Genomic DNA, 72,089 nt, shown 5'->3' with positions numbered 1-72,089 from the left:
GAGTATTGCTCATCAGTGTGGGATCCGTACCACATCGGGTTGACGGAGGAGATAGAGAAGATCCAAAGAAGAGCGGCGCGTTTCGTCACAGGGTTATTTGGTAACCGTGATAGCGTTACGGAGATGTTTAGCAAACTCAAGTGGCAGACTCTGCAAGAGAGGCGCTCTGGATCGCGGTGTAGCTTGCTCGCCAGGTTTCAAGAGGGTGCGTTTCTGGATGAGGTATCGAATATATTGCTTCCCCCTACTTATACCTCCCGAGGAGATCACGAATGTAAAATTAGAGAGATTCGAGCGCGCACGGAGGCTTTCCGGCAGTCGTTCTTCCCGCGAACCATACGCGACTGGAACAGAAAAGGGAGGTAATGAGAGTGGCACGTAAAGTGGCCTCCGCCACACACCGTTGGGTGGCTTGCGGAGTATAAATGTAGATGGAGATGTAGATACCGACAATCCCTCTTTCCACGAACAATACGAGAGTGGAATAGAAGGGAGAACCGATAGAGGCACTCAAGGTACCCTCCGCCACACACCGTCAGGTGGCTTGCGGAGTATGGATGTAGATGTAGATGTAGATGTAGACATCCAAGGAAACCGACTCCGCCGGCCGAAGTGGCCGTGCGGTTCTAGGCGCTGCAGTCTTGAACCGCGAGACCGCTACGGTCGCAGGTTCGAATCCTGCCTCGCGCATCGATGTGTGTGATGTCCTTAGGTTAGTTAGATTTAACTAGTTCTAAGTTCTAGGGGACTAATGACCTGAGAAGTAGAGTCCCATAGTGCTCAGAGCCGTTTGCACCATTTTGTTTTGAAACCGACTCCGGTCTAGGCATCCTCCACTAAAGACCGCACAGGCGCTGCACCAAACTAACTTTAAAATAAATGACCGATGGAAAGAGGAATGGGAGAGCAGAATAGCAGTAAACTGCCACACTATACCATGCATCTTTAGTAAACCAGAAGGATTTGATTGCCCTCGCATAGTCAACTCTTAATCGCATCAGAATCAACTGTGGGAGATGCGCCGACTCCTTACACAGATGGGGTAAACTTCCTTCGGCCGCTTGCGACTGTGGCGCTGAGAGACAGACGGTCAAACACATCGTGCTGGAATGCCCACTAAGGGCATATGAGGGTGACCCACAGGATTTCCTAATGACGACCCAAGAGGCAATCGACTATACATTATCTAAGCTGGACGTTTGTTTGTGATTCTCTTCTGTGAGTGTAAATTTACAATTGGTGGTGTCCTTATATACAAACAGTTATCTATTGTTCTGTTTATACATATGTGATTTTTTTTTAAAAATCGTGTTGTTTCTGCAATTTGTAGTGTGATGTTATGAGACTCACGCTAAATAAATAAATAAATAAATGTGAAAATAAGTCAGCGACAAACCGAATGCACGGAAAATCGCAACCTGAAACCAAAATGAACGCAGTACAAAAAAACACTGGGGACAGCTCCCATACGACTGAAATCGTGTAGTATGAGAGCGTGCACTTGGTCACGTGGGCCACTGAGCCGAGAGTACGGCACGGTAGGGAGCCTGTGTAGGGAGACAGTGGCCAACCGGACGATACGGCGGCCATTTTCCTGCCAAACTGCGGGCAGGACTTTTGAATGGCCAGTAGTGGAGTACACACTCACCGAATCAAAAGCACAAGACAATATGGCGAAATCATTCGTTAAATGCCTTTCTTTACAGCTATTGATATAGTATCCAGAATGAGATTTTCACTCCTGGCAGATTAAAACTGTGTGCCCGACGGAGACTCGAACTCGGGACCTTTGCCTTTCACGGGCAAGTGCTTTACCATCTGAGCTACCGAAGCACGACTCACGCTCGGTACTCACAGCTTTACTTCTGCCAGTATCTCGTCTCCTACCTTCCAAACATGTAGGCCTACCGACTTCATCACAAAACGGTTCATTATTTCAACTCGTATTTAAAATCGCAAACGATAATTACGCACTAAAAACGATATACAACTAAATCGAACGTGCATGCACAACGCGTAACAAGTCTCTCAATAATTTAAATGCCTTTTAATCGTTTCCATAAGTCCTCTGAACTTCAATTCAACTCAAAAGCACGGCGAACACAGGAAGCGCGAGAGACGTTTGGCAGAAAAATGGCGCCAAGGCTAATCAACCAATCACGGGCAACTTCACCTATGGCCACTCTCTCCCTATACAGGCTCTCTACGGCACGGTGCCGTATGGCGGCAGTGGCACTGGACGGCTGCAACACGACTAAAAATCGTGCCCGTGTTGTAGCCGTACAGTGTGAAGGGTCTCATGCTCTTCAATAGTCGACTAAGAAAATTTGCCCGTACGGTTTTTTCCTGTACGGGCGAAATCGTGTAATATACAAGCAGTCTTACGGGTGCGGTTAATCGCACGTTTCGATACAGAATGAGACTGTGTCATTGGCCATTTCACTACAGTGTGATTTCTGGGAATCGAGTTATACAGGGTGTTACAAAAAGGTACGGCCAAACTTTCAGGAAACATTCCTCACACACAAAGAAAGAAAATATGTTATGTGGACATGTGTCCGGAAACGCTTACTTTCCATGTTAGAGCTCATTTTATTACTTCTCTTCAAATCACATTAATCATGAAATGGAAACACACAGCAACAGAACGTACCAGCGTGACTTCAAACACTTTGTTACAGGAAATGTTCAAAATGTCCTCCTTTAGCGAGGATACATGCATCCACCCTCCGTCGCATGGAATCCCTGATGCGCTGATGCAGCCCTGGAGAATGGCGTATTGTATCACACCCGTCCACAATACGAGCACGAAGAGTCTCTACATTTGGTACCGGGGTTGCGTAGACAAGAGCTTTCAAATGCCCCCATAAATGAAAGTGAAGAGGGTTGAGGTCAGGCGAGCGTGGAGACCATGGAATTGGTCCGCCTCTACCAATCCATCGGTCACCGAATCTGTTGTTGAGAAGCGTACGAACACATCGACTGAAATGTGCAGGAGCTCCATCGTGCATGAACCACATGTTGTGTCTTATTGTAAAGGCACATGTTCTAGCAGCACAGGTAGAGTATCCCGTATGAAATCATTATAACGTGCTCCATTGAGCGTAGGTGGAAGAAAATGGGGCCCAATCAAGACATCACCAACAATGCCTGCCCAAACGTTCACAGAAAATCTGTGTTAATGACGTGATTGCACAATTGCGTGCGGATTCTCGTCATCCCACACATGTTGATTGTGAAAATTTACAATTTGATCAGTAAAGAGAACATTTGCACTGAAATGAGGATTGACACATTGTTGGATGAACCATTCGCAGAAGTGTACCCTGGAGGCCAATCAGTTGCTGATAGTGCCTGCACACGCTGTACATGGTACGGAAACAACTGGTTCTCCCGTAGCACTCTCCATACAGTGACGTGGTCAACGTTACCTTGTACAGCAGCAACTTCTCTGACGCTGACATTACAGTTATCGTCAACTGCACGAAGAATTGTCTCGTCCATTGCAGGTGTCCTCGTCGTTCTAGGTCTTCCCCAGTCATAGGCTGGAATGTTCCGTGCTCCCTTAAGACGCCGATCAATTGCTTTGAACGTCTTCCTGTCGGGACACCTTCGTTCTGGAAATCTGTCTCGATACAAACGTACCGCGCCACGGGTATTGCCCGTGCTAATCCATACATCAAATGGGTATCTGCCAACTCCGCATTTGTAAACATTGCACTGACTGCAAAACCACGTTCGTGACGAACGTGCTTGATGCTAGTACTGTAAAGCAATGAGTCGCATGTCAACACAAGCACCGAAGTCAACATTACCTTCCTTCAATTGGGCCAACTGGCGGTGAATCGAGGAAGTACAGTACATACCGACGAAACTAAAATGAGCTCTAACTTGGAAATTAAGCGTTTCCGCACACATGTACACATAACATCTTTTATTTATTTGTGTGTGAGGAATGTTTCGTGAAAGTTTGGCGGTACCTTTTTGTAACACCCTGTAGATGTCCTTGCTAACACACAGCCCAGTGCGGCGGCGCTGGCTGGCGGAGCGAACTTCGGAACAGCGCAGGCGGTACGTCAAAGGGGCCGTATAAGCAAGCAGCCGCCTGCCGACGTGACCACTGTGCGTGACGTGACGAAGCAGTCTTCAGCAGCGCCGAACAGTTGCCGGTAGGAGAGATCCCAGAGGGAAGAAAAGTAAAAGCAGGGTCATGTAAACCATGGCGTTTTGAGTATAAATCTTCTGACTGGCTTCACGTGGTCCGTCGCGACCTTCCCTCCTATGTCAACCTCCTCATCTCAGAATAGCACTCAGCTTCCTCAATTTCCAAGTAGATTTGCCGACGTCAGAAGCTAAAGATACAGCTTGAAACGTCTCTGTGAAGTCGTTTCGTAAGACGCTTGTCAAATTCGGTACAATATATTCACTTTAATACCTGATTTTAGCTCAATTCATGAACTCTTCCAGAAAGACTGAGCACTCAAATAAGGGCTATTGAATATTATATGTGTGTTTTAATGTGTGGTTTCGGTTTTGTTTAGTGGGAAACGCTGAGCTGCTCATCGTCTGCCGGGAGCAGACGGTGTTGCTTCTCGTTCGAAGGAGAGCACAGGATGACCAACTTAGGTATCCAATACCTGAACAGAGAGGTTTACCCATCTTAGTCGAAGGCTGTTTTTGTGTGTGAGGTTGGTGACGGAGGGCTACCCCTCTGGCAGCTTCCGCTGCACGGGGAGCTAGGTAATCTCGAAAGAGAAAGGGGCACTCTTCGGTGAACGCTTGGTGGGTACGGAGGGGTTTCAGGTGATAGGAAGCGGGTTGAGTTAGGACTTCGTTATGTTTAACTGGTGAAATACTTAAGAACTTCAGCTTAACTGAAGCGTGCGAAGCGAGGTTTTTTTTTAATGATTTTTAATCTTATATTTTGTGGAAATTGCTTTTCTTCTTCTTCTTCTTCTTCTTCTTGCGTTACGGCCTCTGTAGGACCACGGGTAGCCCCTTCGTGATTTTCCTCTTCTTCTCCCAGAACCTCTTCATTCTTTCTCTTCTCCTCTCCCGCTCTTCTGCCGAGATCTTCAGTTTCCGTTTCTCCTGGCGGCTCCACTGGTGACATTCTAATCTTTTCCTGTATTCTTCCCTGTCATTGATCTCCGGCATATTTGTCGGTGTATATTTGTTCCTCCAATTTTCCTTTCCTTCGACCTTGATTCCCAATTCCAACCAGTCCTTCCGAAGTTCAACAACCCCCTTGGTTCCTGTCTGTCCCCTTGTCCTCCCTGTTGTTTCCCACATTCTCATCGTCATTCTGTCCATACTCATCCTAACTACATGTCCAGTTATCCTTGCCCTTTTGAGTCTGATTTCCCCGGATATTGTTCTCATGTTCCGGTACAATTTTTCCCTAGGTCTTCGCATCCACCTCTCTCCACCTCTTTTGGGACCTAGTATTTTTCTCAGTATTTTCCTCTCTTCTTTCTCTAGTTGTTCTGCCCCATTTCTTCCTAGTGTCATCGTCTCAGCAGCATATAATACTGCCTTCCTCACTGTTGCCTTGTAGTGGCTTATCTTTGCCTCTGCGGATATATTCTTTTTATTGTATACCTCTCTCATCTTCTTTAGCCTCTCTGTTATTCCCTCCTTGCTCCTGTTCCCTCCTGTTATAAATTCTCCCAGGTATTTAAGTTTGTCCACCATTTGCACAGTGCCTTCCGGTGTTTCCCAGTTTGCAGTGGTGTCTAATGTCTTTGTCTTGTTATAGGCGATCCTCAGTCCCACATTTATGGTTACCTTACTGAAGTTGTCGAGTTGTGTCTTTGCGTCTTCTTCCGTCTCACTTACTATTGCTATGTCGTCTGCAAAGGCTAGGCAGTCCACTTGAGCCCTGTTGTCCTTTTTGTCCCCCTCATGGGTCTTTGGTATTCCCATTTCCTCGTTTATTGCTCTCCACTGCCTGATCACTTCGTCCAGTGCTACATTGAACAATTGCTTTTGTCTTTGTGTGTCGATTTTGTGCCACGTGTTTGGCAATCAATGACCCTTCTGGTCCACCAGGGCACCGCAGTAGGCTTTATTTTAACATTCTGCTTGTTTAATGAGCTACAATTTCTGCTAGAATATCTGTCCTTTCGTGCGCCTTCTACAAAGCAGCACAACAGTTTGAGTCAGAATGCACCACGTGCTCTAGTTCGGCCGTTTGCAAGCAGCAGACGCAGTTAGTATGTTAAATAACTATCGCACAGCCTTGTGTATTGGTTAAACCTCTGTCCAGAATAGTGCATGCGTAGAATCGTAAAGCAAATGTCACTGAGATATTTTTATGGTATTAATGCAAAGGAGATGATAGTATGATTGTCTCCCACCCCCGTCTTCTGTGTTTCTTCTTGCTGTAGTTAAACTGTGCTCTGTTTCATTCTCACGTAATTCTTACTTAAATCTTTCGAGTCAGGCACCAGTTATGTGTAGTTAGGATGTGCAACCAAATATTTAGTTACCATAAATAATATACGTGAAAGATAAATTCTTTGGTATCAATCTTACCCCCTTACTCCGATTTCCAATCCTGAATTAATCAAGTTGCTTCATGCACGACATGGAGTGCTATTTATCTGGATACTTAAAGAAATTTGCATACTTGTAATTAAATTATTAAAGTAATTAAGCTAATAATTTTCCAGCTTCGTTTTTTTTAAATTAATAGGAAGGGCTTGAGCTGGTGGCGGCCCTGAATTTCTGAATTTTTATCATTATTTGTGTGAGAGAAGCAGCTAGAAATGCGAGACAACGTATATGGCTCGATGAGAAACGTCGTAAACATAGTAATACGTTACAAGCTGTAGTGGATGCAGAACGGGTAAGTAAAGGGAGATGACGATCTGATAATCATGGGGGATTGGGATGCGGTACTAGGGATGAGACAGAGTTATGGTACAATATGGCCTTGGTAGCAGGAATGAAAGAGGACAACACTAACCCAGTTCTGCAACACAATTCAGTTAGAAAGAGTGATGGTGACCACAATATTAAAAAATCGTAAGTGCATAAGATGGAAAAGTCAAGGTGACACAGCAGATTCCACTGGATTCCTTCACTGTCTGACAGAAATTCTGCAATCATGTATTCTGTTGGAAGGTGTGCCCAGAAGCAGGTATTCTGTAATCATGTGTTAGACGGAAGTTGAACAGGAAGAATGGATACGGAAAGTACTGAGAAATGATGATACGCCTTTGAAGTTCTCTAAGGCTGTGAACACTGCAATGATGACTACCACAATAGGCAACTCAATGGGCGTACCTAATGATGGGCAATCGCAGAACTTTCACAGATAAACGTAGGTACAACGATCGCAAATGCGAAGGAACCTTGACTGGTAGAAGAAATCAGTTAATCGGTGACAGAAGGAAGTACAAGAATGTGCAGCAAAAGCCTGGAATACAGCAATATAATTCTTCTGAGTGAAATAATGGTAACAGTACGGAAGCGAAGACGAAATGGTTGCAGGAAAATTGTGTAGAAAACGAAAAAGATATTATCATTTTTAGAAATGATTCAGCATAAAAAATGTTCACTGAAGTTAAAAACAAGGTCGACAACACTAAGAATGCAAAAGGATTTCTGCAGTTAAAGCCAGAGGAGGGAGAGATCAGATAGTTGGAAAGAATACATGGAAAGCCTCTGTGATAGGGAGAACTTTTCTGATGGCTTGGTACTAGAAGGAACTGGAGTAGATAAGGGACACATAGGGGATTCAGTATTACAGTTCGAATTTAAAAGAGCTCCGGAAGACTTAACATCAAACAAAACAGAAGCTGTAGATAACATCTCTCTATAATTTCTAAAATCATTTAGGGAAATGGCAACCAAAAAACTGTTCAAGTTGTGTAGAATCTATGACGCAGAGGGCACATCATCAGGCTTCAGAAAAACATTACGTACACAATATCGAAAATTCCAGCGGCAGATATGTCCAACAATTGTCGCAGCTCATGTATCCCAGTTGCTGACAAGGAGGACATAGAGAAGAATGGAAAAGGAAACTCACAATCTGTTATGTGACGATGACTTTGGCTTTAGGAAAGGTAAGGCAGAACAGGCGGTTCTGATGTGGCGCTTGATAGTGGAAGAAAGGCTGACGAAAGACCAAAACATGTTCATAAGATTTGTGGGCCTAGAAAAGGCGTTCGCTAGTGCAAAATGGTGCAAGATGTTCGAAATCCTGAGAAAAATAGGGTAAACTATAAGTAAAGACAGGTAATATACAATAGTTACAGGACTCAAAAGTGAACGATAAAAAAGGAGGACTAGGAACGAAGTGCTCTGATTAAAAAGGATGTAAGACGGGGATGCAGTTTTTTGCGGCTACTAATCAATCCACACATCGAAGAGCAAGTGAGGAAATAAGAAAAACGTCCGAAAGTGGATTTAAAATTCATAATGAAAGGTTATCATTGATAAGATATGCTGATGACATAGGTACTCTCAGTGACACTTAAAAAGAAGTACAGGACTTGATGACTGGGCTTTGCAATCTAATGAGTGCAGAATATGGATTGAGGGAAAACCGAAGAAAGACGAAAGTAATGACTGTAGACATGGGGAAGTATAGAAAACCACAAAACAGAGGAAGTGAAAGATTTCTCCTGCCTGTGATGAAAAATAACCCATCACAGGCGAAGCAAGGAGGACATAAGAAGCAGCGTAACACAGGAAAAAACAGCCAAGAGAAAACTACTAATATCAAATATAGGTCTTAATATGGGGAACAAATTTCTGAGAAAGCACTGTATGTAGTGCATCATGAACAGTGGGAAAATTGGAAAAGAAGAGGATCGACGTGTCTGAGATGTGGTGTTACAGAAAGATATTGAATATTAAATGGACTGATAAGGTATGCAATGAGGGGTCCCTCCGCAGAATTCTGGAAGACAGGAACACATCGAATACATTGACAAGAAGATGGGACAGGACGATAAGGCGTGTATTAAGACATGCACTATACTAGCAGGAGCTTTACAGCGTGAGAACTGCAGGGAAAGGCAGAGACTGGAATACATCGAACGAATAATTGAGGACGTAGAATGTAAGTACTACTCTGAGATGCAGTAGAGGGCCGCAATGAGCCATTCATAGGACTGATGACGCAAAAGAATTTCATCTTTGCGTTCTCCTACAACTTTTCGCGTTTACGGCCTTTCCTAGTAAAAGAGAATTAGGTAATCGTAGGCATTCGATAAGTGAAGGTTGCAATAAACATGATGACTTCTGACTATGGCTGCCCTCTTCCTATTCCTGTAAGCCGTAAATGGAAACAAGAAAACAATCACCATTTGAGTTGTGAAATATGTGAGTGCGAAGCAAATGAAACGATCCAGCTTCTTGTTTCCAGGAGAGCTTCTGTAAAGTTTTGGAAGGTAGGAGACGAGGTATTGGCAGAAGTAAAGCTGTGAGGACCGGGCGTGAGTCGTGCTTCGGTAGCTCAGATGAAGCCGGCACGGTAGCTCAGCGTGTTCGGTCAGAGGGTTACTTACCCTCTGTAATAAAAAAACTGAGTGAACGGATCAACGAAGAGCCTAAACAGGTGTCATCTGATGTCTGCTCCGAACAAATTCAACGAACAACATAGAACAAAATGAGATCAACTAAAATAAAATAAAAAAAGATGGTAGAGCACTTGCCCGCGAAAGGCAAAGGTCCCGAGTTCGAGTCTCGGTCGGGCACACAGTTTTAATCTGCCAGGAAGTTTCAGCTTCTTGTTATTTACAGAGGGCAGAAAATTATGAGTACGCTTACAGTTATTCCTGATTTACTTTTTATCTGAGTTAGTTATTAAAAGCTACAGTTCGTAGTACCATGGCATCGATTTTCTTTCTAAATGTGACTGTTTAACATACGGGAGACGATCGCGCTAGTATTCTAGGTCAGACTGAAGAATGGAACGCTCGAAGAGAACGGATGCGCAGGCCTCTGAAAAAGAAGCCGAAAGAAGCTGAAACGAAGGAGAAAGTAAGGACTGAATGGAAATAGGTGACTAGGTTGAATAATAAGAAGAATGGGAAATCTGTACGTGCGAGATTCACTGAGTAGGCATAAACGAAAAGAAATTTTAAAAAAATGAAAAAAAAAATGTGGGAACAGCAGCGCCATCGGGTGTTTGCAGCATTTGTAATGACAGCGATGGCAGTGATTACGATAATCAAGTTACTGGCATGAAACTTCCTGGCAGATTAAAACTGTGTGCCAGACCGAGACTCTAACTCGCGACCTTTGCCTTTCGTGGACAAGTGCTCTAACCGAGCTACCCAAGCACGACTTACGCACCGCCCTCTGCCAGTCCCTCGTCTCCTACCTTCGAAACTTTACAGAAGCACTCCTGCGAATCTTGCAGAACTAGCACTCCTGAAAGAAAGGATATTGCGGAGACATGGCTTAGCCACAGCCTAGGGGATGTTTCGAGAATGAGATTTTTACTCTGGAGTGGAGTGTGCGCTGATATGAAACTTCCTGGCAGATTAAAACTGTGTGCCGGACCGAGACTCGAACTCGGGACCTTTGCCTTTCGCGGACAAGTGCGCACACTCCGCTGCAGATTGAAAAGTCTCATTCAAGTTGCTGGTACATTGAAATCACTGTTGTTACAGTGTTGGGAGCTCTGCTTGCGGTCATGTTGCATGTACTGGCGAAGACATTCCAAGACTGCGTCTGGGATGATTGCTTATCCAACGCGTGAACATTGTTGTAATGTGGTTTTTACATATATTTCAATATTCTAATATCCTTTCGTATATTGGCAAACAATTTAGTTAGCCATTATTTTAACCCATGTATAAGGGGCGATAAAAAAGTTTCTCTTCGAAGGCCGTACAGTCCAGAATCGATATGTCAGTTGTAACTTCCTCGCAAAAATGAAAAATAATATTTAAATATAAATGGAGCCAAGTGTAACCTTCCCGCAAAAATATGAAAATGAAAAGAATCGAATTGAATTGCAAATAGTGCCAAATGTTAGCTTCCACAGTAATAAAACTCAATGATAATAAAAATGTGCAAAAATGTTAAGTCCCCACAAAATTAACGTTAAGGTGAACCTGATAAATTTTATAAGGGCAGCTGCGCTGACCTTAGGCCCTGTGCAATAATTAATCTGATAAATTGTTTCTGGGAGGAAAAGCATAGGAAATATTGTTTCAATTGCAATGATTCTTTTCTTAAAAACGGTTGCTTTGAAAACAAAATTATTATTGGGGCATTTCTTGAGCAAATTAATTACAATTAACATACATTACCTTATTTAACAATATACCTCGTCCAGAACCGTGACCAGAGACCCATGTCGACGCCCGCCAACTCCTCACACACAACTCCGACTGAGTCCAACTCACAACTTCCTACTCGCTCTGCCGACTCCACACACACTACTGAACTCTCGCGCAGTCAAGCGCAGACTAGCAACGATAAACAACTCTCTGGTCAGATATTCTATCATGCCTCGCCATCGCTAGTACTGAATACAGACGTGTTTCACAGTCAATTCAAATCGCCGTGAGCATTGAGCCAGTCATACCACCAACGCACCAAGTTGAAGATGCCCATTTGGTAAAACGCCGTATCTTCCTGCCTGAAGAAGACCGGAAGTGCCTGCTGCACATCCTCGTCCGACAAGAATCGTCGACGCTTCGACACCTTTTTTAAGAGGCTGAAAGCGTTTAATCGCATGGGAGCCGTTCCCCAGTGATGGAGACACGAGGTTCCTTGAAATCTATAGGCAATGGGCCCCTGTAATTAAAGAACAAGATGAGCATTGCCTTTCCCCCTCAGAAGTTCTTTCGGTCTCTGTGCACAAATGCGAGGCTGATTGGATTTCGTGCAGAATTGGGCAGTCTGTGGTTAGCGGCTGTGCTGCTGTCTGGTGAGTGTGACGTGGTGCCTCTGTGTGCCCTTGCGAAGTGATTTCGGATGGGAGGTAGTCAGGGTTTTCGTGCAAGGAACTTTATACAAGGGCTGTTCGGAAAGTAAGGAACGATAGGTCGCGAAATGGAAACCACAGTGAAAATCAAAACTGTTTTATTAGCAACGGTTAGCTACACCTTCCAGCTACTTCTCCACACAGTCGCCGCTCAGACTTCGACATCTGTCGTACCGTTGTACCAACTTTTCAATTCCCTCGTTACAGAAGACAGCCGCCAGTGGTTTTAGATAATTTTCTGCTCTGGACTGCAGCTCTTTGTTTGTGTCAAAATATTGTCTTCATAGCCAGCGGTTCATTTGAGCAGAGATGAACCTCAGAGGTAACCAATTACGGGCTGTATTGTGGGTGATCTTCATTGCCCCTGCAGAGTGCGGCCGAAAATTATCGTGTAGAACGAATCGCATGACATGTTATGTGGATTGCATAACTTCAGGCGAAATTTTTGTCCAGGCCCACATACGTGGTCGGAGACGAAAATTTCTAGCCATCTTTACGTTCTCACTGTGAGCTCAGAACTGAAAAGAGCGACATGATGCGAACGACGGGCGTTCTAGACACAGTGCCCAACGCATCTGTGCAAAGCTTCATCAGATTTTCACTGTATTTTCCATTTCGCGACCTTCGTTCCTTACTTTCCGAATAATCCTCGTATAATTTTCGATGCTATTTGTCAGAAGCATTATGGGGCGAATGCTAAATTTGCTATCGTTCCTCTACATGCAAATGGCACCGATCTTGTTCTTTATCCATTCATGATTCACCTCATCTATTGTGACCTCGATAAAATGTCGTGCCTCTTTTCACTAAGGGTCGCAAACCTGTTCTGACCACTCAGCCTTTACTAGTAAATAGTGAATTTTGCCATCACTTATTCCATGAATGTTTGAATCTTTGTGTGTGAGCACATGGGTGTCTATCTTGTACTCCTTAGTCAGTCTAATCCTCGCTGAAAATTTACTGTCAATACGATGGGAAACAGTTTCCCGTTATCGAGGCGTGTTAGGATATTGCTTTAATCAAATGTGTACTGAAGTTCTGGAGTACGCTCCATTTTGTGAATAAATTCCCATTTGAAATCAACTGTTCTCCAATGTGCACACTAGGTCTCATCGCACCTCGTGTTGCCATTAACCAGGAAGCATTTAGTAAAGTTCAGTCTATGAACGATTTATATTAACTCCGGTAGTTTGGATTCCGCTGCGTTTCTTCATTTGCAATAGAACTTAGGGTTAAATTAAATCAATTTTAGGACTCTGTGCCTTCAGACACCTTGTGTATTCAGCGGAAGGTATAGAATGATAAGCACTGATTTGCTCGACAAGAAATTCGCGGCTACAAAAAAGTACATGTTATATGGGAAAAGTGCGTCTCACGGGAGAACCAGTTACCAATATGTAGACTTTTCAGTATTCTATATACAGCAGATGGGGTTTACGTGAAAGAGGAAAAATATTGGCTCGTATAATCAAGTACGTCTGAGAAGACGGCCGGGGTGGCCGAGCGGTTCTAGGCGCTGCAGTCAGGAACCGCGCGACCGCTACGAACGCAGATTCGAACCCTGCCTCGGGTATGGATGTGTGTGATGTCCTTAGGTTAGTTAGGTTTAAGAAGTTCTATGTTCTAGGGGACTGATGACCTCAGAAGTTAACTCCCATAGTGCTCAGAGCCATTTGAACCATTTTTTGGACTTCTGAGAGTTTCCAACACTCGAAAGATTTTTGAACCTGGACTGGAAATTATTCCAAGCGGCGAAAATACACCACTGGCCATTAAAATTGCTACGCCACGAAGATGACGTACTACAGACGCGAAATTTAACCGACAGGAAGAAGATGTTGTGATATGCAAATGATTAGCTTTTCAGAGCATTCACACAAGGTTGGCGCCGGTGGCGACACCTATAACGTGCTGACATGAGGAAAGTTTCCAACCGATTTCTCATACACAAACAGCAGTTGACCGACGTTGCCTGGTGAAACGTTGTTGTGTTGCCTCGTGTAAGGAGGAGAAATGCATACCATCACGTTTCCGACTTTGATAAAGGTCGGATTGTAGCCTATCGCGTTGGTCGAGATCTAGTGACTGTTAGCAGAATATGAACTCGGTGGATTCAGGAGGGTAATACGGAATGCCGTGCTGGAGGGTAATACGGAATGCCGTGCTGGATACCAACGCCTCGTATCACGAGCAGTCGAGATGACAGCCACCTTATCCGCCTGGCTGTAACGGATCGTGCAGCCAAGTCTCTACCCCTGAGTCAACAGATGGGAAGATTTGCAAGACAACAACCATGTGCACGAAGAGTTCGACGACGTTTGAAGCAGCATGGACTATCAGTTCGGAGACCATGGCTGCGGTTACCCTTGACACGGCATCACTGACAGGAGCGCCTGCGATGGTGTACTCAACGACGAACCTGGGTGCACGAATGGCAAAACGTCGTCTTTTCGGATGAATCCAGGTTCTGTTTACAGCATCATGATGGTCGCATCCGTGTTTGGCGACGTCGCGGTGAACACACATTGGAAGCGTGTATTCGTCATCGCCATACTGGCGTATCACCCGTCGTGATGGTATGGGGTGCCATTGGTTACACGTCTCGGTCACCTCTTGTTCCCATTGATGCTACTTTGAACAGTGGACGTTACATTTCAGATGTGTTACGACCCATGGATCTACCCTTCATTCGATCCCTGCGAAATCCTACATTTCAGCAGGATAATGCACGACCGCATGTTGCAGGTCCTGTACGGGCCTTTCTGGACACAAAAAATGTTCGACTGCTGCCCTGGCCAGCACATTTTCCAGATCTCTCACCAACTGAAAACGTCTGGTCAATGGCGGCCGAGCAACTGGCTCGTCACAATACGGCAGTCACTACTCTTGACGAACTGTGGTATCTTGTTCAAGCTGCATGGGCAGCTGTGCCTGCACGCGCCATCCAAGCTCTGTTTGACTCAATGCTCAGGCGTATCAAGGCCGTTATTACGGCCAGACGTGTTTGTTCTGGGTACTGATTTCTCAGGATCTATGCACCCAAATTGCGTGAAAATGTAATCACATATCAGTTCTAGTATAATATATTTGTCCAATTAATACCCGTTTATCATATGCATTTCTTGTTGGTGTAGCAATTTTCATGGCCAGTAGTGTAACACAAACGCTTAGATTCTTTGACACTTCGTAGCCTACGCTTTAAAGCCGGGCCTGCAGTCCTTAGTGAATGGAAATAATACCTTAGTTACCAACAATGGATAGTGTACAACAGTAGGATTCTCAGTTAAGAGCAACTCTCTCACGGATTTGCTACGTTTCCTTGGAAAAAAGGTTTTGATTATTTCACAGAAAAGATATTCGTTCGTTCGAAAGAAGAATGTTTCAGATGTTTCTGAAGAAGAATTTTAATCCCTCTAAGATGACTTTTAATTTTTTCGAATATGAGGTATTAATTTTTCAGAAAGAAGACTTTTTTCCAAAGGATAATTTAGTTTTATCCGAAGAAGATCTAAGGTTTTTTCCGCAGAAAACTTTTTCCTTTTTTTCTGTAGAAGAATTCAGTTTTTTGCGAAGAAGGTTGTTTCTGAAGAGTAGTTTTAATTTCTTTCGAAAAAGAGCCTTAATTTTTACAAGGAACAGCTTAATTTTTTTTTGAACGCTTTGATTTCTCCTAAGAATAGTTTTGGGTTTTAGAAGCAGAGCTTGAATAGGTCAAAGAAAATAACTGTGACGAAGAAGCCCGTAGAGGAAGGCACATTCATTGTGTGTGATGTCTGTCTATAAATGAACAAAAGATAAGAAAAGTAGCCGAAGTTGTTAACACACACGTTTCAGACACTGGGACCGCCGGCTCGAATACTGTCATGGAAGCAACTTTCACCTCCAGTATCTGTCCGGCAATGCGAGGAGAGATGATGATTTGAAGTTTCTGCTCACCAGACTTCGAGACAGTGTCCCGGATTAAATCCTGAGACTTTCCTCACAGTGTCACCGAGTGAGGACGTGTAACATTGCTGGTGATGATCCGTCCCATGTCATCGTTGACGCTATTTGACACGAGTAAGCTACGTGCCACCATCGGGTTTCATTTCTCCCCTTCTATCGCAGCTGTACGACACAAGCATAACATCATGTTATACTCAGACCATACCGTACACGCATCCACTACTATCAGCTAGGCTCACCAAATACACGTAAGACACTAGTCTCACACTCCGCTAGGAGAGCGGCCATCGTGCACGGGGGAAGAAATCCCTCTCCAATTTCGCGGCTTCAGCTATCCCTGGAGGTCTCACCGCATCTTCCTTTTTTGCTCACACCTACATTTCCTCACCGATTATGCGGAGAACCTCATTTCTAACCTTTTCAGCAAACTTAATTTTCAGCCAACTTCCGTATCAAAACATTTCCAACGCATGGCTTCTCTTCTTTCTGGTTTTCCCACAATCCCACATTGACTTGCACACAACGGCAGCTCCAGACGCACATTTTCAGAAATTTCTTCCACAAATTAAGATCTGTATTTTGTAGCAGGCGATCTCTTTGCCTCTGCTAGTCTGCTGTTTGTGTCCTCCATGCATCGTCAAACAACTTTTATTTCTAAGTAGCAGAAATTCTTTCACTTTGTCTGTGACGTGGACCCCAACGTTGACGTCAAGTTTGTTTCTAATCTCAGAATAAAGAGGAGGTTGCTTGCGGGTTCCGTAAAAAAGCGATGTACCGCACAGACATATAAACGAATATGGCTTGAGAAAATCATCTTGGCAGTTGTAATTAATTGTGAATATATTATTGAAGAGGGATACATGTCTCACTTGGCATACACGGCGTGACCGAAATAAAAAAATTGATGTTTACCTGTTCTAATTTGTGGCTTAGAATAACCTGTATATCCATAGCATAGCATATTAGTAGTTTCTGTGAGGCTACGGGATCTGACTTCGGTGACGATTTCTTATCCTACCAGTATCGACAAATTAAGTCGATCGTAAACTGCCATAACTGGCGCCATTTTACCGGCCTTCGTCTTTGACTTTGAAACACAATTCCGGAAGAATTAATTGAAGCGCCCTATAATGACTAAAATAATCAAAACCTAATAAAAATGCATTGGCTTGTAAAATAGAGTGTCGCCTATCGGAGAGTAATTTGTACTAGTTTTCTAGTAGCTGACATGGTGTTCCAGGCAGTGGGGTTTGGTGGGTCATCAGCAGTTTAAGAATTTGAAGAATACTCGGATAAGTACAAGTAGAGTTAACATCAGTTATTTTGCCTAATGGAAATAACTGTACTTTCTAGTAGCAGACACCCACCGTCAGTTTTGGCATACGCACTGTCAACTTCTAGTGTTAGAATACTATCTGTGTTCTGGATGCCTGTTTGCTTGTACGGAACTGTTAACTACCACTGCCGTACTTGCTTAGCATATTACTTTACCCACGAGTGCCCCGTTCTGCTGTAGAACAATAGATATGGAAATAACACCGTGACAATTTTAGGATCTGCTGTCGTGTTTCAGGTGCCTAGTGTACCAAAACCTTTAATTTTCATCAGTAGTGCAACTGAAGTGAGTCACATCCGTTTAGTACTGTTACAGAACAATATTATGGACAATTTAGACGTGGAAATGGCATTGTGGTACGTAATTAGATAGTACGTTGTGTCTCGCACGGAGTGGGGTGCAAAGGCCAAACTGTAGCAGTTGCGTTTGGGCGCAACGTGGGAGGTACAGATAAGGAGATGGACCCCTCTAGGGAGTACATACTGATTGCCTGATTCGTTTGTAATGGCCAGCAAAATATTGGGCTGTCGTTCGTGACAGCTAAATATGTGAGTGTGCGAATGTGTCACGGCTTAAGAACACTATCTTTGGCCTAAGATGGAGCTGAAAAATGTCATGATGAGAGCTAATTGCAAGTAAACAGCAAATTATTTTATGATCTTTCGTTAATTAAATGAGTGCTTGGAAACGCCGAGTACACAGTTTGTCGTGCAGAACACAATGATGAACAATGGTAGTTTACAACAGTAGCTCATCTGAAACAAAACAGGTTTGAAGTTCCTCTTCACTAATTACTAGTACTTACCTATCGATGTTAGCAGCAACAGAGCAAGAAGACACATCACCCCTCACAATGTGATACTCCTGCAGACTTGTAGGCTGAATTATACACTCCTGGAAATGGAAAAAAGAACACATTGACACCGGTGTCTCAGACCCACCATACTTGCTCCGGACACTGCGAGAGGGCTGTACAAGCAATGATCACACGCACGGCACAGCGGACACACCAGGAACCGCGGTGTTGGCCGTCGAATGGCGCTAGCTGCGCAGCATTTGTGCACCGCCGCCGTCAGTGTCAGCCAGTTTGCCGTGGCATACGGAGCTCCATCGCAGTCTTTAACACTGGTAGCATGCCGCGACAGCGTGGACGTGAACCGTATGTGCAGTTGACGGACTTCGAGCGAGGGCGTATAGTGGGCATGCGGGAGGCCGGGTGGACGTACCGCCGAATTGCTCAACACGTGGGGCGTGAGGTCTCCACAGTACATCGATGTTGTCGCCAGTGGTCGGCGGAAGGTGCACATACCCGTCGACCTGGGACCGGACCGCAGCGACGCACGGATGCACGCCAAGACCGTAGGATCCTACGCAGTGCCGTAGGGGGCCGCACCGCCACTTCCCAGCAAATTAGGGACACTGTTGCTCCTGGGGTATCGGCGAGGACCATGCGCAACCGTCTCCATGAAGCTGGGCTACGGTCCCGCACACCGTTAGGCCGTCTTCCGCTCACGCCCCAACATCGTGCAGCCCGCCTCCAGTGGTGTCGCGACAGGCGTGAATGGAGGGACGAATGGAGACGTGTCGTCTTCAGCGATGAGAGTCGCTTCTGCCTTGGTGCCAATGATGGTCGTATGCGTGTTTGGCGCCGTGCAGGTGAGCGCCACAGTCAGGACTGCATACGACCGAGGCACACAGGGCCAACACCCGGCATCATGGCGTGGGGAGCGATCTCCTACACTGGCCGTACACCACTGGTGATCGTCGAGGGGACACTGAATAGTGCACGGTACATCCAAACCGTCATCGAACCCATCGTTCTACCATTCCTAGACCGGCAAGGGAACTTGCTGTCCAACAGGACAATGCACGTCCGCATGTATCCCGTGCCACCCAACGTGCTCTAGGAGGTGTAAGTCAACTACCCTGGCCAGCAAGATCTCCGGATCTGTCCCCCATTGAGCATGTTTGGGACTGGATGAAGCGTCGTCTCATGCGGTCTGCACGTCCAGCACGAACGCTGGTCCAACTGAATCGCCAGGTGGAAATGGCATGGCAAGCCGTTCCACAGGACTACATCCAGCATCTCTACGATCGTCTCCATGGGAGAATAGCAGCCTGCATTGCTGCGAAAGGTGGATATACACTGTACTAGTCCCGACATTGTGCATGCTCTGTTGCCTGTGTCTATGTGCCTGTGGTTCTGTCAGTGTGATCATGTGATGTATCGGACCCCAGGAATGTGTCAATAAAGTTTCCCCTTCCTGGGACAATGAATTCACGGTGTTCTTATTTCAATTTCCAGGAGTGTATGTTCGAGTTTCATAATTTGTTCGAGTACTTCCGGTTGTGGTTTGTTAAGTTCATTTAATTAGTACTCCATTCAGATAAAAGCTCTAACGCTTTCAAACCAAAACGTAATACCCTATCAAGAATGGAATTACGCTATTTCCAGCAGAACACCAAATCAACGACATTAAAAGATCACATATTATTTTACGAAAGGTAGATTCTTCCAGTCACGTGGGTTTCAAACTGGGCACGCAGTTTTTTTTAACTTTTGTGTAGAAAATGGAAGCACTTCGCTTCGTATGTCTTAGTAATTACAGCTGAAGACATATTACGCAGAAAGTTGGGCAGACTTTTGGTTGATCGGTAAGTATTTTCATATTTGTGCTGCACTTGTTCAGACACTAAAATCTTTTTGGGATTTTACTGAAACAGGCTACAAGAGAATTATTGGTCTTATTAAAAGGAGGTACTGACCTATTTTACCATCTATTGGAAGAGTTATTGATGTTTAGCTTCAAACTGTCACGTCCTGAATCATGAGAAATTACCCAACACCCTGATAAGTTTTTGGAATATCCTCGCTCTCCCTTCGAAGTCCTTTAAATCAGGTCGTGTACCTTCTCCAAAAGCACTCTTTCTGGACTGAAAAATGTGCAGTGCCTGTAAACGAAGTCATGAAGTAGGTAAACACTTAGTTGTACAAATGAGAAGGAAGATAATCTGCAAGCTTCATGATTAGGATAGTGACATCTGAACATTTCTCTAGTATTGTTACCATTCAGTTTACCCGTCCGTGGTGGGAACTGTTTCTGGAACTTCTTTAGCCAATGGAATGTGGTCACCCTAAATGAAACCATTGACTGGAAAACGGTACAAGAATTATGTAGTTTTTCTGACACTTAGTATCTCAAACTTCACTGCCGAGCAGAGGAACCTTCTTCTTCTTCTGCATTTCAAGGTTTAGACAACTTGACTGTCCAGACTTCCCGTAGTTCACTCTGTCTGTTTTGCGGCCACCGTAGTCCTCTTCTTCCTGAGGGCTTGCACTTATTTATAACGACTGGAATTCTGTTTCCATCCATCCAGTTGAAGTGTTGTATCTGCTTTTCCTGTATCGTTCAGTATTCTCATTTAAATTATAAATTACCAATTCTGGCCGGATGACATAATTTTTACTTGTTTCCTCCTTGAGCAACATTTGACAGTTCTAAAAAAATCTCATTGCATGTTGTTTTTATATCTTTTTCTCTCAATCTTGTATTCGCTACCATAAAGTATTGCAGGCACTGCCATTCTCTTAGAGGAAACCATTTGATAAATACAATTCTGTGAGTAACTAATCTGAAAAGAATCTGCTTGTTTGCAGTAACAAGTCAGAAACTCGTGTTAACAAGAAATGATAGCAAGTATTTTCACATATTCGCAATGAATGTGCCTATCTCAGGTACATCAGACGTTTGCTCGTGCAGAGAGTTTCCAGCAATTAACAGTTCATCGCTGAATAGAAAACTCTGTCTGAAGTCAGAAAAGGTGAATACATTCGCCGCAATGAAAACTAATTTTGCTAATCTTTTGCGTATGAATTTCATTTACCTGATAAGTATTTAAAATCAACATCCCTCGAAAATACATACAATGCAAGTTCTCTCAGAAGACAGCTTTAAGAAGAAAGGGTCGATGTTGACAGTATTTGCAGATATATGAGGAGCTTTTGACAATGTTAGCTGCAAATACATTGTTTGGAAATAAAAGACAAAATGTATTAAGTGAAAGATACCTCAGACTTCAAGTAGACTGTAATAACTTCTAAATTCCAAAGTAGGCAAGTGCTTACAGGTGTGAATATTACCGTACTGTCAGTTTAATAAATAATGGTCGCAAAATACGGACACAGATTATTTATGGAAGAATGGGAAAACCGGTAGAAGCCGACCTTCGGAAAGAACATTTGGGTTCCAGAGAAGTGTAAAAGCAACTTTTATTGCAGAAGATAGGTTTATGAAACCCAAATCTACATTGATAGTATTTGTAGATTTTGAAAATGTTGACTGGAATACAAGCTTTGAAATTCTGAATGTAGCGAAGATAGCCGGCCGGAGTGGCCGAGCGGTTAAAGGCGCTACAGTCTGGAACCGCACGACCGCTACGGTCGCAGGTTCGAATCCTGCCTCGGGCATGGATGTGTGTGATGTCCTTAGGTTAGTTAGGTTTAACTAGTTCTAAGTTCTAGGGGACTTATGACCACAGCAGTTGAGTCCCATAGTGCTCAGAGCCTTTTTTTTTTTTTTTTTTTTTTTTTTTTTTTTTTTTTTTTTTTTTTTGTAGCGAAGATAAATCACAGGGAGAGATGTGTTATCTACAGTTTGCACAGAAATCAATCTTACAAGGGTAGAAGAAAATGAAAGGGAGGCAGTAGTTCTAAAGGGAGTGAAACAGTGTGATAGCTTATGTCACTCAATATGACGATCAGCAATCATTGAAGCAAACTAAGAAGAAATTTGAATAGCTAATTATAGTTCAGAAAGAAGAAATAAAAAAGTTAAATACTTTCTCGTGACATTGTAATTCAGTCAGAGATGGCTAAGGACTTGGAAGATCAGTTGAACTGAACTGACGGTGTCTTCAAAAGGGTCTGCAAAGTGAGTATCAACGAACGTAAAACAAGGGAGTGGACTGTAGTCGAACTAAGTCAGATGATTCCCAGGAAATCAGATTGCAGAATGAGACACTAAAATTAGCAGTGGACCTTAGATACTTGTACAGCAAAACAATTGGCAATGACAGAATCAAAGAGGGCAAAATATGAGTAATGGAAAAAGTAAGAAAAGCTTTTCTGTGAAAGAGAACGTAAGTTTAAGAATAAGAAAGGCATTTCTGAAAGTTTTTGTTTTTAGTGTAGCCTAATATGGAAGTAAAACAAGGATGATAGCCACTACAGAGAGAACAACAATAGCAACTTTTGAATGTGATGCTCCAGAAGAATGCTGAAGATTTGATGGGTACATCGCGTAACTATTGAGGAGGCACTAGATCGATATGGGGACAAAAGAACTTTATGGTGCAATTTGACTTAAACATGGGACCGGTTGATATGAAACTTGGTGAAACATCAAGTACTCGTTAATTTAGTGATGATGAGAAGTGTGGTGGTCTGGGAGCATAGGAGTGGAAGTAGTAAAACCTTTAGAGAGACACTAAGGCATGAATACAACAAGCAGGTTCGATCGATGTAGAATAAAATTGCTATGCAGAGCTACGAAGAGAATCGCATCACACGGGATAGACTAACGTGGAGAGCAGCATAAAATCACTCTTCGGATTGAAGACCTCGACGACGATAACAACAACAACAACAACAACAAGCAAAATTATGGAGTATAAAATGTATGTGGATCATACAATAATACTTTTCAATGGTCCAAAAGGAGAACTAAGAAATATTTTAGATGAAATCAAATAAAGTACACTCAGATATCAGATTCACAGTTGAGCATTAGAGATCTGAAGGAATTAACTTTATTCACATGACTCTTTCCAGTCACAGTAACAATCATGCCTTCCAGATATGTAGATAATCCATTATCTTCGAAGTTGTTATTAATAATACCTCATGCCATCCAAATCAACATGAAACCACTTTTTTCAGGTGATTTTAAACCATATGTTCCGTGCCCACATCAATGAAGTGTATGCATTTAAAGAAATAAACATAGTCAAATCTGTAGCCCAAAACAATAGATATAACACTTCCATTATAAACGTATTATTTGAAAAAATCCATTCTAAACTTAAGCAAACACCATCACCATTAAAAGATAAGAAAGAAATGCCAAAATTTGTCAGTATTCCACTCCTTGGCCAAGTGTCATGTAAACTTGCAAATCTTTGCAGTCCACTTAACATAAAAATAACGTTTTAAACAGACAATAAACTACAGAATAAAATTGTTCGCAACAATACATACATCAGAGACTGACATCAAAACTCCGGCATATACAAACTCACATGCTTCGGCTCTTGCCTCTTTGTAAGACAAAAAAGGAGAAATTTTGCAACCCCTCACAAAGAACATATGGATGCCCTCCTACTCAAAAACTTAAATAAGTCCAGTTTTACATCACATGTGGCTCATCATGAACACTCGGTTGATGACATCAATGACAATGTTTCCGTACTACACATTGTTGACAAAGGGCTACAGATCAGTCCCCTTAAACAATTAGAGATTAAGATTCACAAGCTAAAATCATCCCAAACAAATCCACAACGAAGAGAGTGAATCAATGTACAACTTTTTCTTCTCGAATTTCCTAGACATACTGGCACCCAAACACCAAAAGATAGCAACAATTCATCGTCCTGCATAAATTATATTCTTTTAATCATGTAACAACTATGACATTCTGTAACTCATTCACTCTTTAGCTATATAGTAAATATTTCACTCTCTTACTCATGTAACAACTATGGCATGCTGCAACTCACTTTCTAATTACATAGTAAATATTTCACTCTTTGTGTTTATCTGTTGTGTAGCTTTATAATCCATATTACATGCATATTGCCAATACAAGAACAAAACTGCATCTGGAAAGATTCACTTAAACGTATTATCTGTATTGTGCATATTTATTCTGTAATACAAGGCATCTCAGGCCAAAGCTCACGATGTAGCAAATTGTTATAGCAAATGTATTCATATTCTTTGTATTTACATTAAGTGTTTACACTCTATCGACACTTTTGACTGCTTCAGTGATTCGTACACTTTCGAAAGAGGTGTTTGATGTGAGTGAGAAAAAGACAGACACACTACAGTACGAAGGCAGTTGGCTATATGTGAGCGGACACTTCAAGGAATGCTGAGCATTTGCAAGAGGACAATATTAAGAAAATTATCTTTGCATAGCAGTTGCCTATACCATTTACTCGAGGATTCAATGTCTGTCTGTCTGTGTTATTGACTGCTTTGAGTACACACTATACTTAACGTAGCCTCACCAAAAGATGTCTAATGGCATGACACCAGAAGACGGCAGGGGCCATGCGCTGGTACCTTCACGATCCATCCATCTCTCAGGAAATATGTCATTCAGCACATGCAGCACGTTTGAACTCCCTGGTGGGGGTGGCGATCTGTGGAGGCTTCGAGAATGTCCTGGCAAATACTTTCCGTTGTGGTTTTCTCCACGAACAAAAACTGCAATCTGATCCTCTAGTACATTAAGTCACATCAGACACTAAGCGTCGAGTTATTGGGAATGTGTTCACGAATAGTGTGTTAGTTTTCGGAGCCTCAAATCCTAGTGTTGTGGCGATTCGCATGTCCAGAAATGTGGAACTTTTGTTTGATCTGAAAACAGGGAGTTTCTCAGGTATGATATTCAACATCCATGTAGGTCAGCATGGAACACACAAATGCATACCGCAGAGGATGGTCGTTTGGCTGCTATGCTTGGACTATTCGTAGTTTATATACAAAAAGGCGTAACCGCTTACGCAGTACTTTCTGGACAGTTGATATTGTTCCCTCTAATTCGTGTCATACACGAGGGTTGCTCTGAAATCTATCTTGCACTCTGTCAACACTTGGTTGTGCCACTGGGGGAGGTTCACTTTGAGGAGGCTCTTTCAATCTTCCTGTCCCTTTACACTTTTTGAACCATTTCAATATGATAGTTTTTGCAGGTGGTGACCTCTCATACTGGCGTCGATAACTCGCAGTACAGTGGGCACAGGTTTCGATTCTACATGCAGGATAACACATTGAATGTTCTCGTGGTCTATCATCATTTTGATGGACTCCAAGTGAAATCTGCAACAAAGACAACAGAAAAAACGTTGAGAGCTCCAAACGAACTACGATTATCAGTCTCTAATAGTTTCTATGTTATGATTCTTCTTCAAGTGATTGCGGGGCTTTATGGACACCCTGTACGTTGTTTGAGATGGTTCCGCCACAATCCGTCGACGGAAAGAAAGTGTCACAACGTAATGAGTTCTGCCTGACGTTACTGCCAGGTCAGCGCCGCTGTAACTCGCTGCGAATACGATGTCAGGACTGCAGCAGCTGGTGCAATGCTGTTGTTGTTGTTGTCCCCAGTGGCCAGCAACGCCGAGTCACCCCGAGATCTCGGCTCTCAACGCCAGCGAGATCCCATGGGTGGCTCGGCATCGGCGACCACTGCCCTGTCCGGTGCCAGTCAGCGCCTTCTCGGAGTGGGGCAGGTCGTGCAGGAGTGCACCAGTGCGAAGCACCACGGTGGAATCTCGGGACTCGATAGACGCAGTGCACCTGCAAAGGAAATCACATGCAAGTTCCTAGTGCGAACCATTCTACATGTATGGAAACATCCTTCTAAAACAAAAACAGGTGGGTAAATTATAATTTAAAATCAAGACGTACAACAGGGTAGAGAGGGAAAACGCTGTCCAGCTGTGTCACCAAAATGGTGGCCATTTTGAAAGCCGCCATCTTGGATGGATTTTCAAGTATAAAGAGGGTCATGTGGCATATCAGAAAGGACACACAATTACACAAAAGCTCAATATTTTTATAACACAACCTGCTTATTTTATAGATAACTGCAGTGGGGACTGAAATTTAATCTTTTTAACAAAACATGTTTCAGTTATTTGTTTCTGCCAGCCACAATAGTCTACAAAGAAATAAATACAAATATTTTTTTTTGCTTTACCATTCATATTTTATATTGACACTGGCCTTTATCCCACAGTGTCACCCGTGTAGGCATTAGATGTACATATGGAACATACCTCCTCTTCCCCTTCTCTGTATCCACCTCTTCCTTCCTCTGTCTCTCCACCTCATCATGCCAGCTCTATCTCCTTCTCCCCACTCTTCGTGCCGGCCGGAGTGGCCGAGCGGTTCTGGGCGATACAGTCTGGAACCGCGCGACCGCTACGGTCGCAGGTTCGAATCCTGCCTCGGGCATGGATGTGTGTGATGTCCTTAGGTTAGTTAGGTTTAAGTAGTTCTAAGTTCTAGGGGACTGATGACCACTGCAGTTAAGTCCCATAGTGCTCAGAGCCATCTGAACCATCTGAACCAGCCACTCTTCGTCTGTCTCTTCATTTGTCCATTTCCTCCTCCCCTCGCTCTCTGCATCCTCTCCTCTGTTTATTTCAACCTGACCCCAGTCATGCTCATTGGCATGTGAAGCCCCTGAAATACAGTTCAGTAAAGAATATTGATGCTGTACTCGCAACTCAGCTGTCACACAGAGCAGGCTAAACATCAGGGGCTTGGAAATCATTTATTTGCCCCTGACATTAAGGCTGTCATGCAAAGGAGGTCGATAAAGCAGCTTCATACCACTCCAACACAACACGTCATACAGGACAGCCTACAAGTTGCAGCCCAGAAAACCATTTCTTGTTCATGAGACAGGTTGATTTGACAGGCCAATACTGTTCCCACACAGAATGCCTGTTGTGCAGGAGAGCCTACAAGCCAGAGGCTGGAAAAAGATATTTTTGCCCATTTCTCCACTCCTATTGGAGCTTGGATGTTATAAACCCCACAGTCTTGATATTCACGAGGCCTGCTATTTCTGTGCCAAATTTGATCGAAATTGATCCAGGGGTATGGGAGGAGATCCCAAATATACACACATACACCCATAAATATACAAACTGGTTTCTGAGAGAAAAAAGTGAGTGGCTGAAAGGATTTATTATTATTTTTATTTTAAATATATTTTTATGGTAGACTACGAATTATTTTGAATACTGGTCTACTCTTTTGGTCATTGAGAATACTTTAGTTTTTATTTATGGCTTTCTGTATGCTCACTCTATAGGGAAAATATTTCACACAGAAGGCCACAAATAAAAACGAAAATATTCTCAATGATTAAAAGAGCAGCAACAGGAGACCAATATTCGAAATAATTCACAGTCTACCATAAAAATATATTTAAAAAATTAAAAAATAATAATAGTAAATACATAAATAAGTATATACCATCAGACACATACTCACAGACAGTGCTCCACCACCCATCTTTGCTCCATCGACATCTGACTCTAAAATCTGCAGTCAAGAGCACTGCAAGTATGTGCAATTTTCTACCCTATTGGTTTTGTGTGAAGAACTATTTACTGGAAAAATCTTATACCCAGTGTATGTAGCGCATACTGGTACAGGGCAACTGCGTGAACAGGAGACAAAAAGAAATGTAAACAAAAGACAAGGACGTATAGTTGTAAACAGAAATAACTTGATCTAAATAAACTGCAGAAGAAACACTACAAATCTCACTTCAAAATATGTATAACTACACAATTTTATACGTGTTATAGACCACTGAAGATGACTAATAAGAATATATGAAACGTGTCTTTCGTCAAGCATAAATTTCAGTTGCAAAAGACGGCACCTTCATACCTTTGTGATAGAACATAATTCAAGTTATTATTAGCAACGGAGGAAAATGGGTGCAACTATTATCAATATTGCTTTAAACTGTATTTCACATTTTTTAAATTGTGATTTTCCTGTTGTTTTATATTTGTATCAATTTGTTGGCATTACGGTTCAATAAACCAAAGCCAAATAAAAAACCCTAATCTCCCCCCTTCCTCCGTACGTTTTCAACGTATCATAAGCACGTCAGGACGCCACAGTTTCAACAGACCATCCGCTTGCCAGGATACCCAACCTGTAGACAGTTTCTGAAGCCAGAGCACGTCATGCACAGTGTAGGGTGTGGACTGTCAGACACGTGCTAATTTCCGTCTTACCACTCACCCTAGCGCTCGCATTTATACAGAGTGGTCCATTGATAGTGATCGGGCCAAATCTCTCACGAAATAAGTATCAAAAGAAAAAACTACAAAGAACGAAACTCGTCTAGCTTGAAGGGGGAAACCATATGGCGCTATGGTTGGCCCGCTAGATGGCGCTGCCATACGTCCAACGGATATCAACTACGTCTTTTTTTTTAATAGGAACCCCATTTTTTATTACATATTCGTGTAGTACGTAAAGAAATATGAATGTTTTAGTTGGACCAGTTTTTTTCGCTTTGTGATAGATGGCGCTGTAATAGTCACGTAACATTTCGCCAGTGCGGACGGTCTTTGCTTCGTGATACATTACCCGTGTTAAAACGGACCGTTTACCAATTGCGGAAAAGGTCGATATCGTGTTGATGTACGGCTATTGTGATCAAAATGCGCAACGGGCGTGTGCTATGTATGCTGCTCGGTAAACTGGACGACATCATCCAAGTGTCCGTACTGTTCGCCCGATAGTTACATTATTTAAGCGAACAGCAAGTGTTCAGCCACATGTGAAACGTCAACCAATGACGATGCCCAAGTAGGTATTTAAGCTGCTGTCGCGGCTAATCTGCACATCAGTAGCAGACAAACTGCGCGAGAATCGGTAATCTCAAAAACGACGGTGTTGGGAACGCTACATCAACATTGGTTACACCCGTACCGTATTTCTATGCACCAGGAGTTGCATGGCGACGAATTCGAACGTCGTTTACAGTTCTGCCACTGGGCACAAGAGAAATTACTGGACGATGGCAGATTTTTTGCACGCGTTCTATTTAGCGACGAGGCGTCATTGACCAAGAGCGATAATGTAGACCGGCATAATACGCACTATTGGGCAACGGAAAACCCATGATGGCTGCGACAAGTGGAACATCAGCTACCTTGGCGGCATTATGGGAGGAAGGGTAATTGGCTCCCATTTTATCGATGGCAATCTAAATGGTGCAATGTATGCTCATCTCCTACGTAATGTTCTACCGATGTTGCTACAAGATGTTTCACTGCATGACAGAATGGCGATGTACTTCCAACATGATGGATGTCCGGCACACAGCTCGCGTGCGGTTGAAGCGGTATTGAATAGCGTATTTCATGACAGGTGGATCGGTCGTCGAAGCACCGTACCATGGCCCACACGTTTACCGGATCTGACGTCCCCGGATTTCTTTCTGTGGGCAGAGTTGAGGGATATTTGCTATCGTCATCCACCGACAACGCCTGACAACATGCGTCAAGGCATTGTCAATGCATGTGCGAACATTAGGGAAGGCGAACTACTCGCTGTTGAGAGGAATGTCGTTGCACGTATTGCCAAATGCATTGAGGTAGACGGACATCATTTTGAGCATTTATTGCGTTAAAGTGGTATTTAGAGGGAATCACGCTGTAACAGCATACGGTCTCAGAAATGATAAGTTCACAGAGGTACATGTATCTCATTGGAACAACCGAAATAAAATGTTCAAACGTACCTACGTTCTGTATTGTAATTTAAAAAGCCTACCTGCTCCCAACTGTTCGTCTAAAATTGTGAGCCATACGTTTGTGACTATTACAGCGCCATCTATTACAAAGCGAAAAAAGTGGTCCAACTAAAACATTCATATTTCTTTTCGTACTACACGAATATGTAATAAAAATGGGGGTTCCTATTTTAAAAAACGCAGTTGATATCCTTTTGACCTATGGCAGCGCCATCTAGCGGGCCAACCATAGCGCCATGTGGTTTCCCCCTTCAAAAATGATTCAAATGGCTCTGAGCACTATGGGACTTAACATATACGGTCATCAGTCCCCTAGAACTTAGAACTACTTAAACCTAACTAACCTGAGGACAGCACACAACACCCAGCCATCACGAGGCAGAGAAAATCCCTGACAACGCCGGGAATCGAACCCGGGAACCCGGGCGTGGGAAGCGAGAACGCTACCGCACGACCACGAGATGCGGGCTTTCCCCCTTCAAGCTAGACAAGTTTCGTCCTTTGTGGTTTTTTCGTTTGAGGCTTATTTCGTGAGATATTTGGCCCGGTCACGATCAAAGGACCACCCACAATAGACAGTTACGATTAGCGATATGAGAGCAGAGAGCAGGACGAGTCAAATGAAATCCGTAAATGTCCACTAAAGAAGCGGAGTATGACAGACACACAAAGAAAAGGCTCCACTTTCTCTCGTAGACAGTCATTCGGCAGGAAGGAGCAGCGGCGGGTTTTTCGGCGACCGGCAGAACGGCTCGACCCACGCCGAGGTCCGCCGTCGGCTCCTCGTCGCAGTTTGAAACGCATCGACGAGGCAGCCAACAGCGGACGCCGGCGCGGGCAGTCCTCAGTGTCACCGCTGGAGCTGGAACTGGAGCTGGAGAGACCACATCGTGGTATGGCGGCGTTCACAGTGGCCTCCCTAGTGCTATGTCATTCTCTTCCCTGTAGAAAAGTAGATTAGATTAGACACGCTATATGAGAAGTACATTTCGTTCAGGTGGGTCAATGGGGAGAAATAGAAATGTCGTGTGGCTGGTGCCTCCCGTCGGGTAGACCGTTCGCCTGGTGCAAGTCTTTCGAGTTGACGCCGCTTCGGCGACTTGCGTGTCGATGGGGATGAAATGGTGATGATAAGGACAACACAACACCTAGTCCCTGAGCGGAGAAAATCTCCGAACCAGCCGGGAATCGAACCCGGAATGGCGGAATGGGGAGAAGGTCCTCCATTACCCAGGACGTGTCAGAAAACAAGAACACACAAGAAATATTTACAAACAACAACAGATATATGCCGCCCTATTTTCCCCACACTCCAAGTCAAATAGTCCTCATGGATGTGGAATGAGTGACAATGAATTTTAAACTTATTTTTATTTAAAAGGTAATAAATAACACGTCAAAAAATATATAAAGTTCAGCACACTGATGTATATATGATAATTCTTAAGTTACTGTAGCCAAGCATCATCAAATAGAAAAATCATTTCACAGCACTTACTTGGAATGATCGCATTACTGCGTCAATGTGCACGCAAGTCAGATCGTACTAAGACTCGCAATATTTGATATTATTAGTGACAGATAAATATCAGTCGGTTCCGCTAAGAAATTCATCAATGGAGTAGAAGGAATTGGCCACCAGTAAATAGTTCAGGCTCGTCATAATTTTTTAGGGTTGCTGAAAAGTTACTGAAACTGTATGTTTCTGAATAGCGGCCACCTCTCTGGACCAAAGTAAGTGACTTAAAACCTTTGTGAAGATTATTGTGATATCTAGTATTGATTCCATGAACTGAGCTGTTAGTCTGAAAAACAGACATATTTTTAATGATACATCTCATTAAGGAATGAATATATTGGGAAGCAGACGTTAGTGCTACTACTTCCCCGAGCAGGCATCTGCAGAATGTTCTTGACTTCACACCACAAATTGTTCTTATTACGCTTCTTTGGACGCGGTTAACTTCAGCTTGGCTCTATGTGTTATCCCTGTGGTGTCACCGCCAGACACCACACTTGCTAGGTGGTAGCCTTTAAATCGGCCGCGGTCCATTAGTATACGTCGGACCCGCGTGTCGCCACTGTCAGTGATAGCACACCGAGCGCCACCACACGGCAGGTCTAGAGAGACTTACTAGCACTCGCCCCAGTTGTACAGCCGACGTTGCTAGGAAAGGTTCACTGAGAATTACGCTCTCATTTGCCGAGGCGATAGTTAGCATAGCCTTCAGCTAAGTCAATTGCTACGACCTAGCAAGGCGCCAATTATCCTTTGCTATGTATCTAATGACGCATATACTGTATCAACAAGACCAATGTTCACCAATTGTGGATTAAAGTTGAGTATTCCAGCAGCTACGTACTTTTCTTTATAGCATTCATTACGTATCCTGTTTCAGAACTCACGCCAGCCTGCGTGAGTTTAAGCGCGTGCCTTTCGGTTACCCGTCACTGTGGATTGGCTGTCTTGCCAGTCCACAACAATCCCAATAAATGATGCTGCATGACATTATGGAATGAAGACAAGCATAGTATGCTAGCTTTTTTTCGTATTTATATCACATATACATGACAACATTAGCATTACAAATGGAGATTTGTTCAGACACTTCAGCAATTCTGTGGTGAGCTCCTCCCACACTACAATTTATCGTAAAGCAGAACGAGGATAATGGAATATAGTCGAATTAAATCAAGTGATACTGACGGAATTAGATTAGGAAAGGAGAGACTTAAAGTAGTAGATGAGCTTTGCTGTTTGGGCAGCAAAATAAGAGATGATTGTCGAAGTAGAGAGGATTTAAAACGTAGATTCGCTACGGCGAGAAAAGCGTTTCTGAAGAAGGGAAATTTGTTAACATCGAGTGTAGATTTAAGTGTCAGTAAGTCCTTTCTGAAAGTATTTGTACGGAGTGTAGTTATGTATTGAAGTGAAGTCGAGTGTAGATTTAAGTGCCAGGAAGTCCTTTCTGAAAGTATTTGTACGGAGTGGAGTTATGTATGGAAGTGAAGCATGGGCGATAAATCGTTTAGACAAGAAGAGAACAGAAGCTTTCGAAACGCAGTGCTACAACAGAATGCTGAAGACTAGATGGGTATAATACATAACTAATGAGAAGGTACCGAACAGAACTGGGGATAACTTGACTAGCAGAAGAGATCGGTTGGTAGGACACATTCTGAGGCAACAAGGGATCACCAGTTTAGTATTAGAGGGAGACCGAGAGATGGATACACTAAGCAGATCCAGAACGATGTACGTTGCCGTAGGTACTATGAGATGAAGGGGCTTGACAGGATGGAGTAGCATGGAGAACTGCATCAAACCGGTCTCTGGACTGAAGACCCAATAACGACTAGCCCAAGAATTTAACACTGTCAACTTCTTCATTCTGTTTGTCGTCTTATTTCAGGCACGTACTCGTGGGAGACATTTTGCAAGTTGTAAAGTGCATATTGTGTGTTCTCCAGTGTTTGTTGATAAAGATTAAGCTAGGAACCTTTTAATAATGACCATGAAAATTTCATTAACCGGTATTTCTAAGACTGCTGCAACGTTTGTATCACCCACAAACGAAGCAGGCTTGACGTCTGGTAATGGTACAGATGAAAGCTCATTAATACACACAAGAAAAAGTAAAGGTCCTAAGATGGAACATTGTGGGACACAACATGTAACTAGTCCCCAGGTGGATGATTCCTGATAGATTAGTGAATGTCCCCTTCTTAATGACGCCCTTAGTTTCCTGTCACAGATTTTGTATTTAAGCCATAAATAGCTGCTTGGAGATCAAATACATCGATGTTCAGAAAAAAAGCAGAACACCTTGAACGACTAGAGGAAGGGCCTTCATATTCACAGGACACGTACGTAAGTATGTTCTGCGGAAACAATTAGCTTTTAAGTCACCTCGGTTCAGGATGTGTTCTGTTGCGTAGTATGCACAAGCTCTACCATGGGCCCTAACAACTTGTTGCATGAGTGATGACGTTGACGGGTGTAGAGTGCGAACGGCGTCCTGTGGTACAGTCATCTATGCTGCGTTCACCTGGTTCCAAAGTTCATCTCAGGATGTTTGCATTGGGTCACAGCCCTGCATCCATCGTTTCACCATTCCCACACATTTTCAATTTTCGATAAATCTGGTGATCTGGCGGGGCAGGGCAAAAGGCTCGCATCCTATGACACCAAGAAGGCACATGATCGTGCAGCAACTTGTAGTTGTGCGTTGTCTTGCTGAAAAATGGCTTCTGGGGTATTGTGCAGAAAGTGTGTGGCTACAGGTCGCAGAATGTCATTGACGTAGATCACACAGGTCACAGTATGTTGGACACGCACCAACTGTGGTTTTTGGTTGTAACCAATACCACCCCACACCATAACACCTTGCTTTGGCGCTGTATGTCTTGCGTGAATGCACTCACTGTGATGCCGCTCCCCCTGTCTGTGGCGAACAAAAATGCGGTCATTATTTTCAAACAAAGAGAACCTAGATTCGTCCGAAAACACTACCTGATGCCATTCCTGTGATCAATGACGTTGTTCCATACACCATTGTCGTTTTGCATATTTCTGCACATTCGTCTAGGGTAGTCGGACTTAACCCATGCCACAAAAAAAAACGACGACAGACTGTGAACCCTGATGGCGTACGATGTGTTACACGGTTCCACTGTTGCGCCAGAGTCGAGAAGGACGCGAATCTGTCTTCCAATGCCATTCGGATGAGGTGTCGATCTTCTCGGGGGATGGTGTGTGGGGTTAGACCTGACCCATCTCGCCTGTTCTACCATTCTGCACTCACCTGTTGCACTGCCGAAACACTTCGTCCCACACGAGCAGTAGTTTCCTGGTTGGATGCACCACATTCTCTGATGCCAATAATGCGCCGTCTTTCAAACTCATTGATCTGACGGTGCGGTTCGCGCATACGTCGGCGAGGCATACTGCACGTCTGCTCAAGTCAAGCTGATCCATCAACTTCGGTTTATAGCGACAACGAGAGCCACAGACGCATTTTACCGCTAGGTGGTGTTCCTCCGCGATATTGATGGTGATCTTGAACCCACGGGGTAACATAGTTTAAATGCTAATAATTCTAACGTACATGCCCTGAGAATATGAACGTCCTGTCTCTAGTCGTTCAAGGTGTTCTGCTTCTTCTGAACACGAGTGTAATAACAGAAGCGAATGAACAGTCTTTCGCAGATTAGCCATACTGCCTGAGGGAAATATTCTGACCGTGCTTCAGCTAATCATACACTGTAAACTTTAACGAACTGGATGAGAGGCCATGGGCAGGATACCATCGATTCTTTGTTGCAGCTGCCATTTTATCTCCGAAGATGTCTCTCGCAGTCGGGCACCAAAAGTCAGGGAATAGTTTTACATATCGACCACGGCCTGTCAGCCATGAAGTTCTAACTAGACGCATTGAAGTTGTTTTCGTTGTTAAATATGTGAATCACAGAGCGCATTAGAGAAAATATGGGGATCGATATGGAACACATTGGGGATGCAATAGTTGAGTCAAATTTAAAGAGAGCGTTACCAGATAAGTCAGAAGCGACAGATAAGGTTCCCACAGAATTTCCAAAGTTGGGGAGTAGTGTCAACGAAACGACTATTCAAGCTCGTTTGTAGAATCCATAGTTCCGTAGACATACAATCAAATTTTCGGAAAAATATCAGCCAGACAGTCCTGAAGACAGTAAAGGCGCTTGTGTGAACGAGAGCTATAGCACGGTCAGCTAATCAGCGCGTGCATCCAAGTTGCTGACAGGAATAATATCCAGAAAAATGCGAAAGAAAATTGTAATATACAATATGCACAAGAAACAAGAGGGAAAAATGGGAATGGAACATCAAGAACCAAGTGTTCGAGTTAGAAATGGTACACAACAGGCATGTACCGTTGCGTCAATACAGTTCAAGTCATACAGCAAAAACATTGACGGAAATAGAAGAAAACTTCAGGACTGAGATTAAAATTCGGGGTGAAAGGGCGTCAATCATAACATTTTGTGATGAAATTGCTATCGTTGGTGAAAGTGAGGAAGAGGTACAGGGCATACTGAATAGAATAAACAGTCTACTGAGCACAGACTGTGCATTAGAGTGCCGAAGAAAGACAAAGTAATGAATAGTCGAAATGACGTTACTGATAAACTTAACACAAAAGTTCGTAACCAAAAAGCAGATGATTCTTCTATCTTTCAGACGTAATAGGACATGACGGACGAAGCAAGGAGGACAGGAAAAAAAGGTTAGCACGGGCAAAGAGGGCATTCCTGGTCAAAAGAAGTCTACTAGCATCAAATATCGGCCATAATTTGAGAAAAAAATGTCTGTGAATTTATGTTTGGAGCACAACACTGTATCCAAAAGAATCAGGCACTGTGACAAAATCGGAAAAGAAGACAGTCGAAACGTTTGACATGTGGTGCCAGTTGATGTTGAAGATTTGGTGCACCGACAGGATAAGAAACGAGGGTTCTCAGCACAGTCGGTGAAGGAAAGGAATATGCGCAAAGCAGTGACAAGAAGAGAGAGGGTAATACGACATATGTTCAGGCGTCAGGGAATAACTTCAATAGTACACGAGGGAGCGGCATGGGGTGAAAACTCTAGTAGAAAACACAGATTGGAATACATAATTGAGGATGTAGATTGTTACTTTGAGAGCAGGAGGTTGGCACAGTAGAGGAATTCGTGGCGGACCGCATCAAACCAGCCAGAAAACTGATGACCCAAAAAAAAAAAAAAAAGCCTCTGGTCACTCAATTAGTAAAATTACCTCTTTCAACTTATCAGTAAGTCGTCATCAGACAACATATTTAAAAAGAAAGAGAAGGAGGAATGGTAAAATACTAGAAAATAAAATTACAAAAAAGACTAAATTACTTATTTAACTAACTTAGTTCTCTCGTATTTTACCGTCCCAAGAGCTTTATTTTCCATAAAAAGAATGAAAAGCCTTCTTCAAAGAATCAACAGGGCATAAGTAAAATTAATTTGTGTGAAGCTAAATTCCCTTTATTGACACACTACATGTTTGCATCTGTTGCAACTGAGCAGGTAGGTTCTGTGTTTCTAGCACTCTGAAAAGTACTCAGCTCTCTACCACGATGCTGTCTAATGGCAGAGGTATGATTATGCGGCTTATCTAACCAGACATGATTTTTTTTAAATAACAGAACCGAGTACATTACACGGTTCAGCAAAATCCAATGTAACGTTGGCTGTGCCACACGCAAGCGTTAAGAAAGTATTATATTCTCAATGTATTCAATAATTCTCTACAGTATGTCTTTCCTGTCACCACTGTTCTGATTAATTTCATGCGTCCCACCATGAGTTCTTCTTCTATGCCACCCCTAAGTCCTCAATAGCTGTAAACGATGTATCAGATCACTATCAAATTTAAAAACACTGATGAGCCAAAACGTTACAAGCACCTGATTAGCATTCTATTCGTGCTGATCCACCACACATCAGCGTCTCTGGGTGGCGTGGGTTCGACCTGTCGCTGTTAGTTTTTTTTTTTTTTTTTTTTAATCTTATGGGACTTAACTGCTTAGGTCATCAGTCCCTAAGATTACACAACTACTTAACCTAAATTGTCCTAAGGAGAAACACACAAACCCATGCCCGAGGGAGGACTCGAACCTCCGCCAGGACCAGCCGCACAGTCCATGAGTGCAGCGCCTCAGACCGCTCGGCTAATCCCGCGCGGCGCTGGTAGGTTTCCAGACACGTTTAGCGTCACTTATATCGCCTCTCTCCCTCCTTTTTTGTTCTTTAAAAGCTATCGGTTTGTGACGTTTGGAATCGTCGATAATATTTATGAGTCGTGACGTCGCGTATATTTCGCACACTCGCAGCAGAGGCTAAAATATACGCTTACAATCATCAGTGTTTCTACGAAGGCAAACAATCCTGGTTAGAGGTGCTGGATTGGCTTCTAACAAGCTAGTTATGTTGTCAACACTCACGGCCAGCTCAAAAATACGCTGCATTTTTTAAAACTGTATTAGGTAGTGCCCGATAAATAAATATTGTTGCAAAGAGAGACACGGCACAATGACCCACGTAGCTGAACTACACTCCTGGAAATGGAAAAAAGAACACATTGACACCGGTGTGTCAGACCCACCATACTTGCTCCGGACACTGCGAGAGGGCTGTACAAGCAATGATCACACGCACGGCACAGCGGACACACCAGGAACCGCGGTGTTGGCCGTCGAATGGCGCTAGCTGCGCAGCATTTGTGCACCGCCGCCGTCAGTGTCAGCCAGTTTGCCGTGGCATACGGAGCTCCATCGCAGTCTTTAACACTGGTAGCATGCCGCGAGAGCGTGGACGTGAACCGTATGTGCAGTTGACGGACTTTGAGCGAGGGCGTATAATGGGCATGCGGGAGGCCGGGTGGACGTACCGCCGAATTGCTCAACACGTGGGGCGTGAGGTCTCCACAGTACATCAATGTTGTCGCCAGTGGTCGGCGGAAGGTGCACGTGCCCGTCGACCTGGGACCGGACCGCAGCGACGCACGGATGCACGCCAAGACCGTAGGATCCTACGCAGTGCCGTAGGGGACCGCACCGCCACTTCCCAGCAAATTAGGGACACTGTTGCTCCTGGGCTGTCGGCGAGGACCATTCGCAACCGTCTCCATGAAGCTGGGCTACGGTCCCGCACACCGTTAGGCCGTCTCCCGTTCACGCCCCAACATCGTGCAGCCCGCCTCCAGTGGTGCCGCGACAGGCGTGAATGGAGGGACGAATGGAGACGTGTCGTCTTCAGCGATGAGAGTCGCTTCTGCCTTGGTGCTAATGATGGTTGTATGCGTGTTTGGCGCCGTGCAGGTGAGCGCCACAATCAGGACTGCATACGACCGAGGCACACAGGGCCAACACCCAGCATCATGGTGTGGGGAGCGATCTCCTACACTGGCCGTACACCACTGGTGATCGTCGAGGGGACACTGAACAGTGCACGGTACATCCAAACCGTCATCGAACCCATCGTTCTACCATTCCTAGACCGGCAAGGGAACTTGCTGTTCCAACAGGACAATGCACGTCCGCATGTATCCCGTGCCACCCAACGTGCTCTAGATGGTGTAAGTCAACTACCCTGGCCAGCAAGATCTCCGGATCTGTCCCCCATTGAGCATGTTTGGGACTGGATGAAGCGTCGTCTCACGCGGTCTGCACGTCCAGCACGAACACTGGTCCAACTGAGGCGCCAGGTGGAAATGGCATGGCAAGCCGTTCCACAGGACTACATCCAGCATCTCTACGATCGTCTCCATGGGAGAATAGCAGCCTGCATTGCTGCGAAAGGTGGATATACACTGTACTAGTGCCGACATTGTGCATGCTCTGTTGCCTGTGTCTATGTGCCTGTGGTTCTGTCAGTGTGATCATGTGATGTATCTGACCCCAGGAATGTGTCAATAAAGTTTCCCCTTCCTGGGACAATGAATTCACGGTGTTCTTATTTCAATTTCCAGGAGTGTATTATTGTCAATGTTACGTAAATCCTTTATTAAACACTGACCTTTTATACTGTTAATTCAGATTCGCGTAATATTTACGACAGTGAAAACAAGACTTTCACCAGTCAGCGATTTACTCATAAGCAAGCCTGAGCCTCATGTTATTATCTTTGCATTCGTGGTGTATTTTTAATGAAACTATTTCTGCAAAAAAATTCTTCTTTTCCTGAAAGAAAAAATATTTAAAGTATTTTTTCTGATATCTCATGGGAGAAGCCCGCTAATCATGTGATTAATTATATTTCACGTAATGGCTGCCAGTGGAGGGAGAGGTATGAAATGAGATTACAAGCAAAAATACATTTTATTAACCTGGTGTGACAAAGGCGATACATTTTCATTGATCCCGGTCCAATCTCGATCAACCCGTGCTCACTGCAAACAGTCATTGATGATATCGTCGAGTCAACACGGGAACACGATGACGTTCTTAGAGTACGGTAACAAATGTATTCCGCAAACAAAGGAGAAACTCATCTTGCACTTTTCCTCAACGAGATCCGTACCGCTGTAAGCAACGGCGCTCACGTCGATGCAGTGTTCCTTGATTGCAGGAAGGGATTTGACACCGTCCCACACTGCCGATTAGTGAAAATAATACATGCGCACCTGGTATCGGACCACAATTGCGACTGGATTCAAGACTCTATTTTTACAGAATATAACACGTCGCTCATAATGGAACAAAATCGACAGATGTAACTTCCGGACTACCCAAGGGAGGTATGATGGGACCGTTACGATTTATAATCTATATGAATGATCTACTACAAAGCGTCGGAAGCTCTTTAACACTGTTCGCAGGCGTTGCGGTTTTTTATAAGACAGCATCAATGCCAGAAGACGGTATCGATTTACAAAATGACCTACAGAGGATTGATCAATAATGGAGGCTCTGGCAGTTGACCCTGAACGTAAACAAATGTATCATACTGTGCATACAGAAGGAAAGAAATCCAATACTATGATGCGATCCAACCAGTAATTAGAAACCTTCCCTGGTCCTCAAAATTTCAGACGAGCAGGAAGCTGATAACTACCTCGAACGAGTGCCAAAAGTGCTTGAACTCATTCCCACTTACATCACAAAAACATAAATGATAATCCTTCCTACAACTGTCAGAAGAAAGAAGATGGAGACGTCAACCACTTGCTGTTCTCCTGTCGTTTCCTCGATGCACTGCAAAACCGGTTACTGGAAAACGTTGTGAGACTGACGGTATCCAATCACCAGCTCCTGTTTTATTGTGACATGAGAATCCTGTAATAAAAAAAAGCACGAGACTAGCTTAGCGTCCGCTGCTTCGCTCCCGAAGAATATATGGTCTACACACATTTTTTTGTTTTCCTTTAATCGAAGTCTTAAGTTCTTCACAAATGACAACACCTAAACGTTTCTCAATAATTAAGGCCATTGTCTTTTCCAAATGTACTTCTGACAAAAAACCAACCCGCGGCTGGAGTCCAAGGTTTTTATTAAACGTATCTTTTGCGTTCTTGTGGTCATATTTCAGTAGAATCTTTCATCTCCTAACACATATGTCTTTGCACCTAATCGAGAAGTCAGATAACAATTTTCAAAGATTTAGCTGTAATTTTTTAAATATAACGACACTCTTTCTTCAAAATTTTCATCCCGTGTTTCATTCCCTTAGGGGTTAAATTTCCAAAAACAGCCAAACGCATTTTTTATTTATAACAGACAAGCCAGATCCAAATTTTCGTGGATTTAGCTAGGAAAATGCTTTCATAATGTAATACTTTCAAAATATATACTAAGATGGTATCTGTTCTTTCGGCCACTTGACCATCTTCTTCTTCTGTGCAAATGCACAAACGGTGCCCGAACTCTTACGGGAATCGGCAACGCGCCGCGAGTAATGAGTATAATGGGCGGGGACACTACGCATGTAGTGCGGGACAATGAATTGGGAATGTGGGTCTCACGGGAGGCGTGCCAGAGATAAATCCCTGTAGTCTCGCTATCCTCTGTGTCCTCGTTGGCTCAGATGGATGTCGGCACGGTAACTCAGCGTGTTCGGTCAGAGGGTTAGCTGCCCTCTGTAACAAAAAACTGAGTTAATGGATCAACGAAGAACTGAAACGGGTGTCTTGTGACGTCCGCCCCCAACAGATACAACGAACAAAACGAGATTAAAAAAAAAAATGGGTAGATCGTCTGCCATGTAAGCAGGAGATCCCGGGTTCGAGTCCCGGTCGGGGCACACATTTTCATATGTCCCCGTTGACGTATGTCAACGCCTGTAAGCAGCTAAGGGTGTTCATTTCATTGTAATTTCATACTTTCAAAAAACTTGCCATCTCATTTTCACTGCCTTAGGTGGTTAAATTTCCAAAAACAATGAACACGTATTCTTTCATTTCTGACCGAAAAGTCGAATACCAATTTTGACAGACATAGCTTCAAAATGGTTTCACAATGAAATATTTTCATATAACATTACAGCACTTATTTCACCATTTTAGGGTTTGAATTCTCAAAACCACCGAAATGAGTATTTTTTTATTTCTAACAGGAAAGCCAAACACAAATTTTCGTAGATTTACCTTCAGAAGTGCTTGCATAATGAAATATTTCCATAAAAACTTTCATCCTTATAGAGGCTGCATTTCCAAAAATAGTGAAACACATATTTTTTATTTCTAACTCAGAATCCAAATTCAAATTTTCATAGGTATTTCATAGGTATTTTGTAAAATAATTTCATCCCATGTTTCATCCTCTTAGAGGTTGAATTTCCGAGAAAACCCAAAGGTGTATTTTTTTATTTGTAGCCGGGAAGTCGAATATCAATTTTCATGGGTGTAGCTTTAAAAATAATTTGCTAGTTCTTTAATAATAACTTAATTTCAAAATATAGTTTCACACACTATTTCATCCCCATAGGATCTAAAATTACAGAAATGCTGAAATGAGTATTTCTTTACTTTATACCGAGAAACCAGACGCCAATTTCCTTAGGTGTAGCTTTAAAATTGCTTTAATAGCGACGTATTTTCAAAAACCTCTCCTCCGATATTTCACCCCTTTAGGAGTGTAACTTCGAAAAATCACTTCTTAAACGACGTCTGTAGTATAATATCAATGCGCTCGCCAGACTTCAAGTTTCTGTCCGTAGCGGTTTGGGCAGGGCGGTAATGAGGCAGTCAGCACATCGCCTTGTATTTACATCGCCTTGTATACAGGGTGTTACAAAAAGGTACTGCCAAACTTTCAGGAAACATTCCTCACACACAAATAAAGAAAAGATGTTATGTGGACATGTGTCCGGAAACGCTTAATTTCCATGTTAGAGCTCATTTTAGTTTCGTCAGTATGTACTGTACTTCCTCGATTCACCGCCAGTTGGCCCGATTGAAGGAAGGTAATGTTGAATTCGGTGCTTGTGTTGACATGCGACTCATTGCTCTACGGTACTAGCATCAAGCACATCAGTACGTAGCATCAACAGGTTAGTATTAATCACGAACGTGGTTTTGCAGTCAGTGCAATGTTCACAAATGCGGAGTTGGCAGATGGCCATTTGATGTATGGATTAACACGGGGCAATAACCGTGGCCCGGTACGTTTCTATTGAGACAGATTTCCAGAACGAAGGTGTCCCGACAGGAAGACGTTCGAAGCAATTCATCGGCGTCTTAGGGAGCACGCAACTTTCCAGCCTATGACTCGCGACTGGGGAAGACACAGAACGACGAGGACACCTGCAATGGACGAGGCAATTCTTCGTGCAGTTGACGATAACCCTAATGTCAGCGTCAGAGAAGTTGCTGCTGTACAAGGCCACGTCACTGTATGGAGAGTGCTACGGGAGAACCAGTTGTTTCCGTACCAAGTACAGCGTGTGCAGGCACTATCAGCAGCTGATTGGCCTCCACGGGTACACTTCTGCGAATGGTTCATCCAACAATGTGTCAATCCTCATTTCAGTGCAAATGTTCTCTTTACTGATCAAATTGTAAATTTTCACAATCAACATGTGTGGGATGACGAGAATCCGCACGCAATTGTGCAATCACGTCAGCAACACAGATTTTCTGTGAACGTTTGGGCAGGCATTGTTGGTGATGTCTTGATTGGGCCCCATTTTCTTCCACCTACGCTCAATGGAGCACGTTATAATGATTTCATATGGGATACTCTACCTGTGCTGCTAGAACATGTGCCTTTACAAGTAAGACACAACATGTGGTTCACGCACGATGGAGCTCCTGCACATTTCAGTCGAAGAGTTTGTACGCTTCTCAACAACAGATTCGGTGACCGATGGATTGATAGAGGCGGACCAATTCCATGACCTCCACGCTCTCCTGACCTCAACCCTCTTGACTTTCATTTATGGGGGCATTTGAAATCTCTTGTCTACGCAACCCCGGTACCAAATGTAGAGACTCTTGTTGCTCGTATAGTGGACGGCTGTGATACAATACGCCATTCTCCAGGGCCGCATCAGCGCGTCAGGGATTCCATGCGACGGAGGGTGGATGCATGTATCCTCGCTAACGGAGGACATTTTGAACATTTCCTGTAACAAAGTGTTTGAAGTCACGCTGGTACGTTCTGTTGATGTGTGTTTCCATTCCATGATTAATGTGATTTGAAGTGGAGTAATAAAATGAGCTCTAACACGGAAAGTAAGCGTTTCCGGACACATGTCCACATAACATATTTTCTTTCTTTATGTGTGAGGAACGTTTCCTGAAAGTTTGGCCGTACTTTTTTGTAACACCCTGTATATATAGGTGGCCACCTGTGTATGTGAGATTTTTTGTTCTGTCTGTGGGTGCACTAACTCTCGTACTCCAGGTGTATGGTTCCCAATGTCTGCAATTTTTATTTCCTATTTTGTCTCTGGTTAATAAGCGAAGTTCCTTAGCAGTGTTTATTGTTCCTATGTAAAATACTTTTAAATCGTTGTTAAAATAGTCATATTATGATTTCTCCGTAAATATGTTCTATATATTTGTACCACGCTGTTGGTCCAATAAACCAAATCCAAATAAAAAACCTTAATCTGCCTTCCTTCCTTCCTACTTTCAACGCGTCATAGGGACCTCAGTACATCATAGTTTCAGCAGAGGATCTGTTTACCAGGACACCCCAAACAGTTGGTGAAACTAGAACACATCGCGCATAGTCTAGCGTGTAAACAATTAGGTACGTGCTATTTTCTACTTTTACATCAGAAAATTACGCTTTTCCTACCACTCGCACTAGTTTTTCTACTTGGATTTATGCAGCCAGTTACAGTAGACGATATGAGAGCAGAGAGCTGGACGAACGACATTAAAACGGTAAATGTCGAATAAAGAAGCGAGATCTGACGAACAATGCAACAAAAAGGTCTAATTTCTCTCAAAGGACGTCCGTCAAGAAGACAGAGACGTCCGAAATCCCCAGCTGCAGGTTCCTCGCTGACCGGCAGGTCGGTTCGACCCCCGCCGGGGTCCGCCGTCGGCTCCTCGTGGCAGTCTGAAACTCGGCAACGAAGCAGCCGACAGCGGTCCTCGGCGTGGGCGGTCCTCAGGGTCACCGCTGGAGCTGTAGCTGCTGGAGCACACCGTGGTATGGCGCCGCGGGCAGCGGCCTCTGTAGTCGTGTGTCGCTCTCTATCCTGTGGAACATTGGATTAGATTAGACACGTTAGGTGAGAAGTACATTCCGTTCAAACAGGTCTATAGTGAGGAGATCCTCCAGGATGTAGAACATGTCAGAAAAACAAGAACACACAATAAATGTTGGCAAAGAAGAAACAAGTATTCCAATGTATCTTCCACAGACCCCAAGTGAATTGGTCCTCACTGATCTGGAATACGTCAACAAAACCTGAAATATATTTCCATCTAAAAGGTGATATAACTTGTCACAAAACATGTAAATGTTCAATAACCCCCGGCCTATATGATAATTCTTATGCTATTAAAGACAAGCATCATCAAATAGAAAACTATTTTATAGCACTTATTTACAATGATCGCAATATTACATACAATTTGTACAAATATCAGATTGTACCAAGCCGGCTGCTGTGGCCGAGTGGTTCTAGGCTCTTCAGTCCGGAACCGCGCTGCTCCTACGGTCGCAGGTTCGAATCCTGCCTCAGGCACAAATGTCAGATTGTACCAAGCCGGCTGCTGTGGCCGAGTGGTTCTAGGCTCTTCAGTCCGGAACCGCGCTGCTCCTACGGTCGCAGGTTCGAATCCTGCCTCAGGCATGGGTGTGTGTGATGTCTTTAGGTTAGTTAGGTTTACGTAGTTCTAAGTCTAGGGGACTGATGAGCTCAGATGTTAAGGCCCATAGTGCCTAGAGCCATTTGAACCATTTGATCGGATTGTACTAAGATTCGTAGTGGTTGATATCATTAGTAACATTTAAACACCAGTCGGTTCTACTAAGAAATTCATCAATGGATTGGAAGGAATTGGCCACCAGTAAATCGTTTAGGCTCGTCTTAGACTGAAATTTATTGCTGGAAAGTTATTGAAGCTTTGTCTTCCTGAATAATGGATGCCTTCCTGTACAAAAATAAGTCATTTTTAATCTTCATGAAGTTTATTTTTATTTCTAATATTGATTCCATCAAGTGATCTGTTGGTTTGAAAGAGAGGTATGTTTTACTCATAAATGTCATTAAGGAATAAGTATATTGGGGAGCAGTAGTTTATATCCCTTGTTCCCTAAACATATCACTGCAGGATGCCTTAAGTTCTAATTATAAATAATTTTTATTAGATGGATAGCTAGGCTTAATGAGTTACCCAAAAAATAATTGATGATGTCATTATGCAATGAAAATAAGCTTTGTGTGATAGCTTTTTCATTTTTATATTAGCTATGTCTCATAACAAGTGTGCTCCCGCCAGTTTTATTATCAAACTATAATTCCAAGAATTTTGCACTGTAAACTTCTTCTATCTGTCTGTCGCCATAATTTGTGGATATACTGGCGGGAATCCTTTTACATGTTGTTGGACCCGTATATTAATATTATGAAAATTTCATTAATTGATCTCTCTAAGACTTCACTTTATTTGCTATTTACTGCAATGTTTGTATCATCTGCAAACGAAACGAACTTGGCATCTGGTAATGTTAAAGATGAAAGGTCATTGATATCCACAATAAATAATAAGGGCCCTAAAATGGAACTCTAAGGGACACCACACGTAATTAGTCTCGACCTGGATCCTTCGTGATAGATTAATAAATGTCTCTTCCCTAATCACACCCTTTGCTTCCCGTCAGAGATGCAGGATCTGAAACACAAATAGCTGTCTGAGGATAAACTAATACGAGGGTTGACTGAAAAGTAATGCCTCCACCTTCGTAAGTCTGCAACAGTTGGCAGCATTGGTATGCGGCAGGTACTGGCTACTTCCGTAGCCTCTTTTCTACAGCTCCACTTGGCGGGAAGCCTTAGCATTGAACGGTTGTGTTGTTACAGTGTTAAGTATGGAATCCTGAGCAGACTGTAGGTCAATGCGGTTTAAGCAACGTGCAGTCATTAAATTCTTGACAGCAGAAGGTGTCACCCCAAAGGAGATTCATCAGAGAATCAAAGCAGTTTATGGTGATTGTGTTGATGTGAGTACTGTGCGTCGTTGGGCGAGTACGTTTAAAGATGTTGAGGCGGAAACATCTGACCTGCGTGACAAAGAAAGAGTTGGACGTCCTATGACAGCAACCTACGAGTTTTACAAGCAAAATGTTGACAGATTGATTCAGGGCGATCGTCGTATAACTCAGAGAGAAACTGCAAGCACAATCGGCATTTCACAAGAACGTTTGGGTCACATTATTGCCTTGCTTGGCTATCGGAAGATTTCTGCACGATGGGTATTCCGGATGCTGACTTCTGAATTGAAAGCGCACAGACGTGAATTCGGCCAGGAACTCCTCTCGCGTTACGAGAATGAAGGTGACGCCTTTCTCCAATCAGCAGTGACAGGAGATGAAACATGGTTACCCCATTACAACCCGGAGACGAAACGTCAGTCTATGGAATATCGACACAAAGAATCGCTCCAGAAAAATAAATCGCAGCCCTCAGCTGGAAAAATCATGGCCACAGTGTTCTGGGAGGCAGATGGTGTTATCCATGTTGATTTCCTTGATCGTTGAACAACAATAAATTCAGAGCGTTACGAACTCTGAAACGACGGCTAACAAAGGTCCGAAAGGGAAACGGAAATGTTTTCCTGCACCATGACAATGCCAAAACACACACATCACGTGCCACCACAGCAGAACATCAGAGACTGAATCCCACCACCGTACAGCATCCTCCATACAGTCCAGACCTAACACCGTCTGACTTCCATCTGTTCCCGATAATGAAAGACAATCTGCGAGGACATCATTATGCTTCTGATGAAGACGTTTAGAGAATTGTGAGACAGTGGTTGCGGAAACAGAGTGTCGACTTCTTCCATGACGGCTTCGAAAACTTGTTCATCGTTGGCAGAAATGTATCCAATTGGGTAGTGATTATGTGGAAAAGTAAATATTGGTAATTAAAGATCACATTCTAAGGATTATTTCAGCGTTTGATTTATTAAAATATTCTCATCCAAACCCAATTAACGAAGGTTGAGGCATTACTTTACATTCAACCCTCGTGATAAAAGAAATTTAAACCGTTTTTCACAGGCTAGACATATTGACTGAGGGGACACTACGTCACCATTTTATAATTATTCGTGCAATGCAATTTTTTACAGCCGAGCTGAGAGGCCATGATCAGGAACCTCTCGATCATTTGTTGTAGATGCCGTTTTACCTCCGAAGATGTGCCCCACAGCCAGAGACAAAATGTCAGAGGATAGATTTACATACAGGCCATGGTCTCCCAGCCCAGATGCTTCAACTGAACATGTTGCAATTCCTTTTGATGTTATACATGCCAGTCTCATGAATCGATAGGAGATAAATGTGAATCGACGTGGAAGGCATAGAGAATCAAGTGTAAGTCTTCGACAGACCAATGGAATACATGCGACCAAATAAAACAAATTGATAGGTAACATTCCCTGAGAATTTCAAAGATGGCGGAGTTCTTTTAACAAAACTGTTATTGAAGCTGGTTTGTAGACTCTATAATTTCGGAAACACAGCATCAGATTTGTTGACGACACTATCATTGGTGAAAGAGAGAAAAATTTGCAGCACGTGTACCGTGGGACGAACAATCCACGGAGCACAGAATACGCTTTGCAGTGGCGAAGAAAAACGATAGTAATGAGTATCTGATATGACACAAGTGATACACTTCACATTAAAATTCAAGACGACAAAGCAGACGAAGTCAAAGCATTCTTCAACCACTGAAACGGCATAACACATAACGGCTGAACCAAGGACATCAAAAGCCGATTATCACAGGCAATGAGTGCATGTGACTGTATCTTTAGGACACAACACTGTATTCAAATGAATCACGCACTGTGGAAAAAAACCGAAAAAGAAGAGAATCGGAGCGTTTGGAACGAGGTGCCACAGAAGGATGTTGAAAATCAGGTTCGCTCATAGGATAAGGAATGAGGAGATTCTCTGCACAATCGACAAAGAAAAGAACCAATGCAAAACAGTGACAAGAAGGGATATCTACATCTACATCTACATGGACACTCTGAAAATCATACTTAAGTGCACGGCAGAGGATTCATCGAAACACTTTCACAATAATTCTCTGTTATTCCAATCTCAAACAACGCGTGGAAAAAACGAACACCTGTATCTTTCCGTGCGAGCTCTGATTTCCCTTAATTTATTATGATGATCGTTTCTCCTTATGCAGATCGGCGTCAACGAAATATTTTTGCATTCGAAGGAGAAAGTTGGTGATTGAAATTTCGTGGGAAGATTCTGTCGCAATGAAAAACGTCTCTGTTTCAATATTGTCCACCCCAAATCCTGTATCATGTCCGTGACATTCTCTCCCCTATTTCAGGACAGTACAAAACATGCTGCTTTTCTTTGAACTTTCTCGATGTAGTCTGTTACTTCTATCTGGTAGGCACCCCAAACCGTGCAACAGTACTCCAGAAGAGGACGAACAAGTGTGGTGTGGCCAGTTTCTGTAGTAGATCTGCTACATTTTCTAAGCGTTCTGCCAATTAAACGCAGTATTTGGTTTGTCTTCCCCACATTTTCTGTGCGTTCTTTCCCATTTAAATTGTTCGGAATTGTTATTACTAGATATTTAGTTGAATTTACGGCTTTTGGGTTTGACTGATTTATCGTGTTCAAAATGGCTCTGAGCACTATGGGACTTAACAGCGGAGGTCATCAGTCCCCTAGAACTTAGAACTACTTAAACCTAACTAACCTAAGGACATCACAAACATCCATGCCCGAGGCAGGATTCGAACCTGCGACCGTAGCGGTCGCGCTTCCAAACTGAAGCGCCTAGAACCGCTCGGCCACCACGGCCAGCTTTTATCGTGTAAGCGAAGTTTAACTGATTCCGTGTTGGATAACCTCACACTGCTCGTTATTCAGGATGAATTGCCAATTTACGCACCATCCAGATAGCTTTCCTAAATCGTTTTGCAATTTGTTTTGATCTTCTGATGAGTTTCCTAGACAATAAACGACAGCGTCATCTGCAAACAACCTAAGACGGCTGCTCAGAATGTCTCCTAAATCGTTTAGACAGATAAGGAACAGCATTCGGGCCTCTAACACTACCTAGGGGAGCGGCAGAAACCACTTCTGTTTTATTCGATGACTTTCCGTCAGTAAGTACGAACTGTGATCACTCTGACAGGAAATCATGAATCTAGTCGCATAACTGAGACAATATTCAATAAACACGCCATTCTACCACAAGCCACTTGTGTGGTACTGTGTCAAAAACCTTTTGGAAATCTAGAAATACGGAATCAATTTGAAATCCCTTGTCAATAGCACTCAACACTTCGTGAGTGTAAAGAGCCAGTTTTGTTTCACAGGAACGATGATTTCTGAAGATCCATGTTGACTGTGTGTCAACAAAATGGTTCAAATGGCTCTGAGCACTATGGGACTTAACATCTGAGGTCATCAGTCCCCTAGAACTTAGAACTACCTAAACCTAACTAACCTAAGTACATCACACACATCCATGCCCGAGGCAGGATTCGAACCTGCGACCGTAGCGGTCGCGCGGCTCCAGACTGAAGCGCCTAGAACCGCTCGGCCACATCGGCCGGCGTGTGTCAACAGACCGCTCTCTTGTAGGTAATTCATAATGTTCGAACACAGTACATGTTCGAAAATCCTGCTGCATATCGTTAATATGGATTACTCCTACTACCTTTCTTGAATATTGGTGTGACCTGCGCAAGTTTCCAGTCTTTGGGCACGGATTGTTAAGTATGGAGCACACTCTGACAGGAAGGTAATTGGTGTACAGTGTCAAGACTTGCTTTTAATAAGTGATTTAAGTTGCTTCACTGCTCCGAGGATATCTACTTCTACGTTAATCATGTTGGCAGCTGTTCTTGATTCGAATTCTGCAATATTTATTTCGTCTTCTTTGGTGAAGGAATTTCGGAAGGCTGTGTTTAGTAACTCGCAGGTCTGTCTTCGATACTATTTCCATTGCTATCGTGCAGAGAAGGCATTAATTGTGTCTTGCCGCTAGCATGCTTCACATGCGACCACAGTTTCTTTGGATTTTCTGCCAGGTTTCGAGACAAAGTTTCGTTTTGGAAACTATTTTAAACATCTCGCATTTATGTTCTGTTAAGTCATTACAGAATAACTTCCATGGTACCTCATGCAGAGGAAGACAGAGGCTAGAATACATCCAGAAAAAAAATAAGGAGATGGCGAGGTTGGCGCAGATGAAGAATTCGTGGTGGGCCGCATCAAACAGAAAAAAAGACGACTAGTGACAAAAAATGTCTTTCATCACTCAAATGTTATAATTATCGCTCTCGGCTTGTCAGCAAGTGATCATCAGATAACATATATAAACAGAAAGAGAAGCAGGGATGGCAAAATACAAGGAAACTAATTACAAAAAAGAGTAACTTAATTACTTAACTAATTTAGTTTCGTTGTATTTTACCATCCCTCCTTAATAAGAAGAATGAGAAGCCTTCTTCCGAGAACCATCAGCTCCCCAGCAAACTTCATTAGTGGAAACAAAACTCTCTTTGAAGACATCCTATACTTGGACATTTGATGCAGCTGTTTAGGTAGGTTTCGTCTTTCGAACACTCCGAAAATTACCCGACACTGTACCATAATGTCGTTTAATGACCGAGCTATGACCTCACAGCTTATCTGTACAGACATGATTTTTTTAAATAATATAACCGAGTATATTTTTCTTTTCAGCAGAATCCAATGTAACAATGGGTAAGCCCCAAGCAAGCTTTACGAAACCATTAACCTCAATGTCTTAAATAATTCCTAATAGTTGCATGTGTCTTTCACATCGCCAGTGTTTTGGATAAATTCATGCATCCCGCCACGAGCTCCTCTCCTGCGCCAACACTAAGTCCTCAGTATAAAATTTAAAGAGACTGATGAGCCAAAACGTTATGAGCACCTCCTTACTAGTCTGATGGTGTTGGTCAACTTCTGCCGCCCAACGTTTCTGCGTGACATGGATTCGAAAAGTCTTTGGTAGGTTTCCAAAGATATGTGGTACCAGATGTCCACACACAGACAACAGAATTCCCGTAAATTATGGACCAATGGTTTCCGGGATGGAGCTAGATTTGTTCTTGGATTTACACTACTGGCCATTAAAATTGCTACACCACGAAGATGACGTGCTACAGACGCGAAATTTAACCGACAGGAAGAACATGCTGTGATATGCAAATGATTAACTTTTCAGAGCATTCACACAAGTTTGGCGCCGGTGGCGACACCTACAATCTGTTGACATGAGGAAAGTTTCCAACAGATTACTCATACACAAACAGCAGTTGACCGGCGTTGCCTGGTGAAACGTGGTTTTGATGCCTCGTGTAAGGTAGAGAAATGCGTACCATCACGTTTCCGACTTTGATAAACGTCGGATTGTGACCTATCGCGATTGCGGATTATCGTATCGCGACATTGCTGCTCGCGTTGGTCGAGATCCAATGATTCTTAGCAGAATATTAATCAGTGGGTTCAGGAGGGTAATACGGAACGCCGTGCTGGATCCCAACGGCCTCGTATCACTAGCAGTCGAGATGACAGGCGTCTTATCCGCACGGCTGTAACGGATCGTGCAACCACGTCTCGACCCCTGAGTCAACAGATGGGGACGTTTGCAAGACAACAACCATCTGCACGAACAGTTCGACGACGTTTGCACTAGATGGACTATCAGCTCGGAGACCATGGCTGCGGTTACCCTTGACGCTGCATCAGAGACAGGAGCGCCTGCGATGGTGTACTCAACGACGAACTTGGGTGCACAAATGGCAAAACGTCATTTTTTCGGATGAATCCAGGTTCTGTTTACAGCATCATGATGGTCGCATCCGTGTTTGGCGACATCGCGGTGAACGCACATTGGAAGCGTGTATTCGTCATCGCCATACTGGCGTATCACCCGGCGTGATGGTACGGGGTGCCATTGGTTACACGTCTCGGTCACCTCTTGTTCGCATTGATGGCACTTTCAACAGTGGGCGTTACATTTCAGATGTGTTACGACCCGTGGCTCTAGCCTTAATTCGATCCATGCGAAACTCTACATTTCAGCAGAATAACGCACGACCGCATGTTGCAGGTCCTGTACGGGCCTTTCTGGACACGGAAAATGTTCGACTGTTGCCCTGGCCAGCACATTCTCCAGATCTCTCACCAATTGAAAACGTCTGGTCAATGGTGGCCGAGCAACTGGCTCGTCACAATACGCCAGTCACTACTCTTGATGAACTGTGGTATCGTGTTGAAGCTGCATGGGCAGCTGTACTTGTACACGTCATCCAAGCTCTGTTTGACTCAATGCCCAGGCGTATCGAGGCCGTTATAACGGCCAGAGGTGGTTGTTCTGGGTACTGATTTCTCACCGTGAAAATGTAATTACATGTCAGTTCTAGTATAATATATTTGTCCAATGAATATCCGTTTATCATCTCCATTTCTTCTTGGTGTAGCAATTTTAATGGCCAGTAGTGCATAAAGTTAGTTACCGTTGACGATATGAGAGCCATACGAGTGAAATTAAATCGGTAAATGTCGAATAAAGAAGCAGGATATGACAAACAAAGCAACGAAAAGCTCCACTTTCTCTCAAAGGACGTCCGTCGACAAGAAAGCGCGGTCTGAAATCTCCAGCGGCAGGTTCCTTGCTGACGGACGGGTTGGTTCGGCCACCGCCGGGGTCCGCCGTTGGCTCCTCGTCGCAGTCTGAAACTCGGCGTTGAGGCAGCCAACAGCGGTCCCCGACGTGGGCGGTCCTCAGGCTCACCGCTGGCGCTGGAGCTGCTGGAGCACACCGTGGTGTGGCACCGCGGACAGCGGGGGCCATAGTCGTGCGTTGCTCTCTCTCCTGTGGAACATTAGATTAGATTAGACACGTTAGATGAGAAGTACATTCCGTTCCAGTACGTCCACAGTAAGGAGGTCCTCCAGGATGTAGAACTTGTCAGAAAAACAAAAATACACAATAAATACTTGCAAATAGAAAACAAATATGCTAATGTACCGTCCACAGACCCCGAGTGAAATGGTCCTCATCCATTTGGAATACGTCAACAAAAATTGAAACATATTTTTATCTAGAAGGTAATAAATAACTTGTCACAAAATATGTAAATGTTCAATAACCCAAGGTGTATATGAAAATTTTGCTATTATAGCTAAGCGTCATCAAAGAGAAAAATCATTTTACAGCACTTATTTACAACGATCGCGTTAACGGCACTCAATTTGTGCAGAAGTCAGACTGTACTAACACTCGCATTATTTGATATTATTAATATCATATACACACGGTCGGTTGTGCTAAGAAATTCATGAATGGAGTAGAACGAGTTGGTCAGCAATACATCATTTAGATTGTCTACTTTATTAGTGGTTAAACTTTTTTATGGATACTAGAAAATTATGGAAACTTTGTCTTCCTGAATAATGGAAGGTTATGGTTCAAATGGTTAAAATGGCTCTGAGTACTATGAGACTTAACATATGAGGTCATCAGTCCCCTAGAACTTAGAAATACTTAAACCTAACTAACCTAAGGACAGCACACACATCCATGCCCGAGGCAGGATTCGAACCCGCGACCGTAACAGTCGCGCGGTTCCAGACTGAAGCGCCTAGAGCCGCTCGGCCACACCCGTCGGCAATAAAGGTTATTCTGATTTTTAGAATCTATTTCATGAACGGAGTGTTCAGTTTGAAAAACGAGGTTTATTATTAATGATAAATTAAACTAAGCAGTAAGTACGCATTTTAGGAAGCAGTAGTCTAGTTCCCTAAACAGCCCCGCCCATGATGTTCTTGACTTCACACCACAAATAAATCTTATTATACGTCTCTGGATGCAGAAAACTTCAACGTGGTTTGATGAGTTACCCAAATAAGTACCCCTATAACATTATGCAACGAAAGTAAGCTTAGTATTATATCTGTTTTACTTTTATGTCTTGTACGTCTGATAATATTCGCTTTGAAAGAAAGAGATTTGTTTGTAGACTTCAGCAATGATGTGGTATGCTCTTCCCTGTTCATTTTGTTATCAACCAGTAATGCCATAAATTTAACGCTTTAAAGGTCTTCTATTTGTTTCTCGTCATTTTTAAGAATAAACTGATGGGAAACGTCTTAGAAGCTGTAAACTGCACGCAGTGTGGTTTTTCTGTGTTAAGTGACAAAGATCTGGCTAGGAACCATTTATTGACATCCGTGAAAAGTTCATTAATCGATCTTTCTACGGCTACGCTTGATATGCTCTTTACTGCAATGTTTGTATCATATACAAATGAAACAAACTTGGCATCTAATAACATTACAGATGAAACGGCGTTGATATACACAATAAAAACTAAGGTCGTAAGATGAAACTCTGTGAGAAGCCACATGTAACTATTCCGTAGTTGGATGATGCCTGATAGATTAATAACTGTTCCTTTCCTAGTGGCACCCTTTGCTTACTGTCAGCTATATAGGATTACAGTTCAAATCCTATATCGTTAGAGAAAAAATAGTAATAAAAGAGAATAACCAGTCTTTCAAACAGTGGCTCTATTATAATTAATCACGCAGTGTCATCTTTCGCGACTGGTTTGAGAGGCCGTGGTCAGGGTCCTCTCGATTCTTTGTTGCAGGTACTGTTTTACCTCTGAAGATGTCTTCCACAGGCGGAGACGAAATGTCAGGGAACAGATGCGTACACAGACCACGGTCTCCCAGTCCTGAAGTTTCAGTTGAACGTTTTTGAGTTGTTTTTGTTGTTGTAAACATCAGCCTGATGAATCGATAGGAGAAAAAATGGTAGTCGATATGAAGACATACAGTATGCAGTATTTCAGTCTTCGACAGACAGATCGAGGACATCGATAGAATAAATCAGAATCGATAGGTAACACTCCCTCAGAATTTCGAAAATAATTGGGAGTAGTGTCAACGAAACGACTATTCAAGCTGGTTTGTATAAGCTATAATTTCAGATATGTTGATAGCGTTGCTGTCTTTGGTGAGTGTGAGAAAGAACTGCAGGACGTATTCAGTGGAATGAACAGTCTACTTAGCATAGAATATGCATTACAGTGCCGAAGAAAGATGAAAGTAATGAGTAGCCGATATGAGACCGGTGATAAACTTCACAAAAAAATAAGGGACGGCTAAAGCAGACGAAGTAAAGGCATTCTTCTACTTTTGAAACGTGTTAACACAAGATGTATGAAGCAATCTTCACATAAAAAATAGATTAGAACAGACAAAGAGGCGATACCCGGTGAAAAGAAATCTACTAGCATTAAACATCGGCCTTAACTTCAGAAAGATCTTTCTGTGAATATTTATTTGGAGCGCGACACTGTATCCATATGCATCACGCATCTTGACGAAATCGGAAAGACAGGCATTCTGCAGTTGGTGCAGAGGAAGAAATACTGGTGGGCCCATCAAACCAGGCAGGACTTGTGATTAAAAAAATCAGCCTTAGGTCACTGAAATGGTATGATTAGCGGTTTCGGCTTATCAGCAAGTTATCGTCAGGATAAGTTATTTAAAAGAAAGAGAAGGAGGGTCAGTAAAATTACAAAACAGACTTAGATGTTTAACTAATTTAGTACTCTAAAATTTTACTGTAATCAAATATAAATTTACCATAGCAAAAAGATTGGGAAACCTTCTTCAAAGAATCAGCGGAGGCTCAGCAAAATTCTCTAGTCTCAAACAAAACTCTTTATTGCTACACTACAGTTTTGCATTTGATGCAACTGAACACATAGGTTCCGCCTTTCTAAGATTCCGATAAGTATTTGACCTGCACCACAACATTATCTAATGACGGAGGTAGAGCGTATCTACACAAATATCATTATTTTAAATAATAGAATGAAGTACGTCACAGTGCTGAGCACAATCCAATGTAACATTGGATACCCCCAAGCAAGTGTGTAACCATTAACATTTTCAAAGTCTTAAACAACTGCTTACGTTTATCTGTGTCTTCGCTATTATCAGTCTTCTGGATGACTTCATGCGTCCGTCCACAATTTCTTCTCCTATGCCAACCCTAAGTCTTCAGTGGTTGGGAAACGATACATCAGATCACTATCAGATTTAAAACCACTGACGAGCACTTGCTTAATACTCTGTTGGTGTTGGTCCACCACACAGGAGCGATACTGTGTGGCATGGACGGATCTAAATGACCTTGGTAAGTTTCCAGAGACATGTGGCACCAGACGTCTGCGCGTATCACGTAATTCTCGTAAACTATGGGCCAGTGTTCTGCGGGCGCCGAGATGGCTGGCGAATTTGGCGGCCAAAACGTCAACGTGAGCTCCAGTGTAGTGCTCATCAAAACACTGTAAACCTTGAAACACGGACAGTAGTGCTGCTGGAAGATGCCTTCACCTTCGGGGAGAGCATCAATCGTGAACGGATGTAGGTGGCCCGCGATAGTATTCACGTAGCCCACAGCTGCGATTGTGCTTTAGTTTACTAGCAGTTCCAATGGAAGTGTAGGTCAACATCACGGCACCTTCCCCACCGGCCTGCGTCCATGACGAGGTGAATTTTGAGTCCAGGTGATCGTGTGGACAGTGGCGTATCGTTGAGCCCGGTGTAACAAGGGCGTTACGTTTCCATTAGTCCACTGTCCACGCTGAATGATCCCGCACTCGCTGGAGTCGGTAATGGGAATGAGCGTATGGCAACGTTGGCCGAGAGGCCCCAATCGCCGAAGTTTGGCCGCCAAGTGCAAGTCTTATTTCAGTCGACGCCACGTTGGACGACTTGTGCGCCGGTGATGAGGATGAAATGATGATGAGGACAACACAACACCCATTCCCCTAGCGGAGGAAATCTCCAACCCGGCCGGGAGTCGAACTCGGGCCCGCTTACATGGGACGCGAGCACGTTACCACCAAGCTAAGCAGGCGGACGCTGGAGTCGGTAACTGATGATGTCGCTAGGTCAACGTGGAGACACGTAGGGGTCATCTGCAGCTGAGTCCCATGAACAACAATGTAAGGCGAACGATGTGCTCCGAAACACTTGCGCCTGCACCGACACTGTATTTTGTTGTCAGACCTGACACAGATCACCGCGTATCTCTGATTTGCAGAATAGAGAGACCTCCTCCTTCCATTTTCTGTGATGAAAACTGGAACTCCATCATCCTGTCGCCTACTCGTGCTTGCACTAACCTGTATTCCTACAAATGATCACGTCAGTAGCACGCCAACAGCTGACCAGCATCTCACATTCCTGGATACTCATTCCCAGACGCCGGGCCACAACAATTTGTCTCTTTATCATAACAGCTTTTTGTCAGTGGATTCCCCCATTTGTGGTGCCTTGTCGCTGGGACGATTCTTTGTTTTCTCTGGTTCGCTTACATACTTTCTTTATAGCCCCAAATGCCCAAAACGCCACCAGGTGACAGTCTACCTCGTGGTGCGAAGTAATCCCAATGTTGCTGTTTTGTCTAAAACTGACTTGGTGAGACCGTGTCTGTGTACAATTAATGTAGGTTGATTCTTACAAAGAAGCAGTTAATCTTTCGTTCCACGAACAGTACGAGACTGGAATAGAAGGGAGAACCGATAGAGGTACTCAAGGTACCCTCCGCCACACGTCGTCAGATGGCTTGCGGAGTATAGATGTAGATGTAGATGTAGATGTAAAGTAGAAGAAGACAGCAACCAGCCACTATTAATACTGCTATTTATGTAAGGAAATAACACCGTAACCGGTTTCGAACTGACAAGTTCATCGTCAGACGGCTGTTCACAAGATTTACAAGATGCACTTTGTATAATCGTCGGTTTTCCATTTTTATTCTTCCACTGTGGCGAAATATTCTTGGTATGTTAGAAGCGCTCTATGTGAACATAACTAACCTCCAACCGATGAAATACAGAGTAAACAAATATGTGAGGCTAAGCGGTTATGGTACTTACATCGAAAGTTCCGCGCACTTTTGTTGCGAAGTTGCAGGTTTGGTTCAAATGGCTCTGAGCACTATGCGACTTAACTTCTGAGTTCATCAGTCGCCTAAAAGTTAAAACTAATTAAACCTAATTAACCTAAGGACATTACACACATCCAGGCCCGAGGCAGGATTCGAATCTGCGACCGTAGCGGTCGCTCGGTTCCAGACTGTAGCGCCTAGAACCGCACGGGCACTCCAACCGGCAGTTGCAGGATTATATTTTTCAAATATTCCAGCATATATGCAGCACTTATATGATTTGCACATCACCATATTGTGCAAAGCAGCACACACACACACACACACACACACATCATAAAGTATTTGCCACATGTGAAGTTGACACAAAGATTGCATGATAATTAATTGAAACCCTCAGCTTCAGACAGGTGTTGTTGATATACCTCTATGGGGACAGCTGGAAACGTGTAATCCGACCGGGACTCGAACCCGGGATCTCCTGATTACATGGTAGACGCTCTATCCATCTGAGCCACCGAGGACACAGATGAATAGCGCGTCTGCAGGGTCTTATCCCTTGCACGCTTTCCGTGAGACCCACATTCCCAACTGTCCACAATCTACATACGTAATGTAACATATATTTTTACCCATCCACTCATTACTCGCTCACGCTAAGGTGACGATTCCTGTAAGAGTTCGGGCAACCTGTGCGCATTTGCACAGATGAAGGTCAATGGCTGGGTAGCCTGTAACTGTATATGAAGATAGTAACTGTTCTCGAAAGAATAGATACCATTCTGACGGGAATCGTCATCTTAGGCACACATTTTCAGCTGTCCCCATCGAGGTATATCAACAACACCTGCCTGTAGCCGAGGGTTTCAATTAATTATCATTTATTCTAGAGAAGCTGCACGGTCATCAATGGTATCTGTTCTTTCGAGAAAAGTTGCTATGTTCATATATACAAAGATTGCAGTTTTACAAATACAACAGTGCCAGAGATATTCTCTCTCAGAGATATTACAATATACAGATTGCTTTGATTTCACAGTATGACTCTTTTTAAAGAATATACACAACACAATGAAGATTAAAACACAATTGAAACACAATGACGACCTTCAGATAATCCTTCATTACTTTTGTATGTGTATCTTCGTCTCGCTATTTATGTTATGCCTTTCTTGCCCGTTGTGTCATTCAATAGTGGACACCGGTGTTCATGAAGACAGAGTTACATCTAATATGAGATAGTAAAAATAATACATAACTTTGTTGCTGCAGCGTCAGCTACTAACAGTAGATTTGAAAGTACAAAAGATTTATAAATCTTTCACCCTTCAGTATAATACCTGTTCAGAAGATGTCGAAACCTGGCCACTACAAAGTCTGTAAATGTTAGTCAACTGGGAAACAGACAAAACGGGCCCACTGCAAGAATGTTCGAAGTTCAGTACACCTGCCACGGGATCTCCGGAGAGGGAACGCTTGCATCTCATTGGCAACGAAGTAACCGTAAATGGCAGCGCCCTAGAGCCGCGGTGGTGGCTGTAGGAAACGCGGCGGCGTTAAATGGAGGCGCTCGTAGTTGAATGCGTGGCCGACCTGATGGCTGCCGATACCGCAATTTAAATGAGTTGGATCCGCTGAACTGCGGGTGTGGGCGTGTGCTGTACTCTATAGTCCCGGTGCATCGGACAAGCAAGCCGTAAATGCTGCTGCTGACCTAGTACGCTGCGCAGTTCGACACACTACACTCTCACAACGAAGTTGGTCGCGGGCAATAGAACTGCTGTGGGAAGCAGACAAAGACAAGTTTAATCATTCGACGTTTTATCAGAAACTTATTTCCGTTTCCATTCATTAATGTGGTGATTTTTCCGATGGTTTGAGTTTGAAGACGGAAACCTGCACTTCAGAAACGAGTTGTTATTAATGTGATCTGATTCTAATATGACAAACACTCTAAATGTGTTAGAGCCGAATTATTCACTTAAATTGTTAAACCATACTGTGACCTCACCTCCATCGAGGTATGCATAAATTTAAAATATTTATTTATTTGTTTATTGGAAATTTAAAGACCTGTTACCGGATGTCTTAAGACTGGATATACATCTCACAGTTTTCGTTTGTCATCCTTTTTATAGTTTTTTGTTTGTTTTGCTTTTATCTGCAAAATTTGATAAGGAATAATATTTTTCAATATATCAATAACTTGAGGTGAAAATGTACGTAAAATTTTGTTACTTTGAGAAGAATGTAAAAATATGATGGGATGGAAGAGAGATTTGTTAGTGCTATCACCGATTGTGACTGCCTGTGAATACCTTCAAACGGTTTCTCCAAGCTGTAGGCCGACAGTCACAACAAAATAGATTGGTTATTGGTAGAGAAATGGTATTGCTAATCCTATGTATTACTATTAGGTACTCTCCCATGTACAACGTTGGGTGTTTTCTTGGGGAGATCGCCAGCAACTTACATCACGTTTACTCTAGTATTCGCCATTCTTTACCGATATGTACTATTTGTCAATCCATTTTGGCGTGTTGTGTCTGATTCATAGGCCTAGGTGCCTTATTTACTGTGACATCGCGACTTCGCCCTCCTGATCTACTTCAGTGTCACTGTTTTCACTGTGGGTATCGCTGTCCACCCACTGGAAACTGTTGTTACGTTTCATATAGACATGTCTGTAACGTCGTGTCCGCAGTACAAAATACGTTTAGTTGTGTAGTTGTGCCCATTGTTCTTCGTTTATTATTTGTCTTTTTCTGTGTAGTCTAAGTGCAATGTACGTCTATTGTTCGCGTGTTGCCCGCAGAAAAGGACAGCGTGTTCTTTGGAACCTTCTTCCCGCATGCGCACATAGATTTCTCTCACTCACGCGGTTTAAGTGTGTGAGATGAAGTCCGTGTCCAATTAAGAAATGTATCATACCGCAGCTGGGATTAAAGTAGGCTAAAAATCTTGAGTTCAAGTTCTTTCACTCTAATGTCAACCTGTACAATATCGAAGCTATTTAAGTAACAGAAGAAGTCATTTATGCGAACGTTAGAGTACATATAAGAAATAGAGTTATCAAGAGCATGCCCGTATTTTTCAGGACCATATCATTAGATACCATGAGAGTTTTGCACGGTAACTAGTCAGCTTTCGACTTAGGTATGGATGGAGTCCCAATACACAGTCCAACTAGTATGATAGTAGTCTTGTATGAATTTGGACGGGATGTTGAAGGATGAGTTATGTGTGGCGGTTTGGTGTAGGGGTTTCTGATGATGAAGGAAAAGTGATCACTTCGAATCAGGTTCAGGACAAGTATGTAGCGATGCACTCACAGTGGTTGGGTAAGGTGATGATGATATAAGGCGTGGCAGTCCTTTCATGTTGGGTGTAAAGGGGCCGGAGAACCTAGTCACATTGTAGGGAGTCAGTAGACCAACGACATTGTGCAAGTTCATTTCGGGACTGGGTATGGATATCAAGGTCTGCTGCAGTAGCGTATGTGGACAGCACCTGGTCGATGAAGGTGTGCAAATCACAGGATGTAAGGCAGTTGAGATGGATGTTATGTTCTTGAGGAAAAAGGTAAAGTCGAGATGTGTACCAGGATCACCGAATGAAGGTTCTGCCTGAATGGAGGTTCTTATGAAAATGTCTGTCACAAATTCATTTTGGGCTATATGGAAGGCATTCTCTGTGTGATGTAGAGTGCAAGGTGCGGTGTTGTTGAAAATGTTTTATTAGGGGCAAATTCTCGGATGTTGTGTTGGGTTTGTTGACTTGTAGAATGGATGTTATGGAATAGGGTTTTATGCTGCTGCCATGATACAAAGCGTTAGGTTGTGAAGTAGCGTCGAGTAACTAAGAGTTTTGAGTCAGTTGAAAGGCATTTCTGGCTATGGGAGCATGTGAGTTGGAGTTAAGATCTTTTGTGATGTCTTTCTTTGTAGTGAAGCCTTCATACCCAGCATCTCCCTCTCACTGCCACTGTCCGTATATGTCCGTCTCCCACTGTCACGTTTTTTTTTTTTTTTTTTTTTTCCAACTGGCACTTTCTCCTGACTGTCTCTCCCACTGTCGCTGTCTTCTTTCCCTTCTCTCACTCCTCCTTACCACTGTCTCTCTCTTTGTCACTTTCACTATCTCTCTGTCCCAATGTGTATTAGTGAAATTCATTTTCTCTCCCACTGCCAAACTCTCTATCTCTCTTTCTCGCTTACAGTCCTTTCTGTTCAACCAGGATTGTCCTCTCACCACACATGTACTTGGGGATTCATTGCTCTGGATTTTGATCCGTGGACTGACACTTTAATACACAGCTATAGGGGATGGTGAAAGTGTGCAATTTTTCCGTGTTAAAGTCTGCTGGTCTGGAGTTGTCCAGATCTCGTAGACTATGTATGGTCCCCACTCATCTGTGTTTTTCATTCCAACTCTCTCCTCTCTCTACTTATTTCACTGCTGCTATCTGTACCCCTCTCTCTTTTACTGCCACTCTCTCTCATTGACCATCACTATCTCCTCTGTCTTTGGCTGCCACTGCCATAGTCTTCATCCATTTCTGTTACTTTTTCACTGTCGCTCTCTCTCTCCCACCTTCACTGTCTCCTCCCTCCTTCACTGTTTCTCTCCTACTGGCACTACCTCCTCTCTCTTCGACTGTCACTATCTCTCTGCTACTCCCTCTTAGCACAAAAATGCGCCAATATTCTCGCACGCCAAACTTTTTGGTGAGGAAAGAGGAATAAGATTTGAGGGTGCCAGTTTCCTAATTTTTTGTCAGACTTTTTTAAAGAGCAGCATATCTGACTGTTTTGAATTCTCACTGGGGCATTTTTCAGCCGGTTCCCTTCTTTTTCCTGTTACAGGATGGTATGCTGTTCCTATAAAACGAAATCTGTAGCTGAGTAAAGTTCTGACGGTTTTTCGTTCACATACTTCGACAAATTTAAATATTCTGACATATATAAAAAACGAATAAATACGCATAGTATAACGTTAAAACAAAATTTTATTCTATCCATCACAAGTTCACTTTACACTTTTACATAAAATATCATATTTTTAGACACAGTACAGGATACCAAAAAATGTGGCGTTTCTCTTGTTGTTACAAAGAACTTCTTATAACAAAATATTATTTTTAAAAGTGTTTAACCCACTTTAACTGAACTTTGAATCTCTGGATCTCGTTAACGGATAATGATATCGAAAAAGGTTTCAGAGTTTCCCGGGAACATTATGTTAAGAACGTAAGTTAAAAATTTCGCCTATTCGTAACAGAATTTATAGAAGTGGCTATCGCGACAACTGGTACATTTGGCACCCAAAAATCATGCTTTTTCCTTCTTTTTTTTCGGGAATCGCCGATGAATAAATGGTGCATTTATAAGACTCCTAAGGCCCACTCTAGACCACAGCTAACGCAACATAACCAATCGATTTGCTTAATTTTTCTGGAAGATGTTTAAATTTTGATCTTGTACTGAAGGATAGCTACAGCATGCTAGTTCTTCAGACAGGTATACAAATGGTCGGTGGCCAAGGGCTATCCAAAAAACTTGGTCCCTTATGTTTATGAATAATAGAATCTAAGAAATGGTCCCCTGAAAATCATAATTTTTGCAAGGGAATTTTTGCAAGATTCTTTATTACTGTGAACTAAGCTTCTCTTCTGGAGCCCAGAATTTCCCAACCATTGTGGATAATTGTCACGTGGGAAGGCGACCGATACACTGTGTCCCTCCTAAGAGTCGTCAGGCGCATTTTCTCTGGTGTATCGGCAGATTTTCGAAATTTCATTTTTGCTGTGTATAGCTGGAGTCACCTTAACAAACAGTGCTCATCACATAATGCGATTCTCAGTATCGACCGCCATGCAGCAGCACTGCCCAGTCACTGCTGCAGTACCGGTTGTTCTTCGTGTTTTATTGTTTCTGTTTATACATCTCGATAAAATGAATATCACTTCAGCCTCATTTCTGACTGCTGTATCGAGTGCACACTTAAAATTCAGCTTTAATAATAATTTTGCTTGTACTGGAAAAGAAAGCCACTCTTGCTGCAGGCAATAGGCGTCGCATGAAAGACGCGAGGACAATGTTTGTTTGGGCTCAGTCCAGATACACACTAAAATCTAAATTGCAAAAATGTGCCGAAACGCCAGAAGAAATGCGCCTGGCGGCTATTATCCAAAGAGTTACAGCAAAAAGATATAATTTTTAAAATGGAGCAATAGTTGTTTCTATCACGCACTGGAATCAGTAACACCAGCTGTGAATACATCAACTTAAATTACATTTCTATCACTTTTAGTTTGGAAGCTACAACCCTTCAAAGTTTCAGGGGCAGATACCACACGCTGTACAATCTACATCAGGGCCGGCCAGAAATTCTGCACGCGTGCGGTGCTATCGCACATGTGCAACTTCCGTGTCACAGAGTGCACGCCGCAGCCGTCAGCGTTCGTGTAGTGCATGTTTCTACACACAGATGTCGCTGCTCTGTTACGCAAAGTGCGTTATCGACACCTCGTATGTAAATCACAACCTGGGCTGTATCTGTAAGATCTGTTGCTTCATCGAGCGCTACAGAGAAAGCAACAAAGTATTTAGCCTTATTTATATCTGCCTGTGCAGATCGCCGACCATAGCACTTGTCACTGTTTGTTTGGATAGACTGATTTCTTGGAACCTGCTAACGTTCGTGGGACACACAAGTTCTGCAGCATCAATCAGACCCTCTTTCACAAACTCCCCTTCAGAAAAGGGTTTCCCAGATTGTGCAATTCTTAATACGATTTTAAAACTTGCTCGCAGTGAAGGTTTAGTGTGGTTGTCATTCTGGAAAATTGAAAACAGTACATTGTACAGCGTACAGTAAAACAGACATAAATGTAACACAAGAAACTAAGAGTTCAAGAAGTATCAGTTACTTTGTGATGCAGTAAAATCGAGTTGATGTGTCTCGTCCATTTTCTGAAGGACATTTAATTTTGCTTGCCGTTCTTCACTGTTGAGTACACTACACTCGTCTTTGTGATATGTATTGTAATGTATTTCAATTGAAAACTTACGCTGGACGCCTATTATTCGGCGGCACAGCAAACACTGTAAGTTTTCACCAACGGCTACAAAAAAGAATTGCAGTTCCCAATCATTTTTAAACGACTGAGGACATAGATCTCCCGTCCTTTGCTTTTTCACAGTACTTGCCATTTCTCAGTACTTCTCTGTTAAGGTTACGGTCACCAGGGGTAAACGAGACTGGATATGTTGCGCTCTAGCTTGTACCACAGGGAAGTGGAGCCGCCGCCGTTCATTTAGGACACTTGTCTAATAACAGATGTCGCTGTCGTTCGCTGTCGCACACGTGCGCACATGTGCAGCACTTCCGCACGTCTGCACACTGTGCAGAGTTTGGCCGGCCCTGATCTACATAATACATGGCTGTGTGGTTGGTGATGGATGTTCTGGCGGTGAGAAGTTGATTTAAATGAGATGTTCAAATGTGTGTCCATGTTCCTAAATGCACAATGCAATGCGCCTTCTAAAGGATCTGCGGACGAGATGTAACATCGCCGGTGTCGCGGAGCAACATGCGTCCTCGATACACCGTTTTAGATCATCTGGGGATGTAGGCTCAGTGACATAAACACGATCCTTTGGATATCCCCACAAAAAGAAATCTAATGGTTTTAAATCGGGCGACCTTGCGGGCCATGAGTGAGGACCATGGCGTCCTAACCACCTTCCTGCACACCTGTTGTTTAGTTCTTCCACATCAGCATGCGCAGAATGGGCTGGGTGACCATCGTGCTGCATCCACAGATGGACTCTCGTGTGTAGACGTATATGTTCAAGGAGACCACCCAAACTGTCGACTATAAACGCGTGATACAACTCACCTGTCAGTGTACCTGGGAAATAGTGTGGACCGATGATTTCTTCCCCAAGGATTCCACAACATACATTAATAGACCACTTACGTTGTCGGTCGACAGGTCTTACACACCGAGGGTTATCTGCAGCCCAGTAGTGCAAGTTATGGTGATTCACTGCACCATGATTTGTGAACGTGAACTCATCAGAAAACATAACATCTTGTAAAGACTCTAGCATGAAATTACGCATGGCCCATTCAGAGAATGTAATTCTAACAGTGAAATCGTTCCCATGCAGCTCCTGGGTCAGTGACAGGCGGTACGGGTGAAACCTGTGGCAGTCTACTATGCGCCAAACAGATGTGAGACTGACACCAGCAACTGCAGCAACGGCTCGTAAGCTGACATGAGGATCGTGGTGTACTGCAGCTAAAACAAACACCTCCGTCTCCTCACCCCTTGCAGTTCTTCGTCTGTTACTGCGGCGCGTTACGAAGCTGCCTGATTCCCGAAGTCGTTGTTCGGCGCGTAAGAACGTAGTGGGTGCTAGAGCTCTTCGCCTAGGATACCTCACGGCGTACGGCATGGCTGTTTCAGTGGCATCGTGTCGGCACTCGCCGAGTATCAGCAACATGTCAACGTACTCGTTGTTCGTGTATGCCATCTTCATTCGATGTCAGTAACTGTGCTACATTGAGCCCCGTTTGTAGTGTGGCTAGCCCCGCGGGTGCGACTGCTCCCGGCGGAGGTTCTAGTCCTCCCTCGGACATGGGTGTGTGTGTTTGCCCTTAGGATAATTTAGGTTAAGTAGTTAAGTAGTGTGTAAGCTTAGAGACTGATGACCTTAGCAGTTAAGTCCCATAAGATTTCACACCCATTTGAATAATTTTTTTTTTTTTTTTTTTTTTTTTTTTTTTTTTTTTTTTTTTTTTTTTTTTTTTTTTGTTCGAACTGTTGGGTATATGGCTGTGTGCGGCGACAGTCGGAAGTGTAACAGCGCATCGAGGAAGCTTCTCGCTCCTTGAAACCGGCGACGTTAAAACTCGGCCGCACCACTTTTAGAAGGTGCATTGCGTTATGCCCAGCGTGTTTGGTATCTATCCCTGAAACTTTGAAGGGTTGTAGCTCCCAAACTAAAAGTGATAGGAATGTAATTTAAATTGATGTATACACAGGTGCTGTTACTCATTCCAGTGCATGATAGAAACAACTATTGATCCATTTAAAAAATTGTATCTTTTGCTGTAACTCTTTGGATAATAACACTATAAACTCTGTTCACAGCTCTGTAGACAGTGTAACGTTTCTTATGGTGAGCTACCACAATAAATATTTCCGTCGCCTGTTACTTCGTAACTTACAGAGGCAAACACATTTAGTGAAACACCCTGTATATACAGGATGACAGTTAGTGACCACGTTTATGTTTACTGTGCATCCACACGTGTTCAACTTTAAGCTACAAAATTTAAGTAGTACGACAAATGAAAATACAAGAAAATAACAAGCACTGTAAAAATTTCCCCATTCCATGGTGGCAGGCTTTTATAGCAACCGGTTTAAGAGTGTTTCAGAACAAAACCAGTCTCGGTTCCGAAATTATTTAATGTCAATAACGAGTTTTGCCCTTTTGGTGTATCATTAGTTTGTCTACGAAAAGAAGAAACCAAACAATTAGATACAAGTGGAGGAAAAGCACATGGTCCAACCTCCCACGTCTAAGCAGACAACTTGTACTGAAAGTAATAAAAACTTACGTAAAAGTAGCTGGATACGTGAACCATCATTCATGAAACCACACGACTGTAAAATAGTAAAAGTAATTGGATGGGTGACCAGTCATAAAACCAGGGATGATGAAAAATAGACACCAAGATAGACGGATACATCTACATCTACATCTACATCCATACTCCGCAAGCCACCTGACGGTGTGTTGCGGAGGGTACATTGAGTACCTCTATCGGTTCTCCCTTCTATTCCAGTCTCGTATTGCTCGTGGAAAGAAGGATTGTCGGTATACCTCTGTGTGGGCTCTAATCTCTCTGATTTTATCCTCATGGTCTCTTCGCGAGATATACGTAGGAGGGAGCAATATACTGCTTGACTCTTCGGTGAAGGTATGTTCTCGAAACTTTGACAAAAGCCCGTACCGAGCTACTGAGCGTCTCTCCTGCAGAGTCTTCCACTGGAGTTTATCTATCATCTCCGTAACGCTTTCGCGATTACTAAATGATCCTGTAACGAAGCGTGCTGCTCTCCGTTGGATCTTCTCTATATCTTCTATCAACCCTATCTGGTACGGATCCCACACTGCTGAGCAGTATTCAAGCAGTGGGCGAACAAGCGTACTGTAACCTACTTCCTTTGTTTTCGGATTGCATTTCCTTAGGATTCTTCCAATGAATCTCAGTCTGGCATCTGCTTTACCGACGATCATCATTATATGATCATTCCATTTTAAATCACTCCTAATGCGTACTCCCAGATAATTTATGGTATTAACTGCTTCCAGTTGCTGACCTGCTATTTTGTAGCTAAATGATAAAGGCTCTATCTTTCTGTGTATTCGCAGCACATTACACTTGTCTACATTGAGATTCAATTGCCATTCCCTGCACCATGCGTCAATTCGCTGCAGATCCTCCTGCATTTCAGTACACTTTTCCATTGTTACAACCTCTCGATACATCACAGCATCATCTGCAAAAAGCCTCAGTGAACTTCCGATGTCATCCACAAGGTCATTTATGTATATTGTGAATAGCAACGGTCCTATGACACTCCCCTGCGGCACACCTGAAATCACTCTTACTTCGGAAGACTTCTCTCCATTGAGAATGACATGCTGCGTCCTGTTATCTAGGAACTCCTCATTCCAATCACACAATTGGTCTGATAATCCATATGCTCTTACTTTGTTCATTAAACGACTGTGGGGAACTGTATCGAACGCCTTGCGGAAGTCAAGAAACACGGCATCTACCTGTGAACCCGTGTCTATGGCCCTCTGAGTCTCGTGGACGAATAGCGTGAGCTGGGTTTCACATGACCGTCTTTTTCGAAACCCATGCTGATTCCTACAGGGTAGATTTCTTGTCTCCAGAAAAGTCATTATACTCGAACACAATACGTGTTCCAAAATTCTACAACTGATCGACGTTAGAGATATTCATTATCCATTTTGTCATTATCCATCCGTCGTGAAACATCTAAACCATGAAGTGAACCTAGTGAAAGGAGAGAAATAGCTGGAACAACACTGAGGAAGTAGAAATATGCGGCGGAAAAATTGTTCCCGGTTACTGTATGTTACCTTGAGCACGCCAGCCGGCTCCGCTTACAAAACCGCGGTACAAGCCGCATACGTTACTGTCTGCATTGGCGCGCACACAAACATTATTGCGACAAATTGAGATACAGGTGCCAGGTATAGTGCGGCGTGAAGTACACAGGTGGTGCGCGTGACCAGCTAAGGCACATTTTCGAAAAACAAAAGTTCGTGAAACTAGTACTTAAATGTATGTAAATAAATAATGCATGCTTGTGTGCGTGCCTATACAGACAGTGACGTAATACGGCTGGTACCGCGGAGTTGTAAGAGGTGTGCTGGTGTGCTCAAGGTAACATACGCTAACTGTGAACAATTTTTCCGCCACGTATTTCTACTTCCTCAGTCTTGTTCTACCTATTTCTCTCCTTTCACTAAGTCCACTTCATGATTTATATGTTTCACGACGGATGGATAATGTACCCGGCTACCATGGTGTCTGTTTTTCATTTTCTGTGGATTTATGACCAATCGGTCACGTATCCAGCTACTTTTACGTAAGTTTTTACTACTTTCAGTTCATTTTGTTTGCGTAGTTGTGTAAGATAGGACCGTTCCCTTTTCCTTCGCTTGCATCTAATTGTTTGCTTTCTTCTTTTTGTAGACAATCTAATGATGCACCGAAAGGGCGAAACGGGTTACTGAGATTAAATAATTTCTCAACCGAGACTGTTTTTGTGAATACGAACTAACACTTCATCCATAAGTTTTTCAAGTACTTCACTTAAAGTCAATTGAATTTTCACTTGATGTCAACTTAACTGTATACAGTTGTTTTCAGTTCCTATAAGTTGTATTGTTCATTGACGTAGACCGTGGATTGTAAATAACAGTGTGAAAACACATGGAGCAGTTAATGGGGAGGTCATTCAATGTCATCAAATCTCGAAATCACACGACTGAAAAAGGTCTGTTGCAATAATTTCCTTGTCCTCGAAATTGAAATCCGACGGATGAACCCACGGCCGGCCGCTGTGGCCGAGCGGTTCTAGGCGCTTCGGTCCGGAACCGCGCTGCTGCTACGGTCGCAGGTTCGAGTCCTGCCTCGGGCATGGATGTCTGTGATGTCCTTAGTTTAGTTAGGTTTAAGTAGTTCTAAGTCTATGGGACTGATGAACTCAGATGTTAAGTCCCATAGTGCTTAGAGGCATTTGAACCATTTTTGAGGAAACCAGGAACAAAAAATTCTCTAAAGCATATGTCTGTTCTGTAACTATCGCATTAATTTACAGTTTCACCATTTTTTAATGGTCCTATTTTCCACGATCTTGATAACGCACGTCACGCAGTAACGTTTGCGCTGTGTAAAGAACGTTCACGGGGTTTCATGCAGTTCATAATATCACATTCTATTTATTCACATTGTCGGATAAATGGGATTGTGCTGCATCAGTCATTAGCAGCATCTCTCCAAAATTCCGATTGTCTAAGATAAAACTAATCATAGTGCTGCATAAGGCCAAACGACTTTGAGAACCAGCTGCCTTCAACTTGTGCGATACCTGAAGTTTTAGCGGTTTAGTTCAGATTTTTTTTATATGTTACGCACTGTTTCTCTAATAACACTAATTTCTCGTGACAACACTGTGGCAGGTTTCTTTGGGCTGTTTGTAACTGCAGACCTCACATTTTCAACAGTTTCTTGTTGCCTACCCGTACATTTAGCATGAATTGCCCTGCCTCTGGTTTTAGAGGATTCAACGTAGCACCGAGCTGTCTTTCGAGAACATACCTGTGCACCAAAGGTAGCGCGAAACCGTCTTTAAGTAGCGATAACTGAGTGGTTTCTAGCAACATAAAATTCCACTATTGCTGCTCGCTCCTACGTTGCTTCCATGCTACGTCACTAAATTTCACATATGGCGATCTTCGTCGT

This window comes from Schistocerca serialis, chromosome 6, assembly GCF_023864345.2.
Source record: "Schistocerca serialis cubense isolate TAMUIC-IGC-003099 chromosome 6, iqSchSeri2.2, whole genome shotgun sequence".
Taxonomy (NCBI): Eukaryota; Metazoa; Arthropoda; class Insecta; order Orthoptera; family Acrididae; genus Schistocerca; species Schistocerca serialis.
The sequence above is the reverse complement of the archived record's forward strand: the minus strand, read 5'-3'. Positions refer to the sequence as shown.